This window comes from Ipomoea nil, unplaced genomic scaffold, assembly GCF_001879475.1.
Source record: "Ipomoea nil cultivar Tokyo-kokei standard unplaced genomic scaffold, Asagao_1.1 scaffold2159, whole genome shotgun sequence".
NCBI lineage: Eukaryota > Viridiplantae > Streptophyta > Magnoliopsida > Solanales > Convolvulaceae > Ipomoea > Ipomoea nil.
Window position 1 is genome coordinate 2,445,914 of NW_017618587.1, and position 70,511 is coordinate 2,516,424.

General features: G+C 35.0%; 8 protein-coding genes across 14 annotated transcripts; 4 read left to right on the forward strand and 4 right to left on the reverse strand.

The window, feature by feature from the left end:
- The first annotated feature begins 602 nt into the window (after nt 1-602).
- Nucleotides 603-3,209, forward strand: LOC109149415 (protein RER1A-like). Its single transcript, XM_019297165.1, has 3 exons — nt 603-1,159; nt 2,558-2,738; nt 2,845-3,209. The coding sequence occupies exons 1-3, from the start codon at nt 804-806 to the stop codon at nt 2,899-2,901; spliced, it is 594 nt and encodes a 197-aa protein (XP_019152710.1). The 5' UTR covers nt 603-803; the 3' UTR covers nt 2,902-3,209.
- A 380-nt stretch (nt 3,210-3,589) lies between these two features.
- Nucleotides 3,590-6,341, reverse strand: LOC109149412 (low-temperature-induced cysteine proteinase-like). The gene is made up of 5 exons (XM_019297162.1): nt 5,807-6,341; nt 4,851-5,086; nt 4,610-4,753; nt 4,039-4,500; nt 3,590-3,934 (listed from the first exon to the last, which is right to left on the reverse strand). The coding sequence occupies exons 1-5, from the start codon at nt 6,282-6,284 to the stop codon at nt 3,836-3,838; spliced, it is 1,419 nt and encodes a 472-aa protein (XP_019152707.1). The 5' UTR covers nt 6,285-6,341; the 3' UTR covers nt 3,590-3,835.
- LOC109149411 (low-temperature-induced cysteine proteinase-like) lies at nt 3,642-10,020 on the reverse strand. Of its 3 annotated transcripts, none has more exons than XM_019297160.1 (6): nt 9,494-10,020; nt 8,200-8,435; nt 7,957-8,100; nt 7,219-7,686; nt 7,023-7,131; nt 3,642-3,828 (listed from the first exon to the last, which is right to left on the reverse strand). In XM_019297160.1, the coding sequence occupies exons 1-5, from the start codon at nt 9,969-9,971 to the stop codon at nt 7,033-7,035; spliced, it is 1,425 nt and encodes a 474-aa protein (XP_019152705.1). In that variant the 5' UTR covers nt 9,972-10,020; the 3' UTR covers nt 3,642-3,828; nt 7,023-7,032. The 3 variants fall into 3 exon arrangements, with proteins under 3 accessions (XP_019152705.1, XP_019152706.1, XP_019152703.1); XM_019297161.1 differs by having other exon boundaries at nt 3,642-3,823; nt 7,021-7,131; XM_019297158.1 differs by lacking the exon at nt 3,642-3,828 and having other exon boundaries at nt 6,770-7,131.
- A 9,942-nt stretch (nt 10,021-19,962) lies between these two features.
- On the forward strand, nt 19,963-21,650 carry LOC109149413 (probable WRKY transcription factor 7). Its single transcript, XM_019297163.1, has 3 exons — nt 19,963-20,815; nt 20,893-21,018; nt 21,160-21,650. Exons 1-3 carry the CDS (start codon nt 20,064-20,066, stop codon nt 21,320-21,322), a joined length of 1,041 nt encoding a protein of 346 aa, XP_019152708.1. The 5' UTR covers nt 19,963-20,063; the 3' UTR covers nt 21,323-21,650.
- Nucleotides 21,651-26,822: 5,172 nt separating this feature from the next.
- On the forward strand, nt 26,823-29,092 carry LOC109149142. 2 transcript variants are annotated; one of them, XM_019296798.1, is made up of 3 exons: nt 26,840-26,879; nt 26,991-27,214; nt 28,564-29,092. In XM_019296798.1, exons 2-3 carry the CDS (start codon nt 27,044-27,046, stop codon nt 28,921-28,923), a joined length of 531 nt encoding a protein of 176 aa, XP_019152343.1. In that variant the 5' UTR covers nt 26,840-26,879; nt 26,991-27,043; the 3' UTR covers nt 28,924-29,092. The 2 variants fall into 2 exon arrangements, with proteins under 2 accessions (XP_019152342.1, XP_019152343.1); XM_019296797.1 differs by having other exon boundaries at nt 26,823-27,214.
- A 270-nt stretch (nt 29,093-29,362) lies between these two features.
- Nucleotides 29,363-38,130, reverse strand: LOC109149784 (kinesin-like protein KIN-4A). Of its 4 annotated transcripts, none has more exons than XM_019297771.1 (25): nt 37,592-38,130; nt 36,265-36,411; nt 36,033-36,182; nt 35,572-35,825; nt 34,846-35,033; nt 34,639-34,763; nt 34,126-34,162; nt 33,961-34,052; nt 33,700-33,810; nt 33,479-33,592; nt 33,295-33,382; nt 33,098-33,210; nt 32,885-32,983; nt 32,691-32,804; nt 32,460-32,576; nt 32,294-32,374; nt 32,123-32,194; nt 31,724-31,817; nt 31,543-31,574; nt 31,356-31,453; nt 31,158-31,256; nt 30,687-31,071; nt 30,452-30,601; nt 29,863-30,179; nt 29,363-29,780 (listed from the first exon to the last, which is right to left on the reverse strand). In XM_019297771.1, the coding sequence occupies exons 1-24, from the start codon at nt 37,715-37,717 to the stop codon at nt 29,946-29,948; spliced, it is 3,120 nt and encodes a 1,039-aa protein (XP_019153316.1). In that variant the 5' UTR covers nt 37,718-38,130; the 3' UTR covers nt 29,363-29,780; nt 29,863-29,945. The 4 variants fall into 4 exon arrangements, with proteins under 4 accessions (XP_019153316.1, XP_019153315.1, XP_019153313.1 ...); XM_019297770.1 differs by having other exon boundaries at nt 33,098-33,213; XM_019297768.1 differs by having other exon boundaries at nt 33,098-33,222.
- Nucleotides 38,131-54,399: 16,269 nt separating this feature from the next.
- On the reverse strand, nt 54,400-56,748 carry LOC109149121. Its single transcript, XM_019296772.1, has 2 exons — nt 55,715-56,748; nt 54,400-55,294 (listed from the first exon to the last, which is right to left on the reverse strand). Exons 1-2 carry the CDS (start codon nt 56,631-56,633, stop codon nt 54,807-54,809), a joined length of 1,407 nt encoding a protein of 468 aa, XP_019152317.1. The 5' UTR covers nt 56,634-56,748; the 3' UTR covers nt 54,400-54,806.
- An 11,234-nt stretch (nt 56,749-67,982) lies between these two features.
- On the forward strand, nt 67,983-68,858 carry LOC109149127 (ethylene-responsive transcription factor RAP2-1-like). The gene has a single exon (XM_019296776.1). The coding sequence runs from the start codon at nt 68,241-68,243 to the stop codon at nt 68,685-68,687; it is 447 nt and encodes a 148-aa protein (XP_019152321.1). The 5' UTR covers nt 67,983-68,240; the 3' UTR covers nt 68,688-68,858.
- Nucleotides 68,859-70,511: the final 1,653 nt, after the last annotated feature.

Genomic DNA, 70,511 nt, shown 5'->3' on the forward strand with positions numbered 1-70,511 from the left:
CTTGGTTGTTAAGGGGTTGCTGTGGACGGGGGGGGGGGGGGGGGGGGTGTTCAAAATTTGTGAGGTAGAGGTATTTGGCGTAAGAGAAGCTCTCAATTGGTTGCACGTTTTTGAGATAGATACCCATCTTGTGTTTAATGCTGCCTATGATGTTATTTTGACGATGTTAGAATAAATGTGACTATGTTTAATAACATTCATTTCTATTTTACTAGGCGGTCTGCGAACCATGCTGCCAATGCTATTACTCGGGAAGTCATTTCAATATCTGCCTCTAATGGTGTTTGGTATGTTACTCCACCTCCTTTTTTATCGTTAATATTCTGAATAATAATTTAATATAAGCTTTTTAGTTTATAAATAAATAAATTCTTAAGAATTTTACATTTTATTCATAACTCAAATGTAATTTTAGTTAACAAAAAAAATTAATTATTACAAAGAAGTGTGTACTACTATATTATTAAATTATTAATTATTAATTATTAATTTTGACAATATGTTCATTGTGTTCGACAATGAAACCCTAGGCTAAACTCATAACTTATTAGATGTTTATCTTACCTTTTTAGAATCGGACATGATGCTTACCTTTGCGTCCTAATTGCAATATAAGAAAGTGAGGGACAAGAATTTCACGGTTCACAGTGCGACGAGAAGAAGAAGAGAGCGTTTACTTTCTTTCATTGCGATTTGGGAAAAATCTCGAAAAATAATAATAATAATAATAAAAGGCGACCTCCCAAACAATAAAAGAAAAAAAAAAAAGGGAAAAAGGAAGCTAAATTGCGAAAACGGCGAAAATGAATGTCGGTGGCGGAACAGCCGGCGACGATGGGGCGTCCGCCGTGTCGCGGTGGAGCTTTACCATATGGAGGCAGTACCAGTACGTGCTGGACAAGTCGACGCCGCTGGTGCTCCGCCGCTGGATCTTCTTATTGATCGTGGCGCTCATCTACGCCGTCCGGGTGTACCTAGTCGAAGGATTCTACATCGTGACCTACGCCCTCGGCATCTACGTCATCCAGCTCCTTATTGCTTTCCTTTCCCCGCAGGTTGATCCCGAGATCCAGGAGCTCACCGATGGCCCCACCCTCCCCACTCGGGGCTCCGACGAGTTCCGCCCTTTCGTTCGCCGCCTCCCTGAATTCAAGTTCTGGTTCGTGTTTTCATCCGTATACTCTCTCTGATTTTACATCCGTATACGTCTATCTAACTGAATACTTGTCAAATTTGGGAATCAATAGTGCGATTTCAATTTTTTTTTTTTAATTGTGGAGTTGTACAGTGTATACAACGTGATCTTGATTGTAGAATTCAATTTTATAGACTTAGACGATGGAAATCAGAATTTGGTGGAAAGCGAAGAAATTTGATTAACCCTGTCAAAGCTCTGGAAAAGGATTTCTATGTGCTGCAGATATTATTCAAGTTTGCGAACTTGTGATGATGAGATATCTGTAGGTGCTATTTTTGAAACCATCCTCTGGAATTAAGAATAAAACTCCTAGCCTGATTTATATATTTTCTTGAATCATTGATGAGATAGGATATGAATTTATGATGGCCAAGGTTTTAGTAAACAGTCGATGACAAGATTGGATATAAGGAGTGCTCACCTTCAACTCCGGTAAGAATTAGAAATGACCAATTGGATATATACCTTTTCGTTATCCTAATGTTGTGGTGAAACTTCCCAAGTGTCTGTAACCTTTTAGATCTGGTGCACCGAGCGTTATAGGCTTCTAATGTTGATTGCTTTTAAAACCTTAATCTCTATCCAGCTCAATTGATGTTGTCCTTTGCCATAGCCAAGAACAATTCTATAAGGACACTGAATTTATCTTAACATAACTGGGCGAACTTTTTAGGATATTTGACTCTTTTGGGATGTATATATATATATATATATATATATATATATATATATTTGCTTCATGGACTTGGTGATCTCCTAAGATGTCTAGACCACCCACGAGGATCCAAGAATTAAACAAACTGCTGAGGCCAATTTTCTACAGAGTGATTTAGTGATTTTGGATTTCTGTATTCAGCTACCAAGGTAGAGCAACAGCTGTTGCCAAAGTGAATAAGAAAATAAAGTTCAAATTTGAACAAAGAGATATGAGTAGGGCAGCCTATGTTTCATCTCTTTGCTAAGCCGTATTCTTTTGCTCTTTGAAGATATTAGTTTTGATATATTTAAGGTTTCTTTGTGAAGGACAACACTAGAACATTTCATTTTGGTTTGCTAATTGGCCCTTTTACCCATAACCTCTAATAAGAGATGTTCATGTATTCATTGAAAATAGAGGAGGTATCAGTACTTTTGGAACTATTGAACTCTAGAGGTGACTGGAGTTATCCCAGTATTCATAATCTATGCATTAATCATACAACACCAAATTTTTATTTATTTATGCATTGGTATATACTCAATTTTAGTTTAAGTGAAGTGCTTCACTCACACTTCGTTGACAATTTTCAATCTTCTAAAAAAGGTTAGTCTCAACTCTCAAACCTGGGGATTTGACCTTTTTTTCCTTAATAATGACAGGCATTCACTTACAAAGGCATTCATCTTTGCTTTTGCCCTGACGTTCTTCGGTGCCTTTGATGTGCCTGTTTTTTGGCCAATTCTATTGTTCTATTGGTTGGTACTGTTTATTTCAACAATGAAGAGGCAGATAATGCACATGATGAAATATAAGTATGTCCCCTTCACATTTGGCAAGCAGGTATAACTCATTAAATTTATGTATATCTATTTTCTAGGTGAGATTGATACGCATTATTAATACACAACAGAATGATTGACTGAAGTATTTTTCCCACAATATCCAGCGTTACACAGGGAAGAAAGCAGTTCCCTCTGAAGACACGTCCACTCCCAAAGATTGATGATGCTTCTGGTAGATTAAATCATATCATGGTAGACCATGAGTTTCTTCAAAAAGCAGACTTGGTTAGAATGTTGAATTATTTTTCCTGGGAAAAGCTCTCTCCACAAGTATTGAATTTATGATTGAAAACATTAGGGCTTCACCTTCCTAGCTCCATAGATTATCTCCTTTTCATTGTTGATGGATTAGGTAGTTTCTTGTTGTCTTACCTAACTCTTGTCTTTTGTAATCGCGGATCGCTTTCACCACTCTTTGTTGTATACATCAAACATAATATTTTATCCTGGGATTTGTTCTTTATACACTTGGCTATTAGTCTGATTTATATGAAGCATTTTATTTGACCTTTGAGTTGCATGCATGTGTTCATCAATGTAAATGGACATATTTGAGTGAGGTTGTGTGCAACCCCAGTTGGCTCACCAGTAGTCCTTTTAACTCCTCACCTAACTATTTGGTTGAGCCAGATTGAGGTAAACCCCATATCATTTACTAATGTTTACAATGCAATAAATGTTTTTTTTTTTAGAACGACAATGCAATAAATGTTAGTGTGGGTTCAAGACATTATTTGCACAACATAACAAAAGATAACTCCATTGTATGACTTGATTCGATAGTCTTATCTCGTGAAATTCGGATAGATGTGTAATGTCTCTACAATGCGAAGTTACGAAAATGGTGGATAATGGGAATAGTCTTGCTATTATTAGTGAACAACAAAGTACAACCAACACATGGAATAGCAAAGTAGATGCATAAAAGTTGCATTTGGGCCAATTCAGTGACAGCAAGAATACACAAATCAGGGTCTTAATACAACAATCCATGAATGATCTGTTCATGATAGAATTGGGAGAGATCATCTTTGGCTTTCACACTTTCCTCCCCATCTCCTCATCATCCCACATCTCTCTCAACTCGAGAGAACATTAAGAACCCATGCTCTTCTTTCCCGAGTTTCTGAAAGCCCACATTGGTTGAGCAGGAATGCGAGTCATAGCCTTCACTCCAAGCGGGTTGTTCTTGCTCTGCATCAATCAAACCCCACGGTAAGTAACCAAAAAACATAATCAAGATTCAAGAATGTATTACTACACACTAGACCACTTATAATAGATCGAGATGAGTTTACCTTTGTGCAGGTGCCTGATCTAACATGGCAAACCGGGTAGTCATGAGGGCAACAACTGTAGTGATCCTCGCAGCACACAGCGCTATCCAGAGGGCAGCATCCCCACGCAAAGCAGTAGTTTCCAAACGGGAACACACAGCAGCAGGTGGTGCTTGCAGGGCATGCATTGAACTGGTCACAAGCACTCGGAGCAGATGGAGATGGAGGAGCTGGAGTGGGGCTTGGAGGGCTTGGAGGAGGATTATCCCCTCCTGTCTTGGTCGGGTAAGAAGCCTCCATAGCTATACCACATAACCCGCTTTTATCTTTCACATTACGCTGCATCCTCACATACCCCTTCTCTCCCCAGTAGTTACCCCACGAGTTCTTTACAATCCAATAATCCACGCCATTCTCACTACCATATCCAACAGCAGCCACACCGTGGTCCAAATCAGTTCCACATGATCCAGTGAATATACCCTATAAGGAAAAATAAAACAGTCAGACTACACATTTATATATTATGTGCTTAACAGTTATTGCATATACAATGGAAATGGAAACTTTTTCTGTATCTACAGAGTAATACCGATTCATAGAGCTGGAAGTCATTGCCACCAGCTTCAATGGCAACACTGACGGGCTGGTTTGCTAATGCCTTCTGTAACGCCTTCTCATTATTTACCGGAACATCCTCGTACCCATCAATTGAAGCAACCTTGGCATTGTTTTTCTGCAGGTAAAAGATTTCAAAAATGTAAATACTCATCAGAAAAAACATCCTTAAAGCTGTGTTTGTTCTTAAGAAAGGGGAAGAGTGCAATGCTAACCAGGTAGGAGTTGCATTTGCCATCCTTGCCAGTGTAAGGGTAGTCCTCCTCAGAGTCAATACCTCCGTTCTTGATGATGAAGTCGAATGCATAGTCCATTAAACCACCATTGCAGCCCTGATTAATCTTCGTGTCACAGTCAACCAGTTCCTGCTCCGATAATGAGACCAGATTCCCCGTCGCGATCTGGTTTGCTCCTTCCACGCCTGCGATTGCTGAGAATGCCCAGCAACTCCCTGTTTCATATATTCCAATTTCATTCAAAATCTTAAATTCAACTCTCAGTAGGAACCATTTGTTAGTCTTATTGATTTGAATCCATCAACTATGAACAACTTAACTGAAACCCAATACACACTTTTAAGTATTGTGACAAATTATACTATGAATCATCAATGATCATTTTCCAAAATGACACTGTTAAACATATTATGTTTCTGTTTTGTGTTAGTCTATTGCCTTCTTAACTATAATATGAATTATGTATATTATGAACATGAATTATGTACATTATGTTAAGTGTTTATGTGTCTTCATTATATCGTATTTATGTATATGTATATTATGAACATGAATTCTATATATTATAACGTCAAATTATGTGTATTAGACCAGGGTCCATAGTGTCCACAATATAAATTTGGATACGAGTTTCTCGTCACCCAAAAAAAGATATTGTTGGTATCTTGTGGGCCCAAAAAGTAGTTTGTGGGCCATGTCAAGGGATTCCACGGCCCAGTTTGGGTTAGGTGGGCCCATCAATTCCACCAATCGACTTTAGTTGTATTAGGCGGGATGGTTGGAATTTGGTAAGGAGTCATTAAACTGTGATTAGCAACTAAATAAAACATAATACAGAGTGGAATTTACTAGGTTGCCACTGGTCAAATCCGAAACCGGGAATATTGAGAGGGGTAAAATAGGCATAACAGGAAAACGAAATTAGCGTGACTTACCACAGCTGCCTTGATCTTTGACTTCAGTAACAGCGCCTTTCTCTCTCCAGTCAATGGAATCCGGCAAGCTGTCGCCGGCCACCGGAGCATACCGGTCGCTCTCCCTCTTCGGCCTACTTCGGCCAGCGTCCCGCTTGGCGCCGAGGAAACCAGTGCGGTACTCCTCGTTGGTGATATCAGCGAATCGGTTCAAGCCGAGCTTGTACGACCGGTTTTCGAGGCTGTTCTTCTCGTCGATGTACTTAAGGTTGTCCTTAAAGATCTTAAACCTCTTATCCTTCTCGTCGACGGCGTTGTACGACTTGCCGTGTTTCACCAGCCACGACTCGAACATCTCCCTCACCTCGTCCTCGCTCCGGGCAATGCCCTTCACCGGATGCTGCTGATCGTAGGTTATGATCGACATATCCTCCTCCGCCGCCGCCGCCGAAGAAGCGACGGCGATCAGAAAAGTGAAGAGAATCAAAAGTCTTGCCATGAAAATTGTGTTAGGTGTAGTTGAAGAGAAAAAGGAATGGGGGGTTGGAAAAAAAAAAAAGTGTATTTTATAGGAGAAACGAGGATATTATGGTCAATGTAACTGTTAAGTGTTAATACAGTTGGACTAAAAAACTAAAATAAATATTCATTCAGTCACAATAATTTAATATGAAAATCATATCTAATGTAATAGACATTTTTAATTCATAGGTGACATATTGTAAGTAATGATATTAGATTATAAGTAAGGACGTTAGATGAGTCTTGGTAATTATAATGTGAGAATCACAAAATACTAATAATCTCACCTAATAAGTCATTAAATTAAATTTGGGTGACAGATTATAAGTAAGGACGTTAGATCCAGTCTTGGTAATTACAATGTGAGAATCACAAAAAACCACTTAATGAGTTGTTAAATCAAATTTTATCGGGACTATATTTTGATCCCAAACATAGTAATGGGAAGATACCAAGATGGAGGATAATAGAAAGAGTCTTGGTATTATTACTAAACAACAAAGTACAAACAACATCTGGAATAGCAAAGTAGATGCATAAAAGTTGCATTTTAGCATATCCAATGACAGCAAGATAGAAAGCACTATACATAAATCAGTGTCTTAAATCTCAATACAACAATCCCATGAATGATCTGATCTGATCTGTTCAGGATGGAATGGGGGAGAGATCATCTTCATTCTCTACCTGCACACTTTCCCCTTCCCTATCAACTCGAGAGACCATCAAGAACTTGTGCCCTTCTTTCCTGCATTCTTGAAAGCCCACATAGGTTGAGCAGGAATGCGCGTCATTGCCTTCACTCCAAGCGGGTTGTTCTTTTTCTGAATCAATCAAAACACGCAATTGAGTAAGTAACCAAACCCCACACAATCAAGAATGTGGTTTCAATCAAGATGAGTGCTTATTACCTTAGTGCAAGTGCCTGATCGAACATGGCAAACCGGGTAGTCATGAGGGCAGCAGCTGTAGTGATCGTCGCAGCACACAGCGCTATCCAGAGGGCAGCACCCCCACGCAAAGCAGTAGTTTCCAAATGGAAACACGCAGCAGCAGGTGGTACTTGCAGGGCACGCGTTGAACTTGTCACAAACACTCGGAGATGGAGATGGAGGAGTTGGAGTGGGGCTTGGAGGGCTCGGAGGGCTTGGAGGAGGATTGTCCCCTCCTTTCTTTGTAGGGTAAGAAGCCTCCATAGCTATACCACACAACCCGGTTTTAGCCTTCACGTTACGCTGCATCCTCACATACCCCTTCTCTCCCCAGTAGTCACCCCACGAGTTCTTTACAATCCAATAATCCACACCATTCTCAGTACCATACCCAACAGCAGCCACACCATGGTCCAAATCAGTCCCACATGATCCAGTGAATATACCCTATCAGGAACAATAAAACATCACAAATTATACTTTTAAGGAATGGAGATTCCTAAACTGACAGTCAAACCAAACATTTGTATTCCAATCTAGGTTACCCATAGCTGATTGTCTCAAACCAAAAATGTCAATAAGCCGCTCAGGCTGGAAATCAAACTTGTAACCTTCTAGTTACCAAGCTAACAGTCCAACATTTGTATTACAGTTCATTACATATATGATGGAAATGGAAAATTTTCTGTATCTATAGCATATATAACAGAATAATACCGATGAATAGAGCTGGAAGTCATAGCCACCGGCTTCAATGGCGACGCTGACGGGCTGATTTGCTACTGCCTTCTGCAGCGATTTCTCATTATTTACAGGAACCTCCTCGTACCCATCAATTGAAGCCACCTTGGCATTGTTTTGCTGCATGACAAAGATTCCAAAATCGCATCTTTAAGTTAAGGCTGTGTTTGTTATTATTATTAACAAAAATAACAGAACAAAAAAGAGCAGAATGCTAACCCTGTAGGAGTCGCATTTGCCATCCTTGCCGGTGTAAGGGTAGTCCTCCTCAGAGTCGATGCCGCCGTTCTTGATGATGAACTGAAATGCGTAGCCCATATCGCCGCCGTTGCAGCCCTGGTTAATTTTCCGGTCGCAGTCCACCAGCTCCTGCTCCGATAAGGAGATCAGATTGCCCGTCGCAAGCTGGTTCACACCTTCAACGGCTGCGATTGTTGAGAACGCCCAGCAACTCCCTGTTTCATTCCCATTTTATATTAAAATAATATATTTTTATTTATTTTTGATCATGTTGAAAAAATCATATCAAATTGAAACATGTACTCCATCTAAACTAAAAATCTAAGCTGATAGTTGATTGCACATTAATAATTATATATTCAACAGGCCTAGGCAGGCGCCTAGAGCTTTTCGGAAGCTACATTTTTGCTACACTGATTTTTTTAAAATAAGGTACAATAAAATATACCTTTATAACGCATCTAAACATTTTCCTTAGGGGCCGTTTGGTTCACGGAATGTTATATTACCTTAGGGAATGTTAAATTGCTGGGAATGTTAAATTACTGGGAATGTTAGATTACTGTGTTTGGTTAAAACTGAGGTATGTAATATAATCATGTTTGGTCTAAGGTCATCTTTTATATATATATATATATATATATATATATATATATATATATATATATATATATATATATATATAGTATCCTTAATATATTTTTATATATTTTAATAATTAAATTAAATAAATAAGATAACGGTATCATATATAATTATGATTTTGAAATATTAACTAAAATCTTGAACTTGAAAAACAAAATTATTTTATATGCTAACATAACGTAATAAAAAAATTTTTTTTTTTGTAAGTTGTAATAAAAAATATATAATATAATTACAACAATAACAACAATAATAATAATAATAATAATATAACAATAATAATAATAATAATAATATATCTTTAAATAATTATAATTAAAATGACAAAATTCATAAATATGCAAGGTCCCTTCAAAATCCTATGTGGTGGGAATGTTGCATTCCTTGGGAATGTTATATTCCCTCAGAGAAAATGAACCAAACATAAGACTGTAAGCTCGGAAATGTCACATTCCCTTAGTTATATAATATAACCTGAACCAAACGCTCCCTTACAGTAATTAAACAGTGATTGACAAGTAAATAGGATATAATACTGAGGTGAATTTACTAGGATGCCACTGGTCAAATCCCAAGCATATCACGAGGGGTAAAATAGGCATAAAGGGAAGATGAAAGAGTAACTCACCACAGCTGCCTTGATCTTTGACTCCAGTGACAGCGCCTTTCTCTCTCCAGTCAATGGAGTCCGGCAAGCTATCGCCGGCCACCGGAGCATACCGGTCGCTCTTGCTCTTCACCATATTCCGGCTAGCGTCCCGTTTGGCGCCGAGATATCCGGTACGGTACTCCTCGTTGGTAATATCCGCGAACCGGTTCAACCCTAGCTTGTACGACCGGTTTTCGAGGCTGTTCTTCTCGTCGATGTACTTAAGGTTGTCCCTGAAGATCTTAAACCTCTTATCCTTCTCGTCGACGGCGTTGTACGACTTGCCGTGTTTCACCAGCCACGACTCGAACATCTCCTTCACCTCGTCCTCGCTCCGGACCAGGCCCTTCGCCGGATGCTGCTGGTCGTAGGTTATGATAGACATGTCCTCCGCCGCCGCCGCCGCGGCGGAAACGACGGCGAACAGAAACGTGAAGAGAATTGAAGGTCTAGCCATGGTTGGAAGAAGAAGAAGATGGTGTTAGGTGTAGTTAGAGCTTGGAAAGAAGTGCAGAGGGAGAGTCTATTTTAAAGGCAGATACGAGGATATTATGGTCAATGTGACTGTACTGCCATTGGACAAAAACAAGACTAAAATCATAAATAAATAAATAAATGTGACATGTTACTTAAATGAGTCTATCAATTATGAATAATTTATGTAATTTTGTCTTTTTATGATTATTTATCAACTAGTTTCATAAGTCTCATTTTCGTGATTTTTCATCAACTAAAATCATAAGCTAGTTTCACATATATTTTTGTACCAAGATATTTTGGCAAGCATGCTCATAATCAGATCTCATAATCAATTATTTAAGAGAATTGAATTACATATTTACATACAATTTGAATTGAATTTGAATTAGTCACATAATAATAGAAATATCAAATACTATAAATCAAAAGAATCTAACATTACGTTTTTTTAAAAGAGTAATACTTTACATATTCTGAATTTGAGTTAATTCCAGCAATGGTCCTCCGACTATATTGATTTTCCAAAATTAGTCTTTGACTTTTAATTTGGACACTTTAGGTCCCTTTTAATTTCTTTCCAATTGAGGTCCTTTCGTCAGAATACGGTTAATTGAACTTTAAATGAAGGGGTAAACTCATCATTTCACCTGCCTATGTATTATTTTTAGTATTTCTACATTGTATACGCGATATATATGAAAATAATCTTAGTCGAAACCCTAAAATGTTCCTCGTCGTTCCCCATTTGCTGACTACTCGTGTGTGCGTTCCTCTATTATTGAGATGTTCACAAGGTATAACAGCGAAATACGAAGAATAATACATAGGCATGTGAAAAGACGAGTTTACCCCTTCATTTAAAGTCTAATGAACCGTATTCTAACGAAAGGACCTCAATTGGAAATAAATTGAAAGTCAAGGGACCTAAAGTGTCCAAATTAAAAGTCAATGACTAATTTTGGAAAATCACTATAGTCGGAGGACTATTGCTGGAATTAACTCTTCTGAATTTCTATTATAATTTTTAATCTCAACTTATGTGATGTATTATGATTCAACAATCCCAAAAAAAAAAAAAAAAAAATTAATTAATACCCAAAATGGTCCCTCGACTATGCCATACTTATCAATTTGGTCCTCAACTACCATCCTTACCCAATTAAGTCCTCAACTATGTAACTTTTACTCAATTAAGTCCTCAACTATACAATTCTTACCCAATTTAGTCCTCAACTATACAATTATTACCCAATTTAGTCCTCTGTATTAATTTGACTGTTTGTTGACTATCAAAAGTCGGGATAAAATTATAATTTTACAAGATTTCTCCTTCCTCTCCATTTAGCAGCGCCAAACCATGCAGCAATACACTCCGATCAGATTTCGATCGTCAAAAAATCGTTGGAAATCAAATTCATGGGCTATCTGATGCATAACCACTACTTCAATACTGACAGGTTTAGAACCCAACCGGAGCTTATTGCTACATGGTTTGGCGCTGCTAAATGAGGAGGAAGGAGAAAACTTGTAAAATTACAACTTTATTTCCACTTTTGACAGTCAACAAACAGTCAAATTGACAAATGACTAAATTGAGTAAAAATTGTATAGTTGAGGACTTAATTGGGTAAGAATGATAGTCAAGGACCAAATTGGTAATTACGACATAGTCAAGGGACTATTTTGGGTATTAACTAAAAAAAAATAAATGTGGCATACAACTTTTATTACTCTATTTTTCTTCTATCTATATATAAAATCACTACATAAAACTTTACTCCATATCATTTTTCTCTTTAAGAAATGTCGATAATAAATTTATTTATATTTATTGACAGTTCAAAAATTTGTTGATTATATAAGTGCATAGTATTGCACTTAGTTTTTATGTTTTTTTATTGATTAGATTGGTTTTAGGAAAATGATTTATATAATAAAAGTGAAGTGAGAAATAGAATGTAAAAAATCTAAAAATGGAGAAAATGGAAAGGGGAGAAAAGTGATAAGAAGGAAGGGACCAAAAAATGGAAACCAAAAAAGTAGTTGCGGCAAGCATGCGAACCATACGAGATTGGTAGGATAAATTATTGATGAAAATAAAATGTGCGACCGAGGGGCACTAGTACCTCGTAAAGTGACCGACCAGCCAGGAAAATGGATATCCGATAAAGGAAAAAATAATTAGTATTTCCTTAAAAAAAAATTATAAAATTAAAGATTTCCAAGTGCTATTTGACATTAAGGAAAAGAAAAAATGATTAAAAAAAAAATTAAATTAATGCAGTTTACCGATGAAAGTAGTACTTCATTTTTAAATAATTATTTTTTAAAAATATTTTAAATTTGGAAAAAAAGGTTAGAAACTGGAAAAATTTACAAATACTTTGTAATATTACTCCTTTTTTTATGATGCTGACTCTATTACATTGTAGTATGTGTTTAAACATACTTTCTCGATCTCATGACCTCACCTTGAAAGAGGTCACTACATACTATCAGAGCACAAAGTTACTATATATATTACTCTATATATAAGTAATATTATATGATATTCAGATAATCAGAGCGGACACGATACATATAGTGATTGGTGCAAATTATGTACCCACAAATGCCACTGCCTTGTTGGACCATCTCAATTCCCAAATCCCAAAAGTGAAAAGTACGTTTGGCTGGTGCGATACGACTGAACATATATTAAGATAAATATAGAATAATATACTCCGTATTTAGAATTATATGTTCCCACTCAAACCTACAAATTTGGCTCAACTAGAAGTGATGACATTGGATATAATTATTATAAATGAAAAAAAGTAAAAAAACACACAAATAGTGACATAGACTATAATCTACTTTATAAGGCAAACTATTGACATAAGTTATATTTTTAATATATCAGCTAAGGTCCCCCGAATTTAGTGATTTCTCCACTTATAGTCCTTAACATCCTTAATTATTATTTGTGGTCCTCCTAGTTGCGAAAACTGACCCGTTGTCGTCCTCCCATTAGTTCATGTTGTCTAAGCCGTCAAAAGCGGGGTAGAAATGTCACTTGGCATCTCAGATTGATGTAGATGAGTAGTTGTAGGCGAAGACCTTCTTTCCCGACGAGTCATCATAATGGCGACAACAACAGAAGACCAACAACACCACCATCCCTATCTCCTCTTCTATTCTCACCCACCGTTCGTCCATATCTTTTCCTCTCTCGGCTGGCGAGCAGAAGACGGGAAATAGCGGATCTAGCGACGCTCTCATCTCATTCGGCGAGCAGCGCATGACGTCACCCCAGCATATCGACGCTGACACCCTCCGTTTCTGACGGCTGATCTCTCTCGCTCTCTCTTAGTCGACAACAAAGATGGGTTAGCGACGAATGAGCAACGACATTTTTAATATACTTAAAGGATCATATTTTGAATGTACATTATTTGAGATAATGAAAATTCAGTATATCAAAAATGTATTTTTATTTATGATTCACATTGCAACGTGGACCATGGTCTACAATATAAATTGTGGTGATAGTATAGGTTGATTGTGTAGATATTCTAGCCATGTGTGTTTATATCAAGTGAGAACTAGTATTCACGAGAACGTGCAAATTAATCTTATTCATTAATTTAAAATGTTCAAAATTTGAATATTAATAAAAAATTGTTGACATTTTTGTAATTATTATTTTAAAACGTTTTATGGTGCATATACGGATAAATGATAATGCACTTATAGGATTTATAATTCTGCATTCAAATATATGTATTATTAGTTATTTGTGAATGTATTATTAAGTGTTTCTTAATGTATCATATAAGTTGTATTGAAAAAATACGGAATAAATTAAAATATTGTGATAACAGTGTTGTTGTTAATATTATTATTATTATTATATTGTTGTTGTTGTTGTGGATTGTGATCAATAGTATTGGAAAACCTCAACTACCAGTCTGCAGCATCCGTTTCCTTGTGGTAGGTGTAAGTTTGTCAGTTTACAATTTCCCATTCAAAGAATTTTACACTTATCATTTTTATTTCTTTCAAATTACACCCCCCCCCCCCCCCCCCCCCCCAAAAAAAAAAAAAAAAAATCATTAAACAAAAAGGTAATCAATGCATGAGGATGGCGACTAAATCACTCTCCGTGACCAGTTTAAGCATCTATGGTAGTTTTGTTTTTTTTTTTTTTTTTTTTTTTTTTTTTTTTTTTTTTGATTTTTGTAAATTATCGTTCTCTGGGGATAACTTTAGTCAAGTTAATATGGTTGTTAACTTGATAACCACAAAGATTTCAAGTTCGATTCTCAATTGATTTGTATCGATCAACTATGACCAATTTAAACTAATTTATCTCATTGTGCTTCTTTATCAAATAAAATTACAATACAAATTTACTCAATACACATACTGAAATATTTATTACATATTTTCTCTGGATCCAAATTTGGCCAAAAATAATAATAATAAATCAAATAAACTTCTCCTTTTATATTGGATTAGGATTATATTATTGTCATCATCTTGATCTTGATGGGAGTGCACGACTCCACGTTCAAGCACCGATAGCCAAGGATCTTCCAATATTAATTATTTAATGCTGGCCATAGAGGGTGAGATTCACGTGAAAGTTTCAAACTTTTTTTTTTTCTTTGAGAAAAAAAATATATTTATGTCAGTAGTATATAAAACACTTGTTTAAAAAGTGCCTGAAATTCATTCGTGATTTTAAATTATTCTTCAAATTAAAAAAAAAAAAAAAATCACATTGAGTAGTTTTCCCAATTCCATAATAAAATTTGGAAACATGAAAAAGTGGTTTTCAGTTTGTAAATAGAAAACAAAATCCACGAACACAATATATATTTTCAAAAAAATTTTCTTTCCAGTTTTCTAAAAAATGTTTCATTTAATGAACACCATAATTTTTGGATAAGATATCAAATTCAAATGTTATAAGCAAAAGCAAAATATCTACCAGTTTGTGAGACATCATATCATAGCATGAAGGTTTGGTTTCTATTGGGTCAGCCCCAACCAAGAATATTGAACATTTAACTTGATAATTACAAAATTCTAAGTTAGATTTCACGTAAGAATTTTTTTTATTGTTTTTTTCGGTTTTAGTATGTTAGTTATAGTTATTGACTATTTTAGTTGGCTTCACCTTGAGATGATTTATATCATTGTGGTGGTCCTTTATTAGCCCGCTTGATTTGAGTCGGTCAACTATAAATAATTTAGACTGATTTACTTTATTATGACTTTTTTTCAACTAGGTCACAACTTCATCTAAATTTGGTATACCGGCTTCTTTATAATCAGTTATGAATAACTCAAATTGTTTTACATCCTTATAATTATTTACTGATTAAAGTCATAAAATAATATTTCACTTAAAACTCATTTATTTTTTTTATAATGGTTATTTAATTAGTGACTATAAACTTTCTTGTAAATAAATGATTTGGTTTCATTTTTAATCCCTACTTAGATAACAATTGGAAAATGCATTTAAGGCACAATATTTTTTATTATTTAAATAAGCAATCCTTATCCTCTACGGAAAGTATGTTAATTAAAAATGTTCCTTAAGATAGACAAAAAGGCAACTGGCCATGTTCATACGATGTTGCTTCTCATTCTATCTTTTCATCCACTCGGGTTTTTATAATGGTCAACACTCAATACGATAGGATTTTGCCAAATTCAGATATTAAAGCAATAATATTCATTGAATTTCTGTCCCTAAAGATTTCCAATTTTCTATGGTTGATGAACACCGTGAATGGTAAGTACCTTGTCATTTACACGTCGGTTCCTTGCACCTAAAAGCTTTTCTTAATTAATAATGTAACTCGAAGTACTACACTGCGTTACAACGTCCATTAGTAAGGAAGTTAATTATTATTAATATTGATTAGTAATAATACAACAAAAGATTCAAGTTCAATTTCCTGTGATAATTATCTATTAACTTTATTGGTTTGAGTTAATTAGTCATAGATAATTTAAACTGATTAATGTATGAATAGTTCTTTTTGAACTAGAGACACAAAACGGATTTCACCTAAAACGCACCGTTAAGTATCAGCGACATATACTTTCTCGTAAGTCAAATTAGTGAAAATACAACCACCCTCATAGCGTGCAAACCACATTAAAGAATCATTTTACTTTATCCATTTTCATCTCCCATTCATTTTTATCATTACTTTAATTGACCATTGATAAATTTTGTTGTACATAATTTATACTAATTAATGTGTTAGTTGTCAAATCAAACCAATTTATAGTCGTCACGGAAGTTAGAATATCCCAACAATGTCATTTACACCCTTGACAAGAAATGGTAGCGAGTGATGTATAATGTTCCCAAAATTTCCAATCCTCCCGGAGCATTTAACATAAATCATGTGCCCACAATTCAAGAAGGGATTGAAGTTGATAGGCCGCTGTATGTATGAATGCATTGGTGGTGTGAGGGTGGGGTGGCCGGGTGGGTGGGTCCATCTACCTCCATCAGCCAATAAAATAAAATAAGATTATATTGTTCCTGATATTAGCATAGTGGTTGAATCAACTGAGCTCAGGAAGCCAGGTTAAGGCGTCGACTTACCTGACCTCCTCGAGTCATGACTGGAGGTTGCAGGGTGGGATTTGAATCTCACCTCAAACCTCATTGAAGTTTGACTTTCCAGATTGGGGTAGGGTGTGGGTTGGGCTCCTTGTGTGTATAGTAAGATGAGATACTAACTGAAATGTTATTCATGTGACTCGAATTTACATCATCTAGTGACTATTGAGCGAACAAAAAAATAAAGAAAGATTATTTATTATTTAAAAGTCCCTCGGAGCTCATGTCCTGAAGACCGGTTGTGTCTCAATTAACCTATATCTTCTAAGTGTTTGTAAACTAACGTCTACAACAAAGTCAAATTTTTTGGTCAAGCCATGAGATGCCCTAAGCATGCCCTAACTGTAAGTGGCACTTTTAAGTCCATACCATACTCAGACTAATCCACATTCATACTGGGTCAACCCAATTAAAAGGCAACGTACTAGTCAGATTGATTTTTCCATACAAAATGAGGTTCGAACTCCCGACTTTTTTTAAGGAATGAAAATGCACGACCACTCACGCCGACCAAGTTGATTAAGAAAATCAAATTCATGACCAATCCTTTTTAGTCATTGGTGAGATTCGTGTCCCGGACAAGGCGGATTATTTATGTATTTATTAGTGGTATTTGATATTGAGGGTGTGCAGTCTGAACCAGGCTATGGGTTCAGAGCAAGTGGAGAAGTGGGTATGGACTTTAAAGCACATGCCCGCAGCTCTTTCATCATCTCTGCAATCTCATCTGCAAAACCACATCCATCCTTTTGTTGCTTTGCCCATCTCATATCATCACCAAAAATATCTTCAAATATTGAGTGTTGGGTAACCCCCAAATCATTATACCGTGAAACCGTAGATCATGATTTACTTTGTAAAGTGGATTATATTCGTCTATTTTTAATATACTGAACATTTATTTTTATTTGACAATGTTGCTTTACTTATTTCAGCTTGAACAAAGTTGTTCCCTCTCATTGTCAATTCCTTTACTTCACCCACCAAACTTGTGCAAAAATCATACGCCTTTAATTCCCACGAAATATACAAACTTCTTCTTTATCAAATATTGAATTTTTTTCCCCTCGAGATACAACTTAATTGATTTACCAAATCAAAATGATTTCATAAATTTTGTTTTGCTAGCAGCCACTGACTATAGAATCCAAAAAATAGAAGTATGGATTTCACATTTTTGTAGATACTACTGTACAAGCATTGAGGGTGCCTAGAAGGTTTTTTTTTTTTTTTTTGAAACCCACAAACAATTGCATTCATCAAAGTAAATCAGAAATACAACTGGTGGGAATCATATCCCACACCCCAAGAACAGAAGATGAAACAGTCGCTCGCGCAAAAATTAAACGTGAACAACCTGGGTCGCTGACCTTCTAACATGGATAACGATAATGTCACCAATGTCATTAGCAATAACATGACATATGATTCTTACGGTAATTAGGATACATTCTACCAATTTATCCCATCCACCAGTCTTTAGGGCCGGAGCGGTGAAGGCCCTTAGAATTCAAACTTGTAAATATTGCATGCTTTATCCTAATTTGGGCTTAGTGGTCCAAATTATTCTTTCTTATTCTACTATATATAGTCAATACATACTATATGATGGAAGCTACCGAAAGTGGATTTGGGCCGGAAAGCCCATAGACTCAACAATGGTGTTCACTTGATCCAAATAATGGCTTGTTAGAAGATTGGGCGTCATCAACCCAATTCCACAACAATGAATGGCTTGGCCCAATAGTTTACATGAATAGGACCCAAATATTGGTTTGAATTTTTATTTTTCTAATTTTATTTTATTAATATTATATATAAATTATGTCAAATCGTCTTCACATTAATATCAAGTAATTGCCACAACATAATAATAGTATACATGAAAATCTAGTGAGCATCAAATTATCATTATCCTACAGAATACTTAAAAGTAAGCTTCAATTTCACTTTCTTTTACCGATTTAAATGGATTTCAATGAAGATTTTTTTAGTTAAACTCAATTACACTATTTGATTCACTTAATTTTTTTTGGGGGGGGGGGGCGGGGATCCTAGTTGAGCTTTGTTGCATTGGTAAAGGATGATCCGGTTACCGGTAAAGGTTGTGCCGGTGGGGCCCGGAACCCCAAGCCCTCATTACTCCAAATGATGTTTGCATTAAAAGCTGTAAAAGGTCAACTCTACCTCACCGGCCCCACCAGAAATACCCATAATCACAAGATTAGATCTCGGCCACCCACTTGTGCCTGTGCTGTACCAAGCTCTAATTTTTTTCCCCACATACAAAATTCTAGTGTACTCCTTACTATCTAATGTAAGATGTTATAAAATATGACTTAACTCACGGATTGAATATATAGTATTTGTGATTAGAAGGGAAAAGAGGTTAAAAATAAATTACGGAGTGCTTTTTATTTTGATAAATTTACTCTACCTATAAAATTATAATGTTACTGATAATGATAGTGTAAATTAGACTACAATAGAAGTCTAAACTTACGGTATATTAAAGAATTAATATATAGAATAATTGTTTCATATCATTACTTACAAAAATAATTGATTAAGGGTAACAATAAAATTCAAATCAATTTATAGTAATAAACTAATACAAGTTTTGCTATAATGTAAGAAATGATTTAAGATACAAGGAAGCGATCTTGTTTATATTGAAGTTCACTCTAAAAAAAAAAAAAAAAGTGAAATTGAGATTCAAATTATATTTGGTAGACACATATAGTTTGTCGGTTGTCTTACTAGACAGCTACAAGAGCCTATTTTTACAGCGTGGCAAGTATAAGGTAGTCTAATCTAATATGCTCAAAGTAAGTCCGCCCATTAATTTATTTATTACACAAACATGATTAATCTAGTCTTTCAAAATGTAGATTTCTTGAACTTAATTTGTTAATTTTTATGTTCTAAAGGAACCTGATTCATTATTCTATTATTTGAATAATCGGATCATTTAAATTGCCTTATAACTCTGTAAAATAAATACGGAGTATATAAATATTGAGCAACTTTCTTTTGTTGTGGGCAAGAAATAAATTTAGTTGATTTAAAGGTGAGATTTTTACGGCAAAGTTAGTTCACTAACCCACCTCTCCCGGTTACCCGTTAGTTCAAATTAAAGATGTTTGGTCAATTGCCGTTTACTTTTTCTTTCTATCTGAACCTTCCACGTGGAGCCTTCGCATTGGGTCCGTAGTTTGAGGGTAATAAAGTCAGAATGGACAACCCTTTCGAAAATGAATAAAATAACAAAAGAGAAAATAAGTTTGACTCTCAGACACCCTTCTTTTCTCTCTCCTCTGCTTTTTCCCATTATATATATTCTCCGGCACCGTTCGCCAATTTCAGCTTCTTCTTCTTCTTCTTCAGTTCTCTGGTTTTTTGAGTGTTGTGATTTCTAGGGTTTTGAGATTGGAGATGGCGGTGGAGTTGATGAGTGGTTTCAGAAGCGAGAGTTTGGGCGGCAAGATGGAGGAAAACGCCGTCCAGGAGGCGGCCACCGCCGGCCTTCAGAGCGTCGAGAAGCTCATCAGATTGATTTCTCAGTCTCAGCAACAAAACAGTAGCTTTTCTGCTGCTCCGCCGTTGCCGGCGTTCTCCGCCGATTACCAGGCGGAGGCGGACGCCGCCGTCACGAAATTTAAGAAGTTTATTTCCTTGCTCGACCGGTCCCGGACCGGACATGCCCGGTTCCGGAGAGGGCCGGTTGTGAATCAGAAGAGGGAAGTAGTAGATCCGGTGGTTAATCAGAACTCGAGTAGCCGGATCCGGGTCAGCGAAGAACCCGAGAAGAAAATCTATCACCCGAAGCCGATTCAGAGTCTGCCGCCGCTCCCGCATCACCACCACCACCAGCCGGCGAAGACATCGTCGGCGGCGAATACAATCGAACGGAAAGAGCCGTCGACCACCATCAGTTTCGCCGCAATGGCGGCCCCATCTCCGGCGGGCTCTTTCATCTCATCTCTCACCGGCGACACAGACAGCGTTCAGCCGTCTCTCTCCTCCGGCTTCCAGATCACCAATCTGTCCCAAGTTTCCTCCGCCGGCAAACCGCCGCTCTCAACCTCGTCCTTCAAACGCAAGTCCAGTTCCATCGACGACGCCGCCGTTAAGTGCAGCAGCGCCGGCGGTTCCGCCTCCGGCCGCTGCCATTGCCCCAAGAAAAGGTAAAAGTCAACGCCACAGAAACAATCTCTTTTTAATTTCTTCAGAATCTTAAAACTAACTGGCTTTGATTCAACAGGAAAACAAGGGTGAAACGAGTGGTCAGAGTCCCGGCAATCAGCCTGAAAATGGCCGATATTCCCCCAGATGATTATTCATGGAGAAAATACGGCCAGAAACCAATCAAAGGCTCTCCACATCCTAGGTAAATTTCTCGAAACAATTAAAGCATGTGTTCCATCTTAATTAAAAGCCTAATCTGATAGTTGGATTACACATAGTTATATGCTCAACAGAATCAGTACACACAGTTCTTCTTAGATTAAACTTTCTTTTCGATTTTCAGGGGATATTACAAGTGCAGTAGTATAAGAGGATGCCCGGCGAGAAAACATGTGGAGAGAGCATTGGACGATCCAACGATGTTGATTGTAACCTACGAGGGAGATCACAGCCATTCACGCTCCATCACGGAGGCACCATCTGCGTTAATACTGGAGTCATGTTAGCCCTACGATCTTCATCCGACGGTCCAGATCGTTCTCCCAAACCCCAACCCAATCACCGCCGTTGAAGTTGCCAGATGAAAAAGGACAAACAAAGATGCCCCCGAGTTGGTCAACGCCTGGCGCATTAGATTCCCATAGAAAACCGGGAAAGTGCCCGGTGGGGGCTCCCCCGATGGGGCCCACATAAGAAAATTTGTTTATATTCATGATTTGTTCCCCTCTGTTTATTCGCCGTTGAAATCTTTTGATTCTGCGTGGAAAAAGCAAAAGCAAACAAGATGTATATTGTGGATTTGGTGGGAATTGAATCATGCAAGTTGTGGATGTTTCTTCCTTATTTATTTATTTTTTTTTATAAACAAATTATATTCTGAACTTCATGAACCAACTGCTAAATCGAATTAATCTAATTTTAAGACGTCTTATCTGCATATAGAGCCTAACCCAAATTCAAATTCCAATTGTTTGTGATAGAAATCGAACATTCGTTTTATCATTAAAAACAAGTCTTAACAGGGCGTTTGGTTGGAGGGATTTTAAATTCCCTTCCCACTTAATTCCCACCTAATTCCAAAGGCCATTAAATTCCGTAGTTTGGTTGGAGGGAATTGCAATTTTGGAGGGAATTGCAATTACATGGAATTGCAATTCCCCCATTTTCATGGAATTAAAATCCCATGTCCCCCCTGGTATTTTAATTCCTGAGAAAAAAAGATAGTGATGAGTCAAAATTACCCCTTCCTTTTTAACCTAAAATTAATGTCTAACAACAATAATGGACATTTTTGACTTTATACTACTTATTCCCTTTCAATTCCCATGTATACCAAACATTGGAATTAAAATTCCCAGTAATTCTATTCCTGTCAATCAAACACTGAAATTTAAATTACCACTTTATTCCCAGTAATTCAACTCCCATGGAATTACAATTCCTTTCCCACATAATTCCCCCCTCCAACCAAACGCCATGTAAGTAATACTTCTCATTCACTTTTTTTCTCATTTTCAACCTTATTATATACAATATACAACCCAATGTTGTATAAAATAAGGTTTGGTTCTCTCTTTCCATTATTTTAATGATGTTGGTTCATGCATAGAAGTCCACTTATTCCACTTTCCACCCAATTTCGCATCAGCACTCCTGCTAAAATCAAGATTATATTAAGCAGTCAATGGAGAATATAATTAAATAATCATCCAGTTGGTATGGTAGTAGTTTAATCAAAACACATCTTAAGTGGGGCGTTGATGATTCGAAGATAGTAGTTGAAACTTTTTTGTTGTGGAGTGTGATTAGTATTCGTTTGTTGATCAAATGGGTTTTTAATATAATATATAATTGAGGAGATTAAGAATCTTGAGATTATGTTTACATTTGAGATTAGCATGGAAAATGGGAGATTTTTTTTGTTTAGTGATTAGTGTTTGAAAACCCACTCATGGAGATCGGACATTGGAGCACAAATTGGGCAAGTAGATTCGAGAAGTCAACGGCTTCAATTCAACACTAGTTAGTAAGTTTGGTGATAATTTGGGTGGACTTTATATATATATATATATATATATATATATATATATATATATATATATATATATATATATATATATATATATATATTGGTTCGGTGAGAATAGGTATTCCTGTGCGGTCAGTGCGGCATACACCATTAGGTATACATAAATACATAAATGCACCAGACAGTGTTCGAACACTGTGTGGTACATTTATGCATATACCTAATGGTGTATGCCGCACTGACCGCACAGGAAGACCTGTTCTCACAGGAACTTGACCCTATATATATATATATATATATATATATATATATATATATATATATATATACACACACACACTCCGTAATTATTACAAATTTTTAATTTGTAATATTTATAAAATTGATCCTACTCTATTTTTTTTCTTGATTTATCAGCAACCTCAATCATTAATCTACACAAATAGATTGATCATATTAATTCTCATGTTTTGCTAATTGGGAACATGCTCCCACCTCAACCTTCCCCTATATATGTTTATTATGATGATTTTTTTCTCATGGTAGACACCTATCAATTTAAAAGAAGAAAAAAAAAAAAAAAAAAAAAAGAGAGAAGAAGATAATTCTAATTAACATTTTTGCACCTTGTCTAATTGTACTAGAACTGAAGATTTAAGGTTATTTCATTGCCAAAGCCGAGGATCAAACACTTGACTTTTAATTAAGAGTGGATGGATCTCTTCAACTCAATCACACCCTCTAGATTAATAGTTACCTTTATGTCAATAACATACGCATATAATAATTTCAACACACATATAGTTTGAATCTACAAAAAGATAATAATAATAATAATAATAATAATAATAATAATAATAATAATAATAATAATAATAATAAAATAAAATAAAAAGTAAACGTGAATAATAAATTGAGTATTATAACCAACATATCTTTTTTAGTGCATACAAACTATGCAAGAATAACGTAGACTTCAATTATTATGCTCTGCATATATATAATCAAGTCAATTATAACTTTTTATATACACAAGTTGAAATATAAAATTTTGCACGTTAGTAACGTAGTATCTTGGTATGATACGATTACGAATCATTTATTTTTACCCATAGCTGTTGGCTTATTGTTTAATGGGTTGAAAAATAAGTTTCAAAATTTTATTCAAATAAATAAATATTTTTTATGGCGACAAGAAAAATTCATAGCGACTAATAATGGTGTGTATGTGAGTTATAACTGGGAAGTCATATAAAAGAGGTAAATTCTATTATTAAAATTTTATGTGACAAATTTGATCGAATATATATTAAAATAATTAAACTCGTGACTTTAAATAAAGAATTACGTTTGAATCACATAAATATCACTTTTGAAAAATAAATAATTAATTTGATTACATAACACGTTGAAGTTAAGGTAGAATAAGGTTTCTAGTTTCTAGATGGCGTATAGTAGGTGGCATAAGGTTTCTAGATTAGTCTCTTGTAGGCCGCAGCGTTGCTTTCATAAATAATTACGTATTGGAAGAAAAATGTGAAGGGTGGCCAATGCATTAATTTGACCATTTGAATATTTTGGAGGAGGAGAAATACAAAAATCTTTGTTGCAAAAAAAATAAAAATAAAAAAATCTTATTTTAAAATGTATCATTTTTAAACAAGTTTACATGATGAATTTATATTGAAGTCATTCAATTCAAACTAATGTTAAAAGACATTCAGAAGAAGTTATAACACGTGGGATAATTCACAAGAATCATTCTGGTGAATCCCAACTCTAAGGGCCCACCATATTTCGGCCCGACAGAGTATTCACAACTAAGGGTCTGTTTGTAAAGCGGGAAAATGACTTCTGGAAAATGTTTTTTGGAAAATGAGTTATTTTTCGGAAAATATTTTCCTTTCCAGTGTTTGGTTGCATTCTGAAAAACTGTTTTTGTGTGTTTGGTTCATTTTCTGGAAAATGAGTAGAATTGTATAATTAAACATTTTAATTATTTTATTTAGAATATTACAACATGTATAATAATATATAATATAATAATAATAATTTTAAATATAATAAAAAATAACTAATAATATATCAAAAATATTATGGTGGTGGTGGTGTTATTTGTTATATAATAATAATAATAATAATAATAATAATAATAATAATAATAATAATAATGAACAGATACTACAATGTAATAGGGCCAGTAACATTCAAAAAAAAAAAAAATAATAATAATAATAATAATAATAATAACTGGTGGTGGTATGACGGTGGTGGCAGTGGTGGTGGTGTGGTGGCGGTGGTTGCGGTGGTATGGTGGTGGTGGCGGCGGTGGTTGCGGTGGTATGGTCGTGGCGGTGGCGATGGCGGCGGCGGCGGCGGTGGTGTGATGGTGGTTGCGGTGGTATGGTAATAGTGGCGGCGGCGGTGGTGGTGGCGGCAACGGTGGCTGCGGCGGCGGCGATGGTAGTAGTGGTGGTGGTTGCGGTGGTATGGTGGTGGTGGTGGTGGTAGTGGTGGTGGTGGTATGGTGTTGGTGGTGGTGGTAGTGGTGGTGGTAGTGTGGTGGCGGTGGTTGCGGTGGTATAGTGGTGGCGGCGACGGTGGCGGCAATAGTGGTGGTGATGGTGGTAGTGAGGTGGTGGTGGAATGGTGCTGTGATGTTGGTGTAAAAGTTGGAAAATGACTTCCCCAAAGAAAAGGGAAAGTCATTTTCCTCCAAAAACATGTCTATTTTCCAAAGTCAACGGAAAATGATTTTCGTTGACTTGATTTTCTAGGCACATCCAAACAATGAAAACTTGAAAAATGATTTCCAAAACTCATTTATCAGGTTTCCAAACACACCCTAAGTTTTATATGGCTTTGTGGGTTTCAATTTTGAGCAAGTATTAGGATTAGCTTGACAACTAAGTTTTAGGTTATTTATCATAATTTATAGATGTGTTTGAATAGAAAGCAATAACTATTGATCATTCTATCAACTCCAACTCCACCAATTGGCAAATTATTGTATGGACGATAACAAAAAGTACATTTTTAATATATTAAAAATACGTTATTCGTGTACTGGATGTACATTATATAAAATAATATATTTTTCATAAATATAATATACATTTTTAATATACTAAAAGTACATTATTTGTATACTGAATGTACATTATTTGATAATATGGACCACATAGTTGTAATAATTGACTCCAATTGGCAAATTATATCGTGCATCGCGATGCATAATCGATTATGCACCGCGCATCAAAACGATGTCGTTTTATTTAATGAGAAGAAACGCCATATGTTTCGCGCCGTTCCGCGCCATTCCAAAAAAAGTAACTCTGTTATTCAGTTTCATTTTGTATACACTGTAGTTTCATTTCGATATAATTACAGTTTCATTTCGATATAACTACAGTTTCATTCGATGTTATAACACCCAAATATGTGAAATGTTATTTAATTTTAATTTATATACAACATAGTTTCATTAAAACACAATTACATGATCATTTCGATATTACTACAACTTTATTACACAATATACACTAAAAAATGTGAAATGTTATTCAGTTTCATTTTATATACACTGCAGTTCCATTTCAACACACATACAGTTTCATTTCAATTCAATTGTAGTTTCAGTTGATAATATAATACGTGATACGTGAGACACTGTCAGTTTAAATACACTGTAATTTCATTTCAACATAAGTACAATTTCACTTCAATTGAATTACAGTATCAGTTGATAATATATAAAATAATATGTGAGGCAGAATCGATTTAGATACACTGTGGTATCAGTTGATAATTAATACACTAAATATGCACGCTCCGTTAATTGTAATGGCACGCCGTTTTGACCGCGGTCCACGATATAGCGACTAACTCCAATTGGTTTGGATTTAGACAGGCCCATTAACCTTAAAGAAACCATATTTGGATCGGGCCACGATGCAGAATTCCACCATGTTCCGTCAACTACCGGTCCACCAGGAGCACTCGACCGGGGACTGAGAATTGGGTGAAGAGCGAAGGTCAGATAAACGTCGGGAGAAGAAATTGATAGAAGCAATTAGATCTCTAAAGAAATCGTTTTTTTTATTTTATTTTATTTTATTTGATTCTTTTTTGCGATAATCTTGTACTGGCATCGTCCGATAAAACACACCTAAGCGTCGGAACCGGAGAGTGAAATGCCATGGATGTTTCGGATGCTGACATGATGGAGGCGGAGCACACGGCGGCGCAACATTCTCCTCCACCGCAAGGGCTGCCGTCCAATTCAGACCACGAGGAGGCTGTCAGAAATTTGCTCGCAATGGCTCGCCAACTTATCGATCAAAACAAGCCTTCACAAGCCCTCCAAGCGGTACATCTTTCTCTCCTCTTCATTTTCATTTTCAATTTTCCTCTTTTTAATTCTTTTACGAATGTGTTCCTCCTGAAACTCACTCATCTGCAGTTTTTCTCTCTTTTAAATTTATTTCAAAAGAAAAACTGATATTAAGTGGAGGAGCTAGCTTACAGAGAAACCCTTTTGAGTTTGAAGCATTAATGCATAAACAAATTGATGGATTTCTTTTTGCTGTCCAATTTGCTGGAAACTAGCAAAGATAGCAACTTTCTTCACCATGAATATGAGTTTTATAGGTATAGCCTGAGCATATAGCCATTAATGTGCAATCCAACTATCACCTTAGGCTTTTAGTTGAGATAAAGCACACGCTTCAATTTGGTGGTATCAGAGCCAGACCAAAGGTTCGAATCTTAGCGTCAGTGACTACGGTCCACGTGTTGCTTGGAACCCACCGCAGAGGGGCGTGTTGCATATATAGTAATGTGCAATCCAACTATCAACTTAGGCTTTTAGTTGAGATGGAGCACATGCTTCAATTTAGCCCAATGTTTATGAGCTCTGTAGTGTAGAAAACCTAGGAAATAAGTTTTAGCTACAAGGATCACATTTGGCATACTCACCCAATAATTGATCCTTTAGGTTATAAATGATGGAAGGAAACCTTACAGTTAATTGTAATTGGTAAGGTGTTAATGGCTTCATGGTGAGGCTCTATGCAGTTTAAGTAAAGACAATTATGATTTATGGATACTAACGAAAACTCAAAACTAAAAACAACTGTATTGTTTGCAAACATTATGAAATAAAAACTGCTACCTATGTGCTTTGTATTTGTTGTCTAAATCATGATCACGGAGTGGATTGAGGAAACAATGAAGATGATCAACAAAATGATTGGAAATATAGCGAGGGACTTTCTTCATCCCGCTTTCACTGTTAGACTCTCATATGAACGATGAAATTTAGGCAGTCATCTCTCCATTGAACAGTTCCTTTTGTCATTATGACCAGACAAATTATATTCATCTCCGTGGTTGCTTACCTTAGATTTCCATCTTTTAAAAAAATTATTTTTAGGTTATAAATTCAAAAGAATCCAAGTTATCAATTACTCCGTACTAGTTTAACTTTGAGGTAACTTGCTAGAAAGACTTAATTGCATATTTTTACAAGTTTGAGTGTTAATTGGAAGGTCTATTTGACTCTTATACTGGACATTTTGATTATTTACACTGGCATTAACAAATACTCCGTAGTTTTTTTCATGAAATACAACGCATCATAAAGGTTTTGCTCTGCCTTTCTTTGTTCTCACTATAAATTATGGCTTAGCAGTGACACAAAACCTGTCTGGTTAACAGGTGGTGATGGCAATGAGAACTAGAGGCGGGGAGGAGGCTGTATGTCAAGTGCTTAGTCGTGCCCGTGAACTGTACAGTAACAAAGTGCAGGCAAGTGCAGCCGCAGATGAACTGGCTTCACTGTTTGCTGAGTGTGCAATTGCCGAGGCCATACCCCCTAGACCTGGCTCATCTGAAAGTAACAAGATGGACCGCCCTACTGAACTTGAGTTACATGGAAATTCAATATTAATGGAGACGGGTCGAAAACAAGTTATGCTGGATGCACTGTCTGATGGAAGTAGTTTCATCTGCCTACAGTGTGGGGGTCTGGTTAACTCCCACAGGAGAGAAGAACATTACTCATTGTGGTGTTTATAAAATCTGAATTAAGGTTGTGTCCCTATGTTAGTGTGAGTAATGGCATGTAGTTCTTAGTGATTGACTTTCAATACTAGTTTTTTTCTTTCTAAAAGCTATCTTAGAAGAATTGTCTGATCCATAATTGACTTTATACCTTTGTGCACCTATCTAGACTTTTTAGTTTTTACTTTTAAAATTTTTTAATTTCACGGAAAAGTCCGCATGTATACTTTGGGTGAAACTCACTTGTAACTCTAACCGGCAAATGACCATGAGAAGGTAAACCAGTTTAGGTTGTCCAGAGTTAATAAGTTTAAATCAAGAAGATTAATAGACAGTTTCCATAAACAGATGAACTTGGCTATGTTCCATGAAATGAGTCTTTTATTATATTTTCCTTTAGCACTATATGCATAACAAAGAGCCAGTAAAGAAAATAGTTGCATCTGCAGAGAACACTTCAGAACTCATTTTCTTATTTTTACTAAAACCAATACTGTGCTTACACACTCACTATACACAAATTGTTACCAAAAACAAATCAAAAGAATGAAAATAGAGGAAAAAAAGAGCCTCTTGACATTGCTGTGACCTAAGAATATCCTATTATCATACCAAAATCTATACACATCTGCCATTTCCTTCTTATCTGAAAATCTAGCAGGCATCAGTCAATCAGACATTTCAAATCCTTTTTATCTTAGATCTCATGTGCAGTTGTTTGATTACTCTGGTGGCTTTGTGAACCAACACAACATATTCACAAGATGTTTTGATGATTATCTAAGATAAAAAATTCTCGTCCCCTAAAATACGGTTCTTCCATTACAGCTGAAACAAACTCCCCCTGCTGCTTCCACCGACTACAACGCAACCTGCAGATTACCAAACCCACCATCATCATAGGCTTTTCGAGAAGTGAATGTGATAAAAGGCTTAAAAGTTTTTATCTTTTACCTTCTCTTATTTCGGAGCACTTCCTTTACCATGTATCGGGAGAACAGAGGTCAAATTGGGAATGTACATTCCTCACACTCTAGCTAATGACCATTTCTAGCTGAGATATTAGGTAGGGAATGTCCATAAGGCTTTGTCCGCATGATTGTTTCATCGCTGTGTCTGATCCATTCAGAGAGTCTCCAAGGCTTCTGCCATTTCCATTTAAACTGTAATAGCCACTGGTGATGACTTCTCTTCCACCTCCAAAGCTTCCCGCCTTGCCCTACAATCGCTAATTTCTTCATCGATAACTGTCCCATTGCCATTGGCACCATCTGCTATTCCAAAAGTATAGCGTTAAGGACCACAAAAAAGGTGCCACAAGAAAAAAGGACAGCCAAGGACCTTGTGGTCCAGTGACACCAAGTTGCTTTCCCATATGGGAGGCTGTGGGTTCGAGCCTCAGTGGAGGCGATATTGACTCTTTGTGCTTCAGTAGGGTGAGAAAGTAGTTATGAACAGATACTACATTGTAACAGAGTCAGTAGTACTCAAAAAAATAAAAAAGGACACAAAATATGCCATAAAAAGTGTAAGATCGATCAACCTTCCGGGCTTGATCTACAAAGGCCGCTGATTCTCTGATCGAAGCATTAGCAATCCCGGGTGTGTATTTGAGCTGTTTCTGTGCAGGCACGGGTATTGGAGACAAGGGACTGCTCATTTCATTGGCTAAGTGCTTGTTCGAGTTCCCCTGCTATATCAGCGACATTATAATTAAATTAAACAGAAAGACTAAAGATTTCCGTCAAATACAACAAAGAGAGCATATAAAATCCTACCGAAGCTGAAGTTGCCAACGCAATCGCAACAGTTTGGTCTCTCATCTTCAGCTCCTTCTCGATGTCCTTTCTTCGAATTTCGCTCTCTTGTAATACATTGATAAGCTCTTTCATCTGCTCTTTCAGCTCCTTCGTTTCGAGTTCCTTCTCCCAAAGTTGGCACCTTGCATCCGCTAGAGAGTTGAACATATATTGAAGCAAGTTTTTTGCGTCGCCCATCGAGCGTAGTTGGTTCCAACGCCCACGGTTGCTGAAGCCACGCTCTCGCTCTTCTGCTTCCGAGAGCTGTGAGGCCATTGCAACTAGAGAGTTCGACGAAATGCTTAGCATGTTCTCGAGAGAAGCCATCCTTGCCATTCTGGCATTTGGAGACATCGAAGATGCTCTGAACATAAGCAATAAAATAGTTTAAAGATATAGATTTACGTAAGGAATCTCGGATAAAAGTCAAATCTTTTATAATCTCCGCACCTAGAGAAACCATTTTTTCCTCTTGGAGGGCTAAGCCCTTTCAAGGCAAATTCATCAACTTGTCTCAAAACAGCTAGTTCCTCAGCCAATGCAGCTCTCCTGAGAACGAGCCAAAGCAAATAAAAATGGGTAAACCCGAACAACAATAATAAAAAAGAAAATAACTTTATATCATCGAAGTTAATTTAGGTTACTTACACTTGGCTCTGCTTCTCATACTCGTAACGAACTTCATGAACATTGACCATTAGTTCAAGCTCATTGTCAAGCCAACGCTGTAAGGACTTCTCATTGCTCTGAGTGCAAACCATAGTAGTATAATACTCAGAAGACGTAGATTTGAACATAAAAAATAATAATAGAGAAAAAGTAGATATTGTGTTACCTGTCCATTTGCTACATTTCCATTGTTACTCACTGTATTATCCCAAAAAAAAAAAAAAAAGATAAAAAAGATAAAAGGAAACATAAGCAACAAGAAGAAAGCAATGAATGAAAAGGAATAAATTACGGAGTATTTTGTCACTGGTAAAAGGAATTAATGTAAAACTCAAAGGAAGGCAAACCTGAGTTTTCCCGAGCTGAAGATTTTCGTGCTTCAAGCAATTCTTTCAGCCTCTTGGTAGCCATTGCAGCCTCCTCTGTCTTTCTTTGAAGAACCTGAAATACATTTGTTTAGACATGAAATAAATGATACCATTCAGGAATTTAGTTACCAAGAGTTCCTGTCATTTGTATGCTATGTAAAGGTCAAAACTTTCATGCTACACAATATCTTCATGATTGAATGTAATAATATATGATGAGATCAATTACACTGTTCCACAAATAAATGTTAATAAATTACGCTGTTCTGATTTTCGCCAAAGAGATCAATTGTCTCCTTATATCAGATTTACTGTCCAGAGTTTCTAATCATATGAACTAATAAAAGTGCATAGATACAAAGGGAAGGAAATTATCACCATCTTCTGGCGTTGATTCAGAGCTTGCAGTTTATGCCTCTCATATTCATTCCTTCTTCCCTCCTTCCTTAGCTGCACACATTATGGATCAAGTACACATTACAAATTAGTAAACCCATAAAATCAAATGTCGCAAGTAGAAGGATGATGTAAAAAGCACACATATCCTACCTGCAACAATTCCTTTTCTCGAGATGCCTTCCATTGACGGAATTGTTCAGCTTCTTGTTTAATCTTGTGTTGCAATTGGACCTAGGACAGCAGAATATAAGAAGTGTCATATTCATTTACTCGAGAGATTTCTCATTGGATAGGAAAAACTAAATTGCAATCCCACCTTCTGTGACTTGATGGATTGTATTTCATCCTGTAATTTCTTTGCTGCTTCATCGCTCTTTTGTTTCTGCTTTAAAAGTTGAACCTGGCTCTCTTGTTTCTTCTTAAGGTCTTGTATCTGGAATAAACATAATACAAACATTCTTTCAGTCAAGAGAAAATGCAAAAATCTAATCTTTATCTTAGTTACCAGTAATCTACTACATGCCCTTTAAAGATAATGGTAATCTACCTGTGATTCAAGAGCTTTAAGTTTCTGGGAATGGATATCTTGCAACTTCTGTGCTTGTCCATCAGAATTAGCAGAAAGGTTTTCAACTTCAGCTAACAAGCGATCTCTATCTTGCTGTGTTAACAAGAAAGATGAAATCAGTCCCACAAACCACGGAAAAATGTATGTATATATGTGTATAGTTTCAGTACAACCTGCACAGCACGTTTCTCCTCTTCAAGTTCCAGTATCTTCTTTCCAAAATGGTGTTTAAGAGCTGTTGTGTCAAACCCTCCATAAAGCTTCATCTCAGACTTTAAAGTTCGCAAACAAAGATACATACATTATATCAGCATATGCAATAAATAGATTCAGTAAGCACTGATGATGAACACAAATGCAATTAGAAATTCAAATTTCAAAGATACCTCTTTTTGTTCCAACTGTCTATTCAACTCATTTAATTCTTTGCCCAGAGAATCTTGCAGAAGAGTGTGTTCCCACTCTTTTGCTGCTTCTTCATCCATGTCTCCAAGATCGCCTGCTAGAGTTTCTAAAAACAGATTAATGAATAGCTAACGGAATCTGGATTGAAAAATTGAAATAATTTTCGGTTTTATCATACCATTCTCAGTCATTGGATAATCAGATGACTCCATACTTAGCAAACCCCTTTTAAGCCCTTCACTTTTTACTGGAAAGGTACCACGAACCTAAAAATAAAGATCGGTGCTTTAGAATGGGGCCATGGCAATAACTCCTAGTTTCTTAAAACTCGATTCATGGACACACAATGATTCGGGACATACTTTAGTGTCTATACCACATGGTTGAGTGGGAGCACATTTGCTCCGGTACTCGTGTAATTCTCTAATTAGCTCTTCATTAGTAGTTTCGAGCCAAGCAATCTTATCTTTAAGCGCCTGCACAAGCATTTATAAATTAAGACCTTTCCCCAAGTTAAACGTTCAGTATGAATGCTACACATACGAGCATACTTAAACATTATGGTATAAACAAATTTATGTACCTGAATTTCACCAGACGAAGCAGGTCCTCCTCGGGCACAAAGTTCTGCCTGTAAATACTCTAGCTGTTGGCGCATTTTCAACATCTCATTGGATACTGGATCTCTGTTAACCTGGATAACAAGTGAAAACAAAAAGAAGCTATTTACAGAACTGAATCAAGAAAAGCATACTGGAATCCAGCATTCATTACCCTTTCTGTAACTTTATAAGAGCATGAAGCAGAGCTAAACTAAAAATGGGTAATTGGCTTAAAAACTTACAACTGGCTTGTTCTGGATATTCCGAGCTCGATTTGCATACTTCAAAGTGTTGAGAGTTTCTTCAGCATTTATATCAGCTGGGCTAATGCATGCTGTAAAAGAGACACGCATTGAAAATTTATTCGTAAAGTAAAAACAAAAAAACAAAAAATGCACTGGAAATACCTATCATGACCGTTTTACTGTTTCCACCGAGTGAATCCTGCCAATTCCCAAAAAGCTTTGATTAGGAAATATTAATCTATAAAGAATTTCAAGCAAGTTTGAGATTAAATTTTAAAACATTGCTCATTTTTGCTTTTCTAGTGATGATTAAATGATAAATGTGTTCTAAGTATGAGGTCTGTGTTACCAGAGAACAACTCTACAAAATATAATAGGTAAGAAGCCAAACTGAACAGAAAAAAGCCTAATAGAGAACAGAAGAAAAATCACGGAGAAGATAATGTTTACATGGCATTCAGTATTTGTTGAGGATATAAAATATTTGTCAGTCCTACAATATCTTAGCTTGAGACACGAAAAGTGACAGATCAATTAAGTTACTATCTTGAATGCACAAATTATCTATCTAGTTCAACAACTATGCATTATAATAACTATAGGACCTAATAAAAATTACTCCATAATACTTGCAAACCTGCAATAAAAAAGTTTAACCAAAAGACCATGTCAAACCTGCAATAACCTAGTGAGTTTACTATCCCGATATGGAACATGAACACCTTCTCTCCGCTTTTTCTCATCCCCAAGTGCGCTGATAACATTTCCAAGGGCAAGAAGTCCCTTGTTAATGTGAACTCCTGTTAACAAATATCGTCTCAATAATTTTGCAACGACCAAATCAAATAGAGAGATAATTATATAGGGAAAAGTTTCCCCAACCTTCTTTAAAACGGAGACCGTCAGATCCTGTTCTTTTGGCACGTTCTGATCCAGCAAGGTCCACCAAATGCAACTTGGCACAAAGATATTCTTCAGTCATGCAGTCATTATTATTTGCATCATTGGAAACTATTGGGTTCAGCTTTTGCATTTGCTCCATTGTAATGGTAAAAATGGCATGAGAGCGACTGTAAAGGGAAAGAAATAAGAAACGGTCAACAATGTGACTATTGAAATTGATATTAGTTTAAAGAAATACTAGATCGAAGACATCTTTCTTAGAAAACTGATAGCAAAATATGGAAATGATAAGCAAGAAGCAAATATGACATCGGTAAAGCCGGGAGTACAGCAGACCCAGCATCCGAAATGTTCATGTTGAGCATATAGCCATTAATGTGCAATCCAACTATCAGCTTAGGCTTTTAGTTGAGATGGAGCACATGCTTCAATTTGGTATCAGAGCCAGACCAAAGGCGTGTTGCTTGGAACCCACCGCACACGTGAGGGGGCGTGTTGAGCATATAGCCATTAATGTGCAATCCAACTATCAGCTTAAGCTTTTAGCTGAGATGGAGCACATGCTTCAATTGTTCAGACATTTATATTGTAATAAGATTCCTATGGAACTAAAAAAAATCAACTGAAAGAGTTCTTGTAGCAAATGCAATAAAGGCTTTCAAGTAACTAATTCATTTAATTAACTAAGGTAACAAATTAACTAACCTTGACTGATTGTTCATGTTTGTACTGCCTGTTGCCCTGCATAGTGATCCTTGCTCCAAGCAATCAGCCATTTCTTTCAAAGTCGTGACACTGCATTCAGTGGACCCTGCTAAAGTAATAACACCATTCGATGTTTCACGAATTTGTATTGGTGGCTTCCCAGGGATGGTTACCTTGCCAACATGTCCATTTGCAATCTCCGCTTTATTAAAAGAACTGGGGTCCAGCAAATCTCGTACTTCTTCTTTATGTATCTGCACACAAGAAATGTCTGCCGGTGAATAAACTATGAAGAATATCACCAATCTGAGACACGATTGTTGCATATTCTGGTTTGAGATCACCTTAATGTTTTGTGTACATAGGTTTGAACCTATAACTTTAATTCGCATAATATAATGCTAAACAAGAAGCTTTACTGTTCATGACAAATACAAAGGAAAGGGAAAAGTGTAAACAACCTCAATGAAGGATACATGCAGTTGGAATTCCGTTTGGTGCTTCAAAGTTTCAATTTTTCTGAATAAAGAATTCATTACTTGGGGAATAAGTCCCGTTTGGTATCCGTCTTTGAAACTGGTACCCATGGTGTATGTCTTCCCTGAACCCGTCTGTGTTATGCTTAAATGTCAATTTGCAAGATAACAAAATACAAAGGAAAGACAAGTGATCTTCAGTACGGTAAAGTTATACCTGACCATAGGCTAGAACAGTTGCATTATAGCCTTGGAACAAGCCATCAACAAGAGGAGCAACACATTCTTCATACATGGAAGATGAAGGAGAGCCAGTGCTCCCGTAAACATGATCAAAAGTAAAGGAATGTGAGCCAATTACCACCTGCACCAAAACCAGAATCAGTACAACAATCCAAAGAAAATAATAGTTTATAGTAATGTTATAGTCAATCAACTTAAACTATCAAGACGTTCATCGAGCTATAAATGTCTCAAAGGAAAACTCTTAATTACAAAATTCAGATTTTCATTAAGCTTTCACACGAGTTCCAACTACCTTTCAGGCAGCTCAACAAAGCATCCTACTTGGCAAACTTATGCATAACTTGAAAATGCCATAAAGTCTGTGTTCACACACATTAGTTGGTTCCAGAAAGTACTTATATTTGCACTCACCAAGCAAAAATAGAGAGAAACATATAGAGTACTACTGGCAAATACACTCTTTTAGTGAAAAAGAGTAATGCAAGTGAAAAACCGAGTTAACTATTGATAGTGGCACAAAAGGATACCCACCAGGAGCACTTGCTCATTTTAAGGACAATAAAAGGACTTAGCACTATAAGCAACCTGGAAAATGTTCTCTTCAATCTTCATATTAAGAGAATCAGGCATATTTAAGAAGTGAAAGAAGTTGCACAAGTATTAGGATTCCAGTTTTCTTAAGGCATTCAGAATCATAAATCAGGTGTGCAATTCAGAATGCATGACATTAGCAGAGAAGCCTGATGCAGATCTAAATTGGAGAAACAATTAATAGGCAGCAAATATGCCAACTAGGCCACTTGGTAAAAGTCAGAACATTCTCAAAACTCTATTTTCTTGCTTCCATTTAGAGACAAACTCAGACCCAAGCAATCAAAAATTAAAGCCATATATGCATCTTTAGAGGACTACTCCATTGATTATATCTGATATGTTAAGCCTCTCCCAGGGAGGCATATCACAATACTCATATTCATATGTTAAGAAATTAATTAACTAAACTCCATTTGTAAATTTCTTTACTTTTATCAAATGTGCTGCTAGAGAATAACATAAAGTTAGTGAAAATTTTCAGATCATTTAAGCACAGCCCCCAGACCCAGAAATGCAGAAGTTGCAAACTTGTAAGCAAAAAAGGTAGAATCTTTGAGAGCTTTAGCAGCATGATAAGATCTAGATCTCCAGGAAACCATGAATGGTGAAAGGATAGATGAAGAAAAAGCATCCTGAACAACACCCAGGGGGGGATTCAGCCCAAAATGCAAGACACAGAAACACATTATGGGCAGAGAGAGCACCTGAGGCTTCCCAGGGACCAGTGTAACACAATCTTTACAACCCTGAAGTTTCTCATCTCCAATGAGTGGCCTAATATGAACTGCCACTTTGACACAGCAATCCTCCCCAGAATTAGCAGCATCCATAGAAAACTATCCCCAAACACTTGCCAAGAGGCCCAAAAAACAAAAGAGCCAAAAAGGGAAAAAATGTGTGATTGGGGTTGGAAAAAACAGTTAGCCAAGAAGTTTTTCACAGAAGTGGCCTGAAGAGCAAGGCTAGGGACCAGAAAGTGATGCTGCAACTGCACCAAGAGAGATAGAGAGAGAGAAGCCAATAGAGAAGACTGATGTGTGATGACAGAAAGAAAGAGGAAATCGAGAGAGAGAGAGAGAAGAATGGGTAGTTAAGGGAATAGACCAAATGCCTGGATCGATTGTGTAATAAAGAAGAGTCTGTGTGTGGGTTTTCTATATATGCGAATGCGAATGCGAGTGGGTGGCTGTACGATTCCCTCCTCAACATTAACAACTGGAGACTGGAGTGTAGGGGTAAGAACAAAGCCAGCCCAGACTTTCCGTCAGAACAAAAAGAAAGCTTGCCACTCTGCTAAGATATCTTTCTCTACATTTTGTTTTAATTTCACCCTCATTCATTAACTATAGATGTTCAAGAATATGCATTTTAGATAGATTTTATTACTATTTAGGATGCCGTCTATAAACCTTAACTATTTTAGAAACAGTAATTAAGTTATCAAACTCAAATAACCTCAAATAAGTCATTGAACTCGAAAAAAATGAGCAATTATCATTTTAATAGGTTAACTTTAGGGTGTTGCTGACTGGATTGTCAAATATTTATTTTATTATTATTATTATTATCTACTTGGATACTATTATATTTTAATTTTAAAATAATTATAATCAAAATAACATTGTCTTATCGAGATTTGATTGATTTATTTATTATTATTTTTTCACTAGATCTTCTATTTACAAAATAATAATAAATTAGATCTGACAATGTAAAACTATTTTGATTATAATTACTTCAAAATATATTACTATATATACACACACACACACACACACACACACACACACACACACACACACACACACACACACATATATATATATATATATATATATATATATATATATATATATATATATATATAAGTGGATTATAATAAATAAATAATGTAAATAAAATAAACATTTAGCAATCCAGTCAGCAAAAACCTGAAGTTAACATGTTAAAAATGTTAATTACTCTTTTTTATTTCGGATTCAATGGCTTATTTAGAGATTATTTGAGTTTGATCGCTTAATTATTTTTTCCAAATAGTTCAGTAGTTTATTTGTACTTTATTTCTAAATTATTCAAAACTAGTGAGAGATGATCACGCTTATGTCTACGTACAAAGCAAACAACATATCCTTAGTGAGAGGTATAAAGAAAGCCAGATACGCAATTGATCTTTAACTGATCATCCTCCTCGTGTTCCCATCTCCTAGCTCATCTTACTTTATTGAGGCACTAAATGAATTCCAGTATTGTTTTCTTAGTATCATAAATTAACTAAATCTGTAAATATTCATAAGTTAAAAGTTCACTTTATTATGAATCAAATAATAAACAAATTGAGATACATATAATGTTAGAGAATGTTGTAACAAATTTTGTACTACTCCATTTTTTATTAACTTATTAATTTACTTCTTCCGAGGTAGTAAAGAGTCTTCTTTCATTAGATGCGACTAGAGTTATTTCACGTAAAATCAAAATGTAATCTTAAGCGTCTTCCGGGCCTTGTGAAGCAGCCCTCCTGTATACGATACATTGAAATTTGTATTATAATAATTATTATTATTATTAATGTATGACTCCATTAAAAAAAAAAAAAAAAAATGATGAGAAAAACCATCAACTACTACCTGAAATTAAAGTATGCACTATGTAAATCTCATACTTGTATAATAATTTGCAAACCACATAAGAAAAGTAAATCACACTATGAAAATTATTGTTCTTGTAATAGCTTGCAAACCACACAAGTAATAAACTGCACTGAAAGACCCCGACCTGTTATTGTGCAATAATCTTCAAACTACATATGAGAGATAAACTGCATTAAAAAGACTGTATGACAGACTCAATTAATAGAATGTTAAAAAGAATCAAATTCATAACTTCTAATACAAAAATTATCTTTCACTTACTCACCGCTCAATCAAAGCCACTCCATAATTTACCTACAAAAAAAAAATGTAGTGTCTGGAAAATGTGATTGGCATGTTTGTAACGGCTATACTAATTTCCCATCAGAAAGCAGTAGTTGTTATTGTACGAGTCTGTGTCGTTATTGTATTGACATGTTTGCCCTTTTACTCTTTCCATTTGTCTATCTCCTTTTGGTTATCTCTACTCAACTCTTTACATTAATTGTATTGTATACACAATGTATCACTTCTACTATAATGTAATCCACCCAAAAATTAAAAAAAAAAAAAATTAAGGAAAATAATAAATATTTTTTTAAAAAAGTAAAATAAAGCGTAGAGTATGAATCATATTGTATGATAATTGTAGAATAGAAAAGAGTTCCTATACGACACCGACCACGTGATACGGAATCGTACATCATCCCTGTATATATAATGTTTTCTATATATAACTCCTTTTAAAAAAATAATATTACAGATTAAGGGTGTGTTTGGTTCATGTGTTTGCTGTTAGGAATGAGAATCAAAGTCATTATTATTATTTGGTTGACAGGTTTCTAGAGCACTATTATGAGATATGATTATCACCTTAATTAGAAAATCCATTCCCTAATAAAATAATAGTTTCATTCCATTATTGGTAATTTGATTTTTAAGTTTGGATTAGTGCTTATAGTTTTTTTTTTTTTTTTTTTGTTCTTCCGAACATGTGGGAGGATGTAAATCACGGTGACTCAATGGTTCAGTAGTCAAGACAAAATGCCGGTGTGCACAAGGAGTCTACCCACTTTGGACATAATTCTCACACTGCCACCGCCGAGGTTTGAACCTTAGTCTCTTCTTCCAAATACTGTCCACTAAACTATTGAGCTAAGCCCGTGTTTTTTTTTTTTTTGTTCATATTGATGCTTTGGATGTCTTTATATTAGAATAAATTGTCTTGATTTTTTGTTCTTATATTTTTAAAACATTTGTTTCCATTATAGGATCATACATAACCAAACAGTAATATTGGTAATCATTTTAATTCTACCCTACTACCAAACATGCAAAATACTTTCACCAATACCCATTACAATTACCAAATATTTGATTACCATTCCGATTCCGATTCCAATTCTCATGTGTGAATCAAACACACTCTAAATTTATTATTTTTATATCGAATAAAATATTATTATTTTATTCTTGTTAATTAGACTATCTTTATTACATTATTTAAAGGAATTAGTCGATTTCAATATAAAATAGTTTCATATGAAAAAAATAGTGAAATCAAGTGAAAATAAACTAATATTGAACTGTTCCAAAGGCTTCCATTGGATTAGATTTTTAAGGTAAGATTAGTGCAGTGGCACAATTATATTACTAAAATACAGAAGATGAAATACAAAATTGTTAGGATGTTACCTTGTTCTGACAACAACTGCTCTCCATCCTTAATTTAATAATATTAATTAATTCCAATAAGCTATTGAGTATTGATAACTGAGTATATGATTTGGATGGATTGGCTACCGGCATGGTTTGTTAATTACAGTATTTAAGTCTCTATTTATGCCAAAATGCCAATTAATGTCCATCGCCCATCGGTCAATTATATGTAAGTTGAAAATTCGTTAGCTACTTTAATGATCACTACTAATCTGTTGAACATATAATCAGTAATGTGCAATCAAACTATCAGTATAGACTTTTAGTTAAGATGGAGCACATGTTTTAATTTGGTATTAAAGCCATGTCAAAAGTTATGGATTCGAATCTCCGCGTACTTGGATGGAGCACATGCTTCAATTTACTATACAGTTTTTCTTTCTTTCTTTTTAGCATGTATTTGAAATACGGAGTATTTTAAAAAAAGAATAAGGTTCAAATTGGCCACTGAACGTAACCTGAAAATGCAATTAGGCCACTGAACGAACAAAAAGTGCAATTAGGCCACTGAACACTCAAAAAATGTGCAATTAGGCCACTGAACTCTCCAAACGTATGCAATTTCACCGGATAGCAGGTTACCTGCTTACGTGGCACTTGAGTTGGCATTTTAAATAATTTTTAAATAATTTTTAATAATTAATTTTAATAATACATTTTATAAAAAATTGAAAAAATATTAAATAAAAAATAAAATAAAGTCATTTTTATTTTTTTAAATAAAAATTTATTATTAAAATTTATTAAAAATGATTTAAAATTTATTAAAAATGCCAACTCAGCTGCCACGTAAGCAGATAACCTGCTAAAATTGAGGGTAACCTGCTATCAAGTGAAATTGCACATTTTTAGAGTGTTCAGTGACCTAATTGCACTTTTTTTTTTCGTTCAGTGACCTAATTGCATTTTCAGGTTACGTTCAGTGGCCAATTTGAACCTTATTCCTTTAAAAAAAAAAATCAAAAATCCTCTTAATATCAATTGTCATGTTACTTCATCGTCATCATATTAAATTATTTTATATAAACTAATAAATGACTAACTGATGAATTGTTTATCATATTAAATTATTTTATATAAACTAATAAATGACTAATTGATGAATTGTTTATCATTAGGCTCAAAGTTGTAGTTATAGTAAATGTATAAATAGACATTTAATTTAGATTAATTATGTTCGTAACGGATAGGATCTTAAGGGTGACAAAACATTTTCTCATAAGTTGTAAGGTAATGCTCTGGGTGTGATAGGTTCAATTGAGATGGTGCTGGTAATAAAATTATTCTAGTTTTATTCTAAGTGGTAAGTTTTATAAATTATGTTTATGGATATTATTGAACTTTCCTAGTAGTGTGGAGCGTAGACTACTCGGGAGGTACAACATATCTTTGAGTTGATGACTGGACCCGGCCCGTTTTGTTAATAGGCATTGAATAAACCACCAACTATATGTATACTTGGGAGGTGGGGAAAAGCGTTCAATAAGAGTGACAATAATGTACATGACTAAAATACTGATTATTCATCATCTTAGACTGGATTTGATCACTTAAGATCAGAGGAGTCATCATCAATATAATATACTAGCACACATAGTAGAAAAAATTTCGTCTTTTTGGTGATTGTCATTATTTCTTTCTCATAACAATGCACATGCTTTTGTAATTACTACAAATCTAAAGTCATATTAGTGTATCTTAATTGCACACATAATTAAAAAATAAAATATTACCCGTATTATTAGTCCGTTCATCTATATTTTCTCAACTTGTTGAAGCACAAAGAGTCAATACCGCATCCACTGAGACTCGATCTCATGACCTCTCATATGGGAGAGTCACTACATGTCATCTTGGCTCATATATAGTCATTTAAGTGTGTTTCCATTCTTCACATGAAAAGTTTTAGTGTACATATATAAAGGGATTTATATTGGACTGACCCCAATAAATCAGTAACAGTAATTAGCATCCGAAGAGTTTATTTATTAAATGTGATTCAACAACAGTTCAACTTCAAATTAATCGAAATTTAGTAATGCATAACTATTGGTCGGGACAGGTATCATATATATATAATTGTCTTGGAGAAAGACAAGTCCAGCTCTTATTATCCAGCGTCGAAGTCATAGACATCAATTCAAGACAGGTTTCTTTCACATACACATGCCAAAATGGTTTAATTTTCTGGTGGTTTAATTTGGAGTTTAGCCAAAGTTGTGAAGTTTTTTAGGGGTTGAGACCTCTAAGAATCAAAATGCCCGTGAAGAGAGAGGGAATGAAGAAGGCTCATGGCCTGGAGAGTCACACTCGTACAGTACAATCAAGTTAGGTTTATTTGGACTATTATTAATTAGATTTTAAAACATTTTAAATAAATTTGACTCACAATATCTTGACTCGGTCAAATCAACCAACACCAACACAAATCTCAGCACCAATAGTTATAACTGATTTCTTTATGTTTGTGTAATAGTTAAATGCACAGTAACAATAAAATGTTAAATTTATTCTTTTAAGACTCTGTCTGACGTGTAACAACTTACCTAACAAAAATTAAAAAATAATTATATTTGTTTAACTTGCTAATTATGTGTAAGGATTGTAAAAGGATTTTTATTTTTTAATTTTTTTGATGAAGATAAGAAGTGTCCCACAAAATTAGACATGGCTAGTTGGTGGTCTCCTACCTCACATGGCGGTTTTTAGTGTTACATAATCTGGTGGAACCCATAATATACCCATGCTCAAGACTCAACACTCCGCTAGGCTCCTAATGGGTCCCTTGGTTTCACACAATTTGTGACACTTCTTCATCTACTACGGAATCTATATAACTACTAACCGAGTGAATTTTGTGTTTTTGAGTGACGAGGAAAACACACAACTACTGACAAGAGTTTTTTGTATTTTGGGTGACAAGGAAAACAACACTCCTTACTATGTAATAATTTGTAAATCACACATTAGAAGTAAACCGCACTAGTAAGATCCTATGTAGCATATATAACAGTGTTGCAAAAATCGCGCCTAAGCGGTCGGTCACCTAGACGCTCTAGGCGCCCTAGACGGTCACCAGGCGCCTAGCGATTTTTTCAACCTTGATATATAATTAATTAAGATAGTATTGACAAAAATCAAACTCGTGAGTCATGACTTTTTGGTAGAAAATATATAATTTACCAATTTGATCACCCTTTTAGGACGAGCAGAGTTTGTCTATGATGGGTCCTAGATAAACGAAGATTAAAGTTTAACATAACATATAACATCCGATCTATTTTGTTGGTGTTTTTAATGAGAACTGAATATATATAAATTGATATGTAGTACTATATACATGTATACATTCGATCTGCTTAATTGTCAGCGATTGGGTCTTTTTGGTATCATATTCATGTGGAAATGAATCAATGTTCACAAGGTTAGTAATAAATGTTCATAAAATAATATTTACAATATATATATATATATATATATATATATATATATATATATATATATATATTATTTCTCTTAACAAAAAATAAATATAGATTAAAGCGTTTAATTTTTAGCATATATAATATAACATATCCATTTCTAAGTAGCGACTCTCTAGTGCACCTAACAAAATTCATTCCGTCACATATGATATGACAAACATAAATACTTAATTTACATCAATCCACAACAAAACACTAGTCTAAACATACATTTTACTTGTATAGAATTCACCACATATAAAAATATGACAAGTTTGTTGTTGTAAAAAGAGATGTCTAAATCAGCTTGATGGGCGTGAGTGACCGTGCACTCTGTCCCTTAAGAGAGATCGGGAGTTCAAACCTCCTCTCGTATGGACAAACCAATCTGACCAGTACTTTTTCTCTTAATTGGACCGACCCGGTACAAACGAGGATTAATCGTATAGGTCTGATAAAAAAAAAATTAACCTCAGCACAAGCGGTCTGTCGAATTTCTTTATTCCCATGCATTCTCATGGTAAAGCTGAGGTAGAATGGAAGTGAAGCAAACAAAGTGGCAACGACATTCCCTCCCACCACCATAAGAGAAGTGAGCTAGAATCCTTCAATCTCCGACATCTTCATCCACAAGTAAAAGAGAGCTATGTTAGAAAGCTGACACAAAACCCAAAAAGAAAAAAAAAATCTTAAAATCTTTCATTTTCTTGACCTAACTCCATGACCGTTAGCTTCGACACTAACCTAGTACCTAAACCACAAGCACCCATGTTCTCATACTAAAATGTCTAAATCCTTCTTCCCATTTTGGTGTTCTCATAATTGGAAACCAACCAACTACACTTTAACCAACTTTAACAGCGATTAATTAACAGTTAATACAACGAGTTAAGACCATCCTCGTGGTTAAATTAATGCTGTCTTCCTTCCTTGTACCACTTTTGGGTCATTAACCACGTGTACCTCGTCCCAAACTTACCTACCAAAAATGTTTTTTTCTTTTTTAATAAATAATATTAGGTTTTGGTGAGTTATGTCTGTCAGATTTGTTCAGTTCTCTGTTCTCTAGCTTGCTTCTTACTGGCGAGGCTAGCTATTTATTTCCAGGGCACAGTAAATTTCTCTTTTCTTTTTATAGAATAGCATAATTATTTAACAATAATGTACGTGTAGATGAGAAAACTGATGTACGGAGTATATAATAAGAGCATCCTCAATGGAAAAATTCCGATCCAATGATGAGGTTCTTCCATTTTCCAAGTGTATTTTGGATTTAAAACATAATAATAATAATAATAATAATAATAATAATAATAAATAAATAAATAATGACACTTTTTCTCCTGAGTTATATACTTCTAGCATTTTTTTCCCCCTGAATTATTCAAATAACTGTTTTTCCTCCTGAAATATTACCAACAAATTATTACCATAATTTGGTTCAAAGCAAACAGACACTATATATAGCAACCAAACCAAAATATTCCAATTACAATTTAGAATCGAAACCCGATATTTAGAGTTTATTAAAATCGCGAACCAAAACGGCCGGTTCATGTTCCGAACTGAAAACTAAAATACATTTGTTGTTGAATTTAGACTATTTTAAAATAAAGTCGGTTCAAAATCGTGAACCTGATCTGGAACCGCCGATTCACGCCTTCACGGTTCAAGATCCAGTTTTTTTTTTTTTTTTTTTTTGATTCATAATTTTAATAAATTGAAATCCAAATATTGGGTTCTAGATCTGAATCATAACCGAAAACTTTTAATTCAATTGCTATAGTGTCCAGTTCAGTTCGAACCAAACCGTGGTCATCCCTACATATATATTCGCAATAATTTGTTGGAGAAGTAAAATAAACAAAATGTTTATTTTAATGGTAGAAATGTCAATTTAATATATCAGGAGGAAAACTACCACTTTTAGAATAATTAAGGGGACTAATGTGCTTACATAAATAATTTAAGGGAAAAAGTGCTATAAGTATATAACTCAAGCAGAAAAAATGTCATTTTCCCATAAATAAATAAATAATAATAGAAATTAAAATCAAAATACACTAGAATTAATTGATCTTTTCAACTATATATTAAAAATGGATCACATACTTACCTATCATTCATAGACCGGGACCAAAAATAATTTTCCCTAATATTAATGCTAGTCAAGGTAAGTTGTTGGGTAGCTGCATGCCCAGGTCATCAACTACTACTATAGCTACGTTTCGTTCTTGTATAATTGTAGCAATAACGAAAGCATTAAGATGTACACTACTTTTAAAACTACGACCAAGTTTAATAGTTGTAGTTTTTGCTTAGTTTTTATCAGTTCAAATAGAAATGAAAAAAGACCAGGGAAGAGGGAAAAAAAAAAAAAAAAAAACTAACAAAAACTTAAAAAATATAGTTAAAATAATAAAAATAGAGTTAATACCCAAAATCGTCATCGACTATAGTGGTTTTTCTCAATTTCGTCCTAAATGACTTTGGTGACCTAATATCGTTCCAGACTTTTGTGTTTTGCTCAATTTAGTCCTAGACTTTTGTGTTTTTGCTCAATTTAGTCTCTCATTTGTTATTCTGTCCATTTGGTGTTAAATAAATAGACAATTCAGTAATTTTAATATTGGCATCTATTTACTCATAGACATGTGAACTGCGAAATCCTTTTTTTTTTACGAATTAATCTCAGAATTACTCTTAAAACTGTGAATATAAAATTTGATTTGTAGGTCTAGGAGTAATTCTGGGTGTAATTCGTACAAGAAAGAGGAATTTCGCACTTTACAAGTTGAAAGTAAAGAGAGATCAATATTGACGTTACTGAATTGTCCCTTTATTTAACACAAATTTGACGGAATAACAAATGGAGGACTAAATTGAGCGAAACACAAAAGTCTGGGACGATATTAGGTCACCAAAGTCGTTTAGGACGAAATTGAGAAAAACTACTATAGTCGAGGACGATTTTGGGTATTAACTCAATAAAAATAAAACACGGAATTATGTGTTTAGTATGACATGTGCAATGCACGTGTCTGGCTGGACGTATGAGTGCAGAGTGTAATTTGTGAGTATTTATTTTCATTGAGTGGAGTCCACGAAAAATTATAGTTGCAGTAATAAAAATAAAGATAAAACCTCCCATTGTATAAAGTCCAATCCAATTATTTTTTTTAGAGTTACTGGCTCTATTACATTGTAGTATCTGTTCATATACTTTCTCAACCTACTGAAACACAAAGAACCAATAACGCCTCCACTGAGGCTTGAACTCATAATCTTCCAATTATTTAATTCTGCAAAATTCATGAAAAAAAACATCTAATGGGATACTCTAATAATGTTAACGTTATATTTTCAAAAAAAAAAATAATAATAATAATAATAATGTTAACAGGGTTATCTGACAACCGTAACTCTAAAATAAATTACGCAAAAGGTGAAAAAGACGATTGGTTCCATCGGCATATGCGTCTAACCTAATGATGATGGGATCAGCTTTTGAGGGTATATGGTGATTACTTTTTTTACAGAATTTTTTTTTTGGGAGAGTTTTAACTATTTAATATTAATTCGGAAATCTAAATTGAGTTTAGAGTTAATACCTAAAATAGTCACTCGACTATGTCGTAATTACCAATTTGGTCCTCGACTATTATTCTTATCCAATTAAGTTTTTAACTATATAATTTTTACCTAATTTAGTCATTTGTCAATTTGACTGTTTGTTGACTGTCAAAAGTGAAAATAAAGTTGTAATTTTACAAGTTTTCTCCTTCCTCCGCATTTAGCAGCGCTAAACCATGTAGCAATAAGCTCCGGTTGGGTTCTAAACCTGTCAGTATCGAAGTAGTGGTTGTGCATCGGATAGCCCATGAATTTGATTTTCAACGATTTTTTGACGATCGAAATCTGATCGGAGTGTATTGCTGCATGGTTTGGTGCTGCTAAATGGAGAGGAAGGAGAAATCTTGTAAAATTATAATTTTATCCCGACTTTTAACAGTCAACAAAGAGTCAAATTAATACAGAGGACTAAATTGGGTAAGAATTGTATAGTTGGGGACTAAATTGGGTAAGAATTGTATAGTTGAGGACTTAATTGAGTAAAAGTTACATAGTTGAGGACTTAATTGGGTAAAAATGATAATTGAGGACCAAATTGGTAATTATGGCATAGTCGATGGATCATTTTAGGTATTAACTATTGAGTTTATGGTAAATAATTTTTATGAATTAGCTCTTTTACCCCCTAAAAAGTTATTTAAAAAAAAAAAAAAAAGTTACCTCTCATTTTAAAACGTTTGTGAAGAGCGAATTTTAAAAATTCATTTTTAAATACCTTTATGAATATTATGTGTGTATATATGTACCATAACATTTTGATTTTTTTTTTAAAGTATCAATTCAAAGTACTCTCATAGTCGCATAAATATGTAAAGTCTAAAATCTCATTGCTATCTAATGTCATAACATGATATTTATCATACCTGGAGGCAACTGCCAACTCGTCTAATTTGATAATCACAAGGTTTCAAATTCGACTTTTTGTTAGTGTTGTCCATTTTAGCATTTTTTGTTTGAAGCAGTCAACTATGGGTCACAAGACGGGTTTAATCTAGAATGCATCATTGGTTAATTAATTATGAATATATTATAATAATGTACATGGTATTTATCCATTTCTATTAACTTAATTAATTATAAAAAATTTTTACAGTACCAATAATTATACATGTATAATCTTATATAAAATTTCTAATTGCATCGAGTATTTATTGATATAAGTGTTAATAATATATTACTAATGCAATTAAAAGTAATATATATAATTGTATCCGATATTATTAACATTGATATATTTATTATGCAGTCATCTAACCTCGTTCAAAATATATACCAATACAAAAAGTGTAAGGAGCAATAAGGATAGAAATTCTAGGGTTCTAAAGTATAATCATATTGTTTTATATTGTATTGCCAAGTCGAAGGATCTATCCTCCTTTGCATAATGTCTTTTTACCATTTAATTTTCAACTTTCTAGTTGTCACATAGAAAGAAAGAGAGATGTTTACAGCTTTTGGGCATGTTAATGCAAGCCAACCTAACCACTGTCATTAGATCATGAGGACAAACCCACATGATTAATTATTATGATCCAAAATTATAACTTTTCATTTTTTTTGAGTTACGAAGAAAACTCGTAATCACTATTTGAGTGTGTGAATTAATTAAACCCTGCTCATATATAATAGCGCAGCTTATAAATCATTATTGAAAAATTATGTGCTATGAACGTGCCACTATTTAATCTTTGCTGGCAAATGACCATAAGAAGGTAAACTAATTTAGCTAGGTTGACCATAGTTGACTGACTCAAATCAAAAAGACCAATATATTACTCCTATTAAAAATCGAACTTCTAACCTTGTGATTAATTACCAATAAACAGTCTGACGAACATTTGTTAAAAAAAAAAAAAAAAAAAAAAAAAAAAAAAAGTGTTAGTGTGGCCATGTATACTTTATTCTAAACCTCAAACTCCTCCATCTTTTTTCCACTTTGTGCTTTCAACCCATGTGGAAACTTTGCATCACATGCAAGGTCTCCCCTCTGATCACTTCCCCTCCACCATTTTTATTCCAACCATTTCTTAGCTTCTTTTTTACATATCTTTCTGCCACTTTCATTTGATCATTCCCACAAGCAAACTCTTTCTTCTTATTTCCATTTTTTTCTTTTATATTTTTGTCTTTGTATAGTCCAAATCACATCGAAACGACACTTATGTGCATCATAAAATGAACAGTTGTTGTTACGTTAACGTTATAGCATTAAGTATTAATAATAGGTATTATTAGATTATATAATGATGGATTTGACACATAAGAGCAAAGTTAAGCTCCTTCCTAATTAGTGATGAATGTCACATGTGACATGGCCGGAGCCCAATAAAGTCTCCCCCTCCTCAATTTCTCAACCTTCACAACTGGCGTCACGCGATAATAAACGAACATTGTCACGTTCTTTATTTAATTTCGTGAATATGCTAAATTATTGTAACTTTTATATATATGTTTCGTTAGATTATATATAGAGTTAATCACCATTTTAGTCCCTCAATTGTTTTTCAACTGTCAATGTAATCCATAATTTTCAATTTATTTAAAATTTCTTCGTCAATTAAACCCTTTCAGTTAAGGACCGCGAAAAGCGTAATGTTTGGTTCAAATTGTTGGCAATATAATGCAAAAACTAACCTCTTTTAATTTCCTTGTCATTGAGATGTTACGTTGGAGACAAATTCAAAGATTTTATACCTTAGCAAAATGATTTGAACCAAAAAGCACTTCATTCATGCAGTGTATCTCTCTAAGATAGGGCATGGATTAGATATAAATGAAAGCAGCATGTATCATCATTAGCCAGTATAATCATAATTAAAAGTAGGCTGAATATTAATAGATTTGGTTAAGGTCCAATGGCATGGTTATGTGTAAGTCAGTGCAATCCATTCAAGATTAACACAATGAAACCATGGGATTATGGGCTCATTTAATAGAAAAATGATAACAATAATCAATTCTGTCATGATTGATAGTCACAGTGCGAGAATTACACTTAATATAGTGAATTTTTTGTGAACACCATACATTACTTCTCTTATTTAATAATCGACTGAATCCATAAATTTATCCATCAATTATTTTATCAGGTCGGAATGTGGGTGTATTAGAGCGAGAGAATTACACATTTTATATAAGCAATAATAAATATTGGAAATTTGCAATGCAATCATGACCATTCAATTCTGGCCCTCCTGCACTCCTCAAACCACTCATTCAGTCTCACTGTGGTTCCATTATTTTTTGTCTTCAATAACCCCACTTTCTTGTTGGATCATATTTGCCATCCCTTCTTTTTTTTTTTTACAGCTTTTGACCCTTTTTTGTTGCATGAAAATGTTGCAGACAATACATTTTGTTGTGGTTTGGGCATGCTTTAAGTTTTGGCATTAATAGTATGGTATAGCTCTTGGCCATTAGGTCATTCTTGGATAAGATATGCTTTAATTTGTGAGTGGAGTATGTGATACTCCTTTTGTATAAAAGGTATTTGTCCGTCAATTAAGACTGTTATTATTAGTGTTATGTATAGCTTCGAAGGGTATAAATATTGCGCTATTATGTTATTTGACAATTATAATTATTCTATCAAATAGAAAGAAAAACATGTAACATGTGTCATGAATCATCAAATTTATTAACTATATATTTGACATTTATAATTGTCATATTGGACAGAAAAACATATAATATGTGTCACCACTCATCAAATTAATTGACTATTAATGGTTAATATGATACTCACATTATTTAAATAAAAAAAATACACTATAGGTAAAATGTGATTCTTTAATATTGGGGTATAAATTGAACTGGCCCAATCAAAAGAAACAGAAGCCTAGTTAGGCCTATGAGACATGGAAATAACGTTGTTGCTTTGACTTGGATAATATTTGAAGCATGTCCAAATGACCAAGTCAGGATGGGCCAATGGGCACGGTTGGACGCCCAAGATTTATTGGATCAGCAGAATCCGAGCACAACCATATCTTTTTCGCATTAATATTTACCTCTTACAAGATAAGACTAATTCAATTAAATGTCATCGGTCCTGATGGGGATATTAGATATGAACTGAGGCCTGAGGACTTATTGGGTTAACGTTGTTGGGCAGGACAGATCCAATGGGGGTGATCGGGGGCACGACGGGGACATCCGGGGGATGGCCGGCGTCGGTGCCAGAGGGGGGCGCCGGCGGGGGGCTGGCACCAGCCGGCAACGGCGCGCCCGATGCGCGAGCGTAGCGCCCCCTGTGCGAGGCCACGGGGGAGGCCGCCGGCTAGCCTCTGCGTGGCTGGGCGCGAGTCTAGTGCCCCCCATCGCGTGGGGCACGGTGGCATGCGGTCACTGGCACCAAGGGCGGTTCTGCCCAAAGTACATGGGGTGCGCAGGAGAGAAGGTGGGGTGTCGGAGAACGTGCGGACTACCGTGTGACAAACGAGGGAGTGGCGTCTGAGTACGTGGGACACGTGGACGGCCGAAGGAGGAGGGGGCCCGCTATAAATAGGGGTCCTGGGTCTCTAGCAAAGGGGAAGGAAAATCACGGTAGTCATTCTAATCCAGTGGTCTTGACTCCAAGCTCTCAACTATCCTACTCAAGTTCGATTCTCGCTAATAGCATAGTTAACTATAGTCCATCTTCTGGGCCTCACTTTGTATTTGGGCCGCCATTCTGGGCCTGTACCTCGAACTTTGTACGCATTGTTTTGAGCCTAGCGCCCCGGGTAATAAAGTGACTCTTTTCCTACCCCCGTTTTGTATATCTATACCCGGTTTATGGTGGACCCGATCCCAATAAAACCATCATGTCCCATTCAAGAAGAGTTTTAATCACAATTTTTTTAAAGATTTAATTAGAGCACAGAGACTCGTAATACATGATATATGTAAATATGGTCTAGCTGGTGTATCCAAATGGCCTTGCTTAGGAGAGTTAGAGGTGTCAACGAGCTAAGTCCAAATAGTCAGGGTCAGAAACTCACCTTAATTTAAACAAATTGAAACTCAAATTTAATCAAACTTTTTTTTTTTTAGTTCGCGCTTGACTTGATTCAAATTCGAGCTATATAAATTCAACTATACTCAAATAAACTTGAATCAAACACCAAAATACTCGTGTTCAACTCAATTCATTATTCAAACTCAACTTAACTATAAGTTAATCAAATTCTAACATTCGTGCAGAGCATAAGATAATTAAAGATTGCACAACTCATCAGTATCTTCATTCTTCATCTTTACTCTTCCACATGCTGTCTTCAAATTTTCATTATTTTTTTTTTATTTTTGCTGCCATATGTCAATAATTCAAGGATTTAATAATGGCCACACAAACACGTCAGAAGAAATTCTTTGTTTATGCAGTTGGACTTCACGTTATATATGCTCTGATGATATGATAGCAATTCTGAGAATTAAGAATATGCCCATTTCACGCCTACAAGCATGCCTTCCCTTCAACTTATTATATTCACCCAAATCCCAATCCAGTTACTTAAAGAATTTGGATGGAATGAGATTCCATAAATATTAAATTATAAAATCATTCTTAAATTCTCAAAAACCATTATCACTTATACACATTGGCCTTAAAAAAAAAAAAAAAAAAAAAAAAAAACTATAGGGATAAGCTAGTTGAGTTGCCGGTCGGCCGGCCAGAACGGCTCGATATTGATATTGATAATGGTGAGAGAATTCGTCTCTGATGCCTTCAAGGAGTTACCTCACAAGAGAGTGAAACTCCCACACGAGTATACTGTAGTTACTAGGATTAATTCTGTGTTTTTGAGTGTAATTTTTTACCCAAAAATTAACTAAGCTATTCGTGAGTGAAAAATGAAGTGCTTCTAGTGAGATGGGTGGGTGCAAATCCTTGACCTTTAAGACACTGATGGGGTCATTAAGGAAATCAAATAAGCATCATTTTCTTAATCTTTTTGCTGAAATAATTGAAGGGGAAAAAACCAAGAAAGACAAAAAGAGCACAACAAACTGATCTGAAGCTGACATATATAGGATTAGGTACTGTTTCCCGAAAGAAACTGGCAACTTCCAACACAGTTTTGCTGCTGACAAAGAACATGTTTTTTGTCAAAAAGCTCCATTATGATGCTCTTATCTACAGATTATGTTCATGTAGAATGCTAATTAATCTCCCAAAATTGCGTTACTTGCCCCCATATACAACCAAAAACATCGCAGAATCAGAAAGGAAAACTATAACAGAAGTACAAAACCAATATTTCATAATCAAGATCTCATGATGTTCTTTCTCGAGTATAATGTTTTTTTTTTTTGGAGTGACGAGGGAAACCTGCAGCCATAACCCAAGGGTGTTTACCGGGTAAATCCCGCCTTAACCTGCAAACCAAGAAAGTTAATAGGCCACCCCCGTTGAGGTGTTGAACTTGTAACCTTGTGGTTACCAAGACAACAGTCTGACCAGTTTGGCTGAGGTTGTCCCGAGTTTAGTGTTACTGTAGGGTGATGGGGGATTTTGCTGAACCATCCAAGATGATCTCAAACAAATCCCCTTCTGATTCCAGGTCATATTCAAGCTGCTTGAGGCTATTCACAGTGGTGGTGTTGCTTTTGGCATTCAACCACTCAGAATCTATCCTCCCCATGGAGAAAAGCTCTTTGCTGTCTTCATACCCTAGCAATGGAGAATTGGTTGGCAGATGGGGGGAAATGAAGCATGGGTTTGGGGTTCTTTGCAGATTTGCAGGGGCATATTTGAAGGCACTTTGGCCAATGTTTACCAGAACATTAGTCTCAGCATTTGCTGCTATAATGGGGTAAAGTGGGCTCCCAAATTCTTCTGATTTGCAGTGGATTTCATACACCAGTTGTGAGTCCACTGTGAAGAACACTTTCTTTTGGGTTGGATTGTACCCACACCCTATCACTTTTTCTGGCTTCCCCCATTCTTCTGTTTCACAGTCATGCACCAATTCCATCCCTGCAACACATTATTGCCACAGCACTGAGTTATATATGATTTGACACTGTTGAACATATAACCATTAATGTGCAATCCAACTATCAGTTTAGGCTTTTAGTTGAGATAGAACACGTGCTCCAATTTGGTATAAAGTCAGACCCGATAAGCGACTAGGGTTGTGTTGAGCATATATGGTTTGCAACTAGTGAATTTGGCATGTTAAAATGACACATGATTTAGCAGTTGAGATACGTCTAACAATTTATCTCTTCTACTTTTACTGAGCAAATTTACTCCGTACTAAGTTATCCATAACTGATTGACTCAAACTAAAAATGTTTGTCTAGTGAACAAAACTTAAAACTTTGAAGTTATTAAGCCCAAGAACTGAAAATTCATAATTATTGAAACACTGTTAAGGGAGAAATCAAAGCTTACCATCAAGAAAAACAGAAGCATTAGAATTGAAACCAATGGAGCCAGGATAGGTCCCCGGAAGCTTAAATGGAACAGCGCCGCCGCCGCCGCCGGCGGCGGCGGCGGCGGTTAACCCTATTGATAAGGCGGCAACAAAATCGCTCCTTTTCGTTTCCTTTCCATCGCCGCTGAGTTCTTGAAGGTGACTGCCGGCGACATGAACCAGTGATTGTGACTTTGATGTTTTGGTGTTAAATTGATTGCTGATAAGCTTAATTTTCTCCCCTTCTGATTTATGATGATCTTCCTTCGTCTTCCCCATCAATTCGTGATCGTCAAATGGGAGAATTGTGATCTCAAAATAGGCGTCTTGTGGGAAAGATGAGTTCCCTAAAGGTGGGCCCGGTAAAGGCAACCCAGTCTTCACCATAGCTGAAGCGTCATCCATTAATGGAGAACTCTTTGTTTTCTTCGAGCTCCCGGAATCACGCCGGAACTGGATTTTCTGCATAAATTCCGGCGACCCTTGAGACACCTCCCAGCTTATCTCCACCTCCATTCGACCACCGCGGTGGCCAAACCGGGCGGCTGTCGGCGGCGGAGTACAAACCTCGAACCCAAACTCCGACCACCCATTCTCGACGGCTCCGGTGACGAGAAGGGGGTGGTCGGCCCAACTGAATATGGGTTTCGCCGGCGGCCCACGCCGGCAAACGAAGTAATCCGTTTTCTTGACGCCATTTTTGTCGAGTTGATGAAGGCTGACGGGATGGAGCTGCGCCGCCACGGATTGCACGCCCACAACTCCCTCCAAATCCTTTTCTTGAAAAAGATCGTTCCTTTTTCGACTTCGGCAGGAATTTTTTATAATTATGATCAGAACGGAAACGAGAACTCCGGTTGAAACTATCACTAGAGCAAGCTTTAGCCATTCTTGCATATCGTATTGTTTCTTCTGCGGATTCTGTTCTCTATCGTTGATTTGATGAAGAAGAAAGGATTGATATATGAGTGATTGAAGAAGATAGATAGAGAGGGGAAGGAGAAAGGAAAGAGGAATGAAGAGACAAATATAGAAAGAAAATTAATATATATAATTTCTTAATCAAAGTCAAAGTGAAAAAAAAAAAAAACAGGTTCATGTTAATATTATATTAAAAATCTATTTTTTATCAAATTTAGTACAGAGTATAATTTAGGTTTTAAAATCCATGTTGATGGTTTAGAATATAGTTTATTTGGCAAAAACTTATGTGAAACCGACTCACCATGCGACATATTTGGTCGGATCAGATCCAAATTAGAATGTACTATGTAATACTTATACACACAAATGTCATACTTATATGATCAAATATAATACTAATAAGGATAAATGTAATACTTTTAAGGGAAAATGTAATACTTTTACATTTCGATTTTAAAGTATTATATTTCTCTTTATAAGTAAGGGGCACTTACCAATATTACTTATTATGAAAATTTAATCTTTTGATAGAAAATATAATACTTTTACATTAAAATGCAAAAGTATTACATTTTTCCTCATAAGTAACAAAATTTTTATTCTTAATTAGTATTACATTTGAGCATATAAGTATGACATTTGCATGTTAATTCGACTTGACTTGACCCGTTTCACGAATAAAGATCCATGAGACGATCTCACACAAGTGTGACCCCTTACTTGATGTTTTCACAAAAGAAATCTACACTATTATTCAATGGTGCGCACTAAGTAAACACAATTTATGTGTAATAGTTATTGAGTAATGTTATGACTGCTCCAAATTTTTCTATATAATTTCCTCTCCTTATGACATTTTTTATTGTATAATTATCTTATTTGTAACTAATGGTCAATATCTTTATTTTTAACTAATGGTATGTCAATGGGACATCCAATAAATTGAAGTCACATTGGGAGGAAAAAAATAAGAGGTAAAATTCAGGATCCAAAAAATATCGTTATTCATGCATATTTTACATTTTTTTCTTTTTATAAGAGTTAAAGAGGACAAACGGGTCCACCTCTCAAAGTGAATCCGAGTTTAAAGATACACAATTTATATACGGAGTATTAAATATCACAATTTAATAAATCCGAGTTTAAAGATACACAATTTAAATATTTTTTTTATAAAATTTAATAAATTTGTTGAATGAAACATTTTCGTTTTGTTAAAAAGATAAAAAAATATATATATATATTTTACTTTTTTTTAGAACGAAAATATTTTACTTTTAGTCCATTGACTATTGTACATATATCAAATTTGGTCATTGACTATTAATATTTTTAAATTAAGTGCATGACTATGTAATTTGTATCACATTTGGTCATGACTTTTTTTTTTTTTTTTTTTGGTCATGACTATTAATATTTTAAAATTAGGTATATGACTATGTAATATGTATCACTCTTAGTCCTGGCATCCAATTTGTTGGCTAAGTTTTTGACAAACTATTACCGAAATTTCAACGAAAAAAAAAATATGTTCTAATTAAAAGGGCATTTTCGGCCAACTAATGTTCAAAATTTTATTTTTCGCATTGAAACTCTAGTAATAGTTGGCAAGAAAATTGGACGACTAAATCAAATATGAAAATAAATTACATAGTCATGCACCTATTGAAAATATTAATAGTTAATGACCAAATGTGATATAAATTACATAGTCATGCACCTAATTTGAAAACATTAATAGTCAATGACTAAATTTGATACATGTATAATAATCAATGGTTCAAAAATGCTTTAAAAAAAATTTCATTTGTCCCATTTTATCTGTCCTACTTAGTATTCATTGGTCAAACAAACGCTTTCTTCTTTGCTTATTTCTATTAGTATTTTCTTGTAATGTTAAAATTTGATTTTTTTTGAGTGTTTGATAGTACTTTTAATGTAGTTTCTAAATATATAAATTTTACATACAAATTCTAAACTTAATATTATGAAAAATTAAATTGTAAATAACTTTAGTCAAGTTTCGTTAACCAAATCGACACATAAAATGAGACGGAGGGAGTATCATTTTAAAGAGGTTTTTTTTTTTTACATCTTAAATTGAACGTAATTTGATCATGTAACCAACCTAACGATTCATTTGCATTTATTACTTAAGTCTAACCTTTAAACTTCTAATATTGTCCATTGAACTTATTTTAAATTTAGTTCAATGAATTAGACGGTATTACCCAAACACGTGATTTATCTAATGTACACTTTTGGAGTAGTAAATATGTGTTTTTTTTTTTTTTTTTTGTCACCGAAAAATATATGAGGCATCGAAAGAGGTGATCAGGTAGGTAGAGAGATCTCGAAAAGAGTGATAAAGTGAGTGAAACATGATTCTCATACATTATTGTAAATACATATTCTTTGGATCGAACATGTTGTATATAATATTTTTTTAGTGTGGTAGGTTTCCCTTGTCATCTCCATATTATATATATATATATATATATATATATCTTAATCATATGAGAATTATTCCCATGTGAGAAACAAATATGCTTGTTTTATTCTTCCAAAAGGCTGAACCCCAACCCTAAGGGCCCCTCACACCCTGGCCCGACAGAGCATTTGGGAAGATGTAAATCATGGTGACTCAACTGAACATGAACCATAGAGGCTAGACCGATGCTCACTGCGCACAAGAAGTCCCCCTCACTTTGAGAGGTTGCTTCTACACTGTCGCGGGTGAGACTCGATTCCTGATCAATATGCTTGTTTTATGGTTTGGGCGATGGTAGTTTTTTCTTTTGTTTTTTTTAGCTAAGCGGATTTATTAATAATATTTTGTATAATTGATTGACATGATTAATGATTTCCAAGCCAAATAGCCAATGGTGAAATGGCATTCAAAAAAAGCCAATGGTGAAATGATTTTGCACCCTCTATCCTTTTATCTTTTGCTTTTTCCTTATTATAATTATTCCTACTCCTTCTTTTCCCTTCTCAGCTCTTTATTCATTTGGATGATATAAATAAACAAAATAATAATAATAATATTGTCTAATATTTATTGGTTAAACTAATTTTTTTTTTTGTTTATTTTCTATTATATTTGATTGTGTTTTTTTTTTTTTTTTTTTTTTTTGTATTTAGCAGTTATTTTAATGTAGTTTTTAATATATAAATTTGATATATTAATACTAAACATAATATTATGAAAAATTAGTTTGTAAATAATTTCAATCAAAACATATTAATCAAATCATATTATTAGATAGATGTAGTAGCGGAAATTTTTAGAATTGTTTTTTTTTTTTTAATGAATTTGTTTTTTGTATTTTCTCTTGTTTTCTAATGTCTTGGTACGTAGTAGATGAAATCGTCCTTTCACAACCTCGAGTCAACACCTTATTTATTGGCATATTAATTGGATCACATAACACTACACCTGAAAACCATCAGTGCAATTATTTATTATTAATAACTAGTTTGGTAATATGCCCGCAATAATTAATTACATCATTAATAATTATAAATTTGAACCCAAATGTAAGAGTCTCTCACCGTTTTTATGACAAAAATATAAAATTGTTTACACTAATCGCCCCTACACCTGACACGAAAAGATTGTAGAATCGACAAGCCCGAACTTGAAAAACATATACAACGAATATATATTACATAGTGTGAAAATAAAATTATGAAAGCTAACAAATACACGGACATACCCCGAATAACCAAAAATGGTATTAAATCCAAACAACCATGCAAAGAGGGAGGTTTTTGCCACCCCGAACCTTGGGGCAAAGGTGTGGTCCTAACAAGGTAGGTGTTAGGTACACTATTTATTAGAAACGACCAATAAATCTTAGGACTTGGCAAAAACAGACAAAATTGTTATACTATGAAGCCTGCATCATCATTGTATGTGTTTATGGTCTATGCCATGCCATAAACCTCATCCACGGACCACGGGTCAGGGTTATAGGAATCATGGCCCAGTCAGGTTTCGTGGTCAAAGAAAATGGGAATTAATGGGCCAGTATCACTTGTAGGCCCCATAATGCAGGCCCATTTGGACTAGCCCACAATAACATGCACAGCAGCAAAGGATCCTAATAAAGGCAAATTAAACCATGGACCATGATCTATTTTGCATTGTAGACCCTGGTCTAAAAATAATCTTCAGATTTTATATTTATAATTAACACATTCTGTATATGCAGTTGATAGTTTCTGTACCTGTAGCTATCATATTATGTGTCAGCAATTATCAAGTCATATTATGTATCTATATTCGACACATTCTGTACATGCAGTTAATAGTTTCTGTACTTGTAATTATTATATTATGTGCTAGCAATTATCAAGTTATTTGATTATATGTACAGAAACTGTTAAATATAGGTACAGAATGTGTCAAAAGAAGGTACAGAATTTTTGTATTAGACTTCACAATGCAATATGAACCATTATCCATGGTATAACAATTGCCTAATAAATAAAACAAATTTATTGTTATTCTTAATTTCATATGCACCATGTGTTATAGTTTTCTTTTTTTTGAAAAGAAACCAATTCCTCAAGATGTGTTTTAAAGATTAATTACACATATCAAATAGAACAATAGCAAGAAGTTAAAAAGGGAAAGAAAAAAAAAAAAGAAATACCGACAAATAATTTTTAAAAACTATTAAAAATTTATATACAAAAAGAATTAGTTATATAATATTTATCTTCAAGAATATATTATTAATGATTTGGTGTTACACGAGATTGCCCCAATATGCTTTTCTCGTGTCCGTAACTCACATCGGCAATTTCATGTGCATTTTAATTTTTAAGGTAGAAATAATGTTTGGTGTTTTTGTTTTGAAGCACGTCAGATTTCAATGCATGCGGCCGCCCAAAGTAGGAGAACGGCCGAGGAGTCGGCAGAACTCAAAAAAAAAAACATATATACCAAATCCGATCAATTGAGTTTTCTTTGTCATTTTTAAAATCACATAAAATCAAAAGCAAAACGTATGTACGAAAATAAAGTAGCAATTAACAACGTGAAATTTGAGTGTTATTGATGATGCGTGGCCGCGTTCTACCTGCACCTTTGACCAATGAACTTGCAATTGCAATTTCACAAATTCCCTGCCCAATATTTGCCACATTTATTTATGCAATTTGGAGAAATCTACGACATAGTTTGATGTTTTGAGGATCATTTCTTCTTACGCCTATACAATATGTTCATATTATTCATTTTAGAAAGCATTTGGAAAGGTATGGCAGTTGAGATACATTCCACCACATTTACTTCATCTGCCCGTCTCTTATGCAAGAGACGTGAGCTGAGCGATAAGAAGATTTTAAGTTTGGAGTTAGGTTAAATCTTATATTATTCATTTTAGAAAGTTAAGAGTGATGGAATAGCTTGTGCATGGATGAGATGATTGAAAATACGCTATTTAATTAATTTTAATTTGAGAAGTTTTTCTCTTTGTTTGTGTTTAAGTACCTATCACCGATAAGTTACTCTGTACTTGATAAAATTCAGATTCAGTTGCCTCATACAACTTCTAGGGGGCGAATAGTAATCATATTCCTCAATTACATGGTATTGCAAACATCCTCCATAATTTTACTACTTCTATCTTCTAATTAACATGACTATTTTAGTTCTGTTGCGATGGTTCTTAGTTTTACTTAAAATTTTGCATGTATTTTGGTCCATTCTCTAAAATGAAAATATGTAATATAATAAATTAGAATGCGTGCAAAGTTAATTTAAGACATACTAACTAATGATTATTTTGACAATAGGATCATATATGAGACTAAATGTACTGAAAGTGCATCTTAGGACAATGACAGTAGGTTTTTCCGTAAGTGAAAGAAACTAAATATACAAATTGTTATTATCTTAGAAATTAAAATAGTAACATATCAGTTTGGGACAATCGTTAAATAGCTAGCAAGTGTAACTACAGTGTTAGAAAATTCATATGTGCATACCATGTTAAAGAGGTCTAGGTTATGTCTTCTCCATATAAGAGTCAAACATAGCTGGTGTAACCGAGACTGAATGAATTAATTTCACAATAATAAGAATATTGAATGCTATATGCAAAATAAAAATAAACATTTTTTTCTAAAATATTTTACTCAATGAGATGTTAATGATAATATCACAAATTTTATTGTCATTTCACATTTATCCTATGTTTGAGATTTAGCATATCTGGTATGAAACCCACGTGTGACTTGTTCTGTTGGTCGGGCTTCAACCGGGTTAGAATGGTGGACCTCAAAACTGAGGAGATTAAGGATTGAGTACATTGTGTGTACGCTGATCTGGTCTTATCATCATTAATTTATGGTTAATCACGTACTAATTACACTGAAAACGATACAAGACCGGAAGATTACTTGCATGTTTGGATAGAATATCTGTGGTGACACACACAAACGACACTCGCAAATAGGGACTCAAAACACGACAAGGGGATTGATTCTCCTGTTTCCGACATCCTATATATTTGATTGGTCCTCATTGTGTCCATGAAATGTCATTCTAACCCCCCCCCCCCCCCCCCCCGACACCACCCATCCCATTTCTCTCACATCTTCCTAAATACAATTTACATTTAAAGTTAACTTGATAATTTCATGTTCGTTCCTTGTTTGATTCTCTGTGTCAGTTATTTATTAGTCTTCTTGATTTGAACTTGTCAATTATGGACAACTTAAACTGATTTACTTCAGTGACTAGGGTCATAAGGCGGACCTTACCCAGTGCTCTCTCAGGTGGGACTGCGATTTTTTTTTTTCTTCTATAAATCAGATATTATAATTTGGTTATAAAGTTATAGTTGAAAATTAAATTACTTATGAGTATAAGTTCGTGGTGGTTGAGAAACTGAACAACAGATATTATTAATTTTTTGATGAGATGGAAGGATTCAACCCAGACCTCGCCTCAACTGAAGTCCTCATTCATCCATCATGGGCTTGGAACGCCCACACGATCATCCATTAAAGCTTGGCCTATGTCACTTGGCGGCATGTACGTGCATCTCTTCTCAATCCCTCCCTCAATGTCTTGTCATTTTTTGTTAAGATGTCAGTCACCACCTACCGACGTTATTAATATAGATTTTAAAAGTTTGTTTTACTCCGTATTTATTTGTCATCTCATTTTGCACCTTGTACTAACTTAGTGCTAATCAAAGCTTTTCGATACACCTATATGACCATTCTCCCTTTCAATCTGTAATCAATCTTATAGTGTCCTCACAGTACTTTATAATCTCTATCTCTAATTAGTGAAAACACGTACAAACTCTTACTCACCAATCTAATTTTAGTTATCATTCATAACTTTAAAATTTCTTGCCAATTCCCATTTCGTTTGAATATATTTAAAAACCAAAAAAAAAAAAAAAAAAAAAAAAAAAAAAAAAAAAAAACATGCATGAAAGATGATGATAAAGAAAAAGGAAACAACCAAAGTCAATACCTTCGGCATTAATCTCTCTAGCTTGCTAGGACGAAATTCCCAAAACTTGTCAACAAAGCCAAACTCGTCGTTGTCAATATCGCCATCGCCATAACCGATTAAACTAATGGAAAAATCAGTTCCCCAAAACTCGTACCATCTTCCTACATAATTTACTCTAAACGGCTTGCTTTAAGAAACTATTTTCTTAATTCTCTCATAATTAGCACCTACTCTATATATCCCAACTCATCTCCTTAAACCACTAACTTTTTTTGGGTGAAAAGGACAACAACATATCTGTCACCATTTAAAAATAAATGTGTACCGAGTAAATCTTATTTTTATTATAGTATAATAGTCTGCAATCGCACTAAAAAGGCCATGTGCAACGGACTTGATCGAGAAATTTGATATAAAAATCATGTTTTACTCACTCAGTCATCCTTTTGAAGTATGCCACTAATTTTTTCTTCTTTGCTAGACTATATCCTGAACCCCAAAAACATATCTCACCCAACCGAAACTCTAATGTTTGTCCTAAGAATAGAATTTCTTTCTTATAACTAAAATTGAGTCTTAAGTTAAACTTTTCATCTTAAACCAATACCCTGTAGGGGCTAGGCCGACTAACTTTTGAGAAACGCAATCCTATGTGGTACGTACAAAACAAGAGAAGGCGGAATAATCGTAATCAGTTTTGTTTCTGGTCAGTCCGTGAATGGAGATTGCGTAGTGGAAGCGGAACCATTAAATCCACGTCGGTGGCCGAATTGAAGTTAAATACAAATAATTAACACTATTAACTCTAATACTTAATTAATTGTGTTAATGTGCTGCAATCTAACGTGGCATTGTTTTGTCAAAGTTACTAAACATTGAAATGGTGTGCTTTATGTGTTTGGTTCAATTATCAAAATTTAATTCATTTATTAACATTGAAATGATATGTATTATGCGTTTGGTTCAATATGATTATCAAAATTTAATTCATTTATTAACGTTGAAATGGTGTGCATGATGATGTGTTTTGGTTCAATTATCAAAATTTAATTCAAATTATTTATAATTTTTGTTGTAACATTTACATTAATATTAGTAAACAAAATTTATATAAGTGTACAGAGCGTAAAGATATTTATTAAACGCATAGATGTTGTAGCTAGGAGGGTCCATCAAAATTTTAATACTCCACATTTTATATTTTACTAGGTATAAACATGTGCAAAACGCATAAAAATTTCCGATGAAGAAAAAGAATGGTTAGATAAATGTAAAATCACGGAGTGTTTTGTAAATATTGATGAGTTTGATTAGTTAATAGCATTAGCAAATTATTAAAAAAAAGTATTTGATAAATTAGTTGTTAGTTTATAATTGATTACATGTAAAATGACTTTTTCAAAAAATTGATTAAAAAAAATATTTTGAGCATCTTTTTGAATTTTAACATTTTGGAGCAATAAGCTATTACAAAAAATTCGAATAGCTGTCAAATAAGTCAAAATTTGCTAATAAGTTAACTATGTTATAAGTTTTTTTAGAAAGTCATTTTGCATGTAATCAACTGTCAAAACGCGTTTAGTCCGTCCCGTCTCGTCCCGCCCCGCCAAAATGGCGGGCTTGGTGGGCCGGCGAAGGCCTGCCAAGCCCGCCTAGTATGTATACATTATTAATAGCAGTGGGCCTACAACAAGGGCGAAACGGGTCGGTCTATTTTAGGTCCATATGTTGGTGGACTTTTTAGCTCGCTTCGTAATATGGCGAGCCCCATCCTATCGGCCAGTTTTGACAGCTAATTTTCAAACATCTTTTTACAATCAGTTAATGCTATCAACTAATCAAACTAACTAACAATTATTTATCAAATACTCCGTATCTTTTTTTTTTGACAAAAAATACTCCGTATCTCCTTATACTAAATATTTAAACAAGTTAAACAACTAATAGTTGTTAAACAAGTTAAAATTGATTGATAATTTATAGTAGAGAATTACAACAAGATAAATTGTTCTTTGTTGTTATCGGTGATTGGTTCAAATTAACAAAATTAAATAAGATAATTTTGACTATGAATCGAATTTGATTGATCAACTAAATTGATTAGGATTGGGTCGCAAAATGATTTCCTCGTTGCATTTTTGTTGTGTGTGCGTACGTGTGTATTAAAGAAAAAATTGAAAAGTAGACGATGGGATCGTCGGACTGAAACGGGGCGGGCGATGTGATGCACTATGTCGGCCAGGCTAAGGTACGTTGTACTTATCATGAAGGAAGGAAGATCAACGTGGCGGCCGTGCCCCGACGAGAAACTAGCAGCCACGTATGAAATATCGTATCCCCACCCGCAATGCCTCACCATTTCTATCCTCTTCATTATCCTAATTTCTAAATACATGTAAAATGTATACTCACTCATAATTGAAGTATGTGCTCCATCTCAACTAAAAGCCTAAGCTGATATTTGGATTACACATTAATGGCTATATGTTCACACGCCCCCTCACGTGTGCGGTGGGGGCTATATGCTCACACGCCCCCTCACGTGTGCGGTGGATTACATAAAAGCTTACATGTGCGGTGGGGGCTATATGCTCACACGCCCCCTCACGTGTGCGGTGGATTGCATAAAAGCTTACGTGTGCGGTGGATTGCATAAAAGCTTACGTGTTCGGTGGGGGCTATATGCTCACACGCCCCCTCACGTGTGCAGTGGATTGCATAAAAGCCTAAGCTGATAGTTGGATTACACAGTAATGGCTCCGTAGTCGCTTATGAGTGGCGTTGAAATTCGAACTCATAACCTTTGGTCTGGCTCTGATACCAAATTGAAGCATGTGTTGCATCTCAACTAAAAGTCTAAGCTGATAGTTGGATTGCACATTAATGACTATATGCTCACACTCATGATAGGTATTTATATTGGAGAAGCTACTTATACCAAATTCAATCAATCCATGTCATAACATATTGCAAGTATATTAATGCAGTGCTTTCTTATGATAAAAATTAAAAATATGAAATCGTTTATCCTATACGTTTCCACATCCTGGTCCAATGATGTGGTACTTTCTAAAGGCATTGTCAATAATGGTGATTTTAGATGAATTTTAGTAGGTGTGATTAGGAAAGAAAAATGAGAGGAAAAAAAAATGAAAAAAAAAAACAAAAAAAACAAAACAAAACAAAATTTGATTTAAAAAAAAAAAAAAAAAACAGAGAAGTAAGGAATTAATGCGCCCTGGCGTGTGCAGATTGGGCTTCACGCAACTTGTGATGCAATTCTTTGTTTCAAAAGCTGGGCCCACCAACTGACAAAATTCCTTAAATAGCAGAACCAACTCTTCCACTCTCTCTCCTGTTCTCTTTCATCTAAGGTGGCATTTTTTTTTTGAAGTACCTTGAACAATCCCGCTATTAGGGATGCTCTAACTTGCTAGCTAGTGTGGTTGGTCGATTGGATGGTCAATTGGCACTATAGTGCTAATGTAGCGTTTTCTATTTTCCTATTGTAGTCAAGATTTTAAATTGCATGATATAATGCTTTCCACGACCTGACAAACACACGGGATAAATCATGTTTTCATGTAATGATTCACAAATCATACAAAAGAAACCGATAAATCACATTAAGAAAATCCTATACAACAAACCCGACTAAAAAAATAAATATTTAACTATAAGTACAATAATATATTATATTTCTTTTGGAACAATTTATGTCGATTTTGGTAATGGGCCATGTTAGTTTAATGCCACGGCTATATATATTGTGTCGAGAAGTTTACAATGGTGTGTATTATTATTAATATAACAACATTAATTGGACCTACCAAATTTTAATACGGGGTATAAAACTCCGTTTTCTCTCTCTACGTAACGTTCCGCCGTTGATTTCCACAAGGCACCACCCCGCATATAAATACGACAGCTGGGCGGGGGGGCAAGCGTTTCCTGGTGCACAGCTGAATTCCTGGATAGATTCTCCTTTTTAATTTCTCTCCTCCTTCTTAATCCAGGGTTTCCTTATTCCTGTTCTTCGCTATCCCCGGCGGCTTGATTAAGTAAGGGAAGAGCTGAGGATTCTTGATTTTCCGATGATGGACGGCGGAAGAGAGGCGGAGAAGCGGAAGCGCCGGCAGAGCCAGCAGGAGAAACCCTACAGGGGGATTCGCATGAGGAAGTGGGGGAAGTGGGTGGCGGAGATTCGCGAGCCCAACAAACGCTCCCGGATTTGGCTCGGCTCCTACTCCTCCCCCGTCGCCGCCGCCCGCGCTTACGACACCGCCGTCTTCTACCTCCGCGGCCCCTCCGCCCGCCTCAACTTCCCCGAGTTCTTCGTCCACGACGATCGGCTCCCAGACCTCTCCGCCGCCGATATCCGCAAGAAGGCCACCGAAGTCGGAGCTAGGGTTGACGCCCTCCAGACCGCTCCCCATGCACCGCCCAAATCCGACCGGAACCCGATCCAAACCCGCCCCGCCCCCTTGAAACCCGACTTGAACGAGTACCCCAGCCCCGACAGCTCCGAGGAAGACAACTGACCCTCCACGACGGCGGACACCAAACAGCAATTTTCCGGCCGCCGCACACCCATGATGTTTTCCGGTATAATCCGAAGGGATTATATGTTCATAGTTTACCTTCAACTAGTTGTTTAAATTATATAATCAAAAAAATTACTATACATACAACAATCCAAATATATTCAGTTATCTTCTTTCCTATTTAATTTTCTTGAATTTTGTCATTAGTTTATTGTCTGTGGCGATTTCACTGTTCCATTGGGATGAAGTGGAGGGCAGGGAAAAAATAAATAAATAAATAAAAAGAAAAAAAAAAAGAGGAATATATGGAGACGCATGATGATAAGGGGAAACAAGATATGGCCTACAAACAATCAGTTGCAGAACCAACAAATTCTCTGCTTCTAGCAGTAGTTGAGAAAAGATAAAGATGACACACCAAATTTCTTGGCCCACTGCTATTCACCTCACTCCTCTCATTAAATTAATTAGGGTTAATAATCCAGTTTTAAAAAGTTAATTTTCTGTATTTCTTACAATTTTTATGTATTCAGGATTTTACCAAGATCTCGCTTAGCACTCGAGTTTAATTCTTGTTAACACTTTTTAAATTTTTTGGTTATAGCTTTTTTAGTACAGTTTGTCAGCTATTATATATTTATACAAAAATATGATTGGTTCATAAATACTTTTTCAACCTACTGAATTCCCACGCTTGAATTTGAACCTGATGTTAAGGAGAGTGGGTGACATATTCCATCTCTATTTGTTCTAATTTAACTCCTGTTAAATAGCTGTATATGTTCTGTTAAATAGCTGTATATGTTAGATTAGTTGTTATAACTTCTTGCTAGCTTTTCTCTATTAAACCGTATTTATATCTGCTTAGGTTTTAATCAATACAATCATCAAATTCATAAACTCGATCCAACTATGCTACTCGATTACAAAGTTTTTAGCAATAATCCATTTTTAAGTGTATAAATTTTCTTTTTGAAAAGTGTGAATAATCATATAATAATGTGTAGGGTGATAATACCGCCACCATCATGCCAAGAAAGGTAGTGGTCCAGACTCGTCCCTGTCATGGTGGACGACGGAGGCTTTGTTTTGGTGGTGATTGATGGGAAGGTGGGCGGTGGTTGTTTTTTCTGGTCAATTTTTTTTTAAATACAATTAACCTAATTATTACACCGAATATTCTATACGGAGTACAATATATTAGAGTAAATTTCAATTTTGGTCCAATGACTATTGAGGTTGGTTAATTTAGTATCTTTTTTTTTTTTGAAAATGGTTAATTTAGTATCTTAATTATTCAATTTTTATCAATTTTGATCAGTCAAATTGTCATCTAAATCTCATCTTTCCAGCGAGTCCATCTTTTCTACCATGTTTCCTCTTTTCTTCTTCTCCAGCGAATCCATCTTTTTTACTATGTTTCCGATGTAGTTATAGTGGGTCGTGAAAACAATAGTTGCCCATATAAAGTTCTTTAATTAATTATCCCCACAGCTGTTTCTTTCGGGTTGATATGTATGTATATCTGGCAAAAGTTGTGCATATATATATACATTCTCCCTTTTTCCCCAAAGTTCATTCCTTTATCCGCAAGGTGTGGTTGCAAAGTATGTATGGCCTGGGTACGACCAAACATGCAAAATCTCATAGTATCATGTGTTTTGGTATTGTTTATGACATCCTATTCTCATCTATGGTTATGTCATTATTGTTATCGCAAGATGCTTGGTGGTTGGTTGGTTGGTTCAGTTAGGACATTATTGGTATTCGTAGTTGCATCTATCAAAAATTTTTAAACATATACTTACAACTCAGATCTTT

What these genes read in the sequence shown, in the direction of transcription:
- LOC109149415 (XM_019297165.1), top strand. Translation starts at nt 804, where the DNA reads ATGAATGTCGGTGGCGGAACAGCCGGCGACGATGGGGCGTCCGCCGTG. An exon ending in CTCCCTGAATTCAAGTTCTG is followed by an intron (nt 1,160 to 2,557) that starts GTTCGTGTTTTC and finishes TAATAATGACAG; the next exon opens with GCATTCACTTACAAAGGCAT. An exon ending in CCTTCACATTTGGCAAGCAG is followed by an intron (nt 2,739 to 2,844) that starts GTATAACTCATT and finishes CACAATATCCAG; the next exon opens with CGTTACACAGGGAAGAAAGC.
- LOC109149412 (XM_019297162.1), bottom strand. Translation starts at nt 6,284, where the DNA reads ATGGCAAGACTTTTGATTCTCTTCACTTTTCTGATCGCCGTCGCTTCT. An exon ending in GCAAATGCAACTCCTACCTG is followed by an intron (nt 4,754 to 4,850) that starts GTTAGCATTGCA and finishes TTTTACCTGCAG; the next exon opens with AAAAACAATGCCAAGGTTGC. An exon ending in GATCAGGCACCTGCACAAAG is followed by an intron (nt 3,935 to 4,038) that starts GTAAACTCATCT and finishes TGATTGATGCAG; the next exon opens with AGCAAGAACAACCCGCTTGG.
- LOC109149411 (XM_019297160.1), bottom strand. Translation starts at nt 9,971, where the DNA reads ATGGCTAGACCTTCAATTCTCTTCACGTTTCTGTTCGCCGTCGTTTCC. An exon ending in ACTTCCAGCTCTATTCATCG is followed by an intron (nt 7,687 to 7,956) that starts GTATTATTCTGT and finishes TGTTCCTGATAG; the next exon opens with GGTATATTCACTGGATCATG. An exon ending in GATCAGGCACTTGCACTAAG is followed by an intron (nt 7,132 to 7,218) that starts GTAATAAGCACT and finishes TGATTGATTCAG; the next exon opens with AAAAAGAACAACCCGCTTGG.
- LOC109149413 (XM_019297163.1), top strand. Translation starts at nt 20,064, where the DNA reads ATGGCGGTGGAGTTGATGAGTGGTTTCAGAAGCGAGAGTTTGGGCGGC. An exon ending in TGCCATTGCCCCAAGAAAAG is followed by an intron (nt 20,816 to 20,892) that starts GTAAAAGTCAAC and finishes TTGATTCAACAG; the next exon opens with GAAAACAAGGGTGAAACGAG. An exon ending in AAAGGCTCTCCACATCCTAG is followed by an intron (nt 21,019 to 21,159) that starts GTAAATTTCTCG and finishes TTCGATTTTCAG; the next exon opens with GGGATATTACAAGTGCAGTA.
- LOC109149142 (XM_019296797.1), top strand. Translation starts at nt 27,044, where the DNA reads ATGGATGTTTCGGATGCTGACATGATGGAGGCGGAGCACACGGCGGCG. An exon ending in CTTCACAAGCCCTCCAAGCG is followed by an intron (nt 27,215 to 28,563) that starts GTACATCTTTCT and finishes TCTGGTTAACAG; the next exon opens with GTGGTGATGGCAATGAGAAC.
- LOC109149784 (XM_019297768.1), bottom strand. Translation starts at nt 37,717, where the DNA reads ATGGATGCTGCTAATTCTGGGGAGGATTGCTGTGTCAAAGTGGCAGTT. An exon ending in TGCATGTATCCTTCATTGAG is followed by an intron (nt 35,826 to 36,032) that starts GTTGTTTACACT and finishes TCTTGTGTGCAG; the next exon opens with ATACATAAAGAAGAAGTACG. An exon ending in CGGTCTCCGTTTTAAAGAAG is followed by an intron (nt 34,764 to 34,845) that starts GTTGGGGAAACT and finishes ATTTGTTAACAG; the next exon opens with GAGTTCACATTAACAAGGGA.
- LOC109149121 (XM_019296772.1), bottom strand. Translation starts at nt 56,633, where the DNA reads ATGCAAGAATGGCTAAAGCTTGCTCTAGTGATAGTTTCAACCGGAGTT. An exon ending in TGCTTCTGTTTTTCTTGATG is followed by an intron (nt 55,295 to 55,714) that starts GTAAGCTTTGAT and finishes AATGTGTTGCAG; the next exon opens with GGATGGAATTGGTGCATGAC.
- LOC109149127 (XM_019296776.1), top strand. Translation starts at nt 68,241, where the DNA reads ATGATGGACGGCGGAAGAGAGGCGGAGAAGCGGAAGCGCCGGCAGAGC.